Source organism: Mustela nivalis (assembly GCF_964662115.1).
Source record: "Mustela nivalis genome assembly, chromosome: 6".
Taxonomy (NCBI): Eukaryota; Metazoa; Chordata; class Mammalia; order Carnivora; family Mustelidae; genus Mustela; species Mustela nivalis.
Genome location: NC_139025.1, coordinates 99,247,907 through 99,317,680, shown reverse-complemented (window position 1 = coordinate 99,317,680; position 69,774 = coordinate 99,247,907). Strand labels below are relative to the sequence as shown.

The 69,774-nt window shown below is 50.5% G+C and overlaps 2 protein-coding genes and 1 long non-coding RNA gene across 16 annotated transcripts in view; 2 read left to right on the top strand and 1 right to left on the bottom strand.

Annotated features, from left to right (window-relative positions):
• Positions 1-1,639, top strand: part of MAP2K5 (mitogen-activated protein kinase kinase 5) — a 260,586-nt gene extending 258,947 nt beyond the window's left edge. For all 8 annotated transcript variants that reach the window (XM_082737007.1, XM_082737004.1, XM_082737010.1 and 5 more), the window contains one exon: positions 1,189-1,639. In XM_082737007.1, coding sequence (XP_082593133.1) covers positions 1,189-1,293 — 105 coding nt within the window. In that variant the 3' untranslated portion in view covers positions 1,294-1,639. The remainder of the gene's footprint in view (positions 1-1,188) is intronic.
• Positions 1,640-17,784: 16,145 nt separating this feature from the next.
• Positions 17,785-28,890, top strand: SKOR1 (SKI family transcriptional corepressor 1). 3 transcript variants are annotated; one of them, XR_014313363.1, is made up of 9 exons: positions 17,785-17,910; positions 20,190-22,389; positions 23,473-23,560; positions 24,481-24,588; positions 25,130-25,201; positions 26,555-26,629; positions 26,888-26,962; positions 27,327-27,540; positions 28,108-28,216. XR_014313363.1 is itself a non-coding variant. In XM_082736998.1 (9 exons), exons 2-9 carry the CDS (start codon positions 20,200-20,202, stop codon positions 28,200-28,202), a joined length of 2,769 nt encoding a protein of 922 aa, XP_082593124.1. In that variant the 5' UTR covers positions 17,787-17,910; positions 20,190-20,199; the 3' UTR covers positions 28,203-28,890. The 3 variants fall into 3 exon arrangements, 2 of the variants coding, with proteins under 2 accessions (XP_082593124.1, XP_082593125.1); XM_082736998.1 differs by having other exon boundaries at positions 17,787-17,910; positions 27,475-27,540; positions 28,108-28,890; XM_082736999.1 differs by lacking the exon at positions 17,785-17,910 and adding an exon at positions 18,985-19,315 and having other exon boundaries at positions 27,475-27,540; positions 28,108-28,890.
• A 6,393-nt stretch (positions 28,891-35,283) lies between these two features.
• On the bottom strand, positions 35,284-65,136 carry LOC309867883. 5 transcript variants are annotated; one of them, XR_014313366.1, is made up of 6 exons: positions 64,890-65,136; positions 63,609-63,773; positions 40,708-40,775; positions 40,238-40,565; positions 38,998-39,032; positions 35,284-38,137 (listed from the first exon to the last, which is right to left on the bottom strand). It is a non-coding gene; the product is annotated as an uncharacterized lncRNA (long non-coding RNA). The 5 variants fall into 5 exon arrangements; XR_014313367.1 differs by lacking the exon at positions 63,609-63,773 and having other exon boundaries at positions 35,284-36,471; positions 37,293-38,137; positions 64,890-65,134; XR_014313368.1 differs by lacking the exon at positions 40,238-40,565 and having other exon boundaries at positions 35,284-36,471; positions 37,293-38,137; positions 64,890-65,133.
• Positions 65,137-69,774: the final 4,638 nt, after the last annotated feature.

Below are 69,774 nucleotides of genomic sequence, written 5' to 3'. Positions count from 1 at the left end.
CTTTGGCTCAGGTCCTGATCTCTTGGGCCGTGGGATCAAGCCCTGTGTCTGCACTCAGCAGGGGGTCTGCTAGAAGATTCTTCTCCCTCTTTGCATGCTTGCTCTCTCTTCTCTCTCAAATAAAAAAAAAAAAATAGATCTTTAAAAAAAGAAAGCTGAGGGTTCAGGCAAGCTGGAGCTGGAAGGCTGCAGGGGCAGGAGAGGAGGTGGGGGGGAAGGAGGGAAGCGGGAGCCTTCCCACACCCCCCACACAAGCCCATTTTGGCTCCCTGAATCTCTCTCTGGCTATATTTTTGGTAAAGGAAGAAGCTTCCAGGTGTGTGTTTCTTAGCAGAGAAGCTGCTTGGTAAGGAGGGAGGTAGATAATGCTTTTCAGTTTCCCTTTCACCTTTGGCCTGTGGTCAGGGTGACTGACTGCCTCTGCTTTTTTTTTTTTTTTTTTTTTTTTTACCTTCCCTGAGAACTCCCAGGAAGCCCTAAGATTTGTGAATGTGAATCTTGATTCCTCAGGACCGCAGGGGAGGGGACTGGCTGAATAGAACTGGACCTGTCTTATGGACTAAGTAATTTAGAGCCCGACACAGGCCACAAGGAGACAGTCCTGGCCCCTCTGAAGTCCAGCCCCCATCTGGTCACCAGGAACCAGAGGGTATCTGCACCCACCAGCGTATCCCTCCTGCCCCTGTACGTTTGCCTTCCCTCCACTTGGACGTGGGACTTTGTCAGAGAGTGTAGACATAGGCCTGTTGCCAAGACATAGACATAGAAGAACACCGGAAGGGAGAGATGTAGCTGTGGAGGAGATGATTCTCTGATCTGTGGGCAGCCCTTGGACTGGGGCGCTGGCAACCCAGGGGCCAGGCATTCGCCAGTCTGCTGTTGGAGTGGTGCGGGGTGCGGAGGAGCCTGGCAGTGTGGAGACAGGACAGGCCTTCCCCCACAGGCAACTTTCAGGCCGGTGGGACTCTCAGGAGGTGGCAGAATCTGAGCTATGCATTGAGTGCTGCCCCTCCACTGGCCTCAGTCAAGCTAGCTGTGAAATGGGTCGATGGTGTCCTTCTTCTCTTGTTGGGCTAGTGGGGGAGAAGAAAGGAGGTCCAGGCCGAGAAGAGGTCTTGGCAAGCGTAATGAAGTGCAGAGTCTGGGGAATGTGTGTCACAGTCTCTCTTCCTCTCCCCCCCGCAACAGGGCCACCCGTTTATCATGCAGTTCAATGACGGAAACGCCACCGTGGTGTCCATGTGGGTGTGCAGGGCGCTGGAGGAGAGGCGGAGCCAGCAGGGGCCCCCGTGATGCCGCAGAGGGGCACAGACAGCCCAGGACTGGTCACCAAGGGGACAACCCACCCATCGTGCCCCCTTTCTGTTCGCTGTCTGCCCTGGAAGAGCTCTGCTGGGCCCGGCTTCCCTACTCTCAATTCTGACTCTGCTGGCAGATGGCCTAGCCCAGGGAGCCCTCCAGAGTGGCCAGCCCTTGCCTGCTCTGGTCTGGAGGCACTGACGGGGGGTGGGCAGAGGGGTGGGGGTATCAAGAACGGAGACTTCGGGCCCCTGCCCCTCTTTTTTCCTAACATTTTCTTTGTAAAGGGTCAGGCCCCGTCAGCATCACTGACGGGAATAAAAGTATTATTGCTTCTTTACTGTCTGTCCCTGTGAGGGTTGTGCTGCGTGAAGAGTGCCTTACCCCTCCAGGGGTGGGGTTAGGGCGGGGCCTCGCCTCAGCAAGGATGGATGGCGGAGTCGAGCTGCCCCTCCCGCAGGCACCTGCAAGCTCCCCCGTGCTTCCAGATGGTCTATGATGAGGCCCCCAGCCCAGCCTGCCTGACGAAGACTGAAGCATGCAGGTCCCTGAACCAAGTCCGGAGGCACGGAGTAGCTGAGCCGGCAGCAGATCTGGGGCCTCAGGACGTCTGTTGTATGCCCCTCACTGGACCAGCATTTGTCCCCACAGCCACTCTGACCCAATGACCTGCTGTGGGGCAGCGGGCGAGGAGTTGGAAAAAGGCGCCGAGCAGTTCTGAGGTCCTTCTCCCAGCTCCTGCTCCCACACCGCACCTCCAGCTCCTCCACAGCAAGGGTCACTGCCTTTGGCCCCACACCCTGCAAACCTCACTCAACTCAGGCCATTCACCGCCACCCTCCGGTCGTCCTGCCAGGTAATTGTGGTCACACGCATTTTACAGGTGAGGAACTGGGCTTACAGAGGCTTGGGTTTGCTCTTGCAGGTCTAAGGGCCATCCACTTATCCAAAAGCAAACTCCTGACACCACCGCTCTCCCATCTCAGCAAGTGGTGGAGATGGAGATCCTCCTGGCCCCCAAGCTAACGTACCAGCACTGGGCCTTGACTCCTTTCTCCGTCACACCCACATCTAGCCCACCTTGAAGACCTGTTGTCTATACCTTCATGTTGATTCCACACTCCTGTCTTCTTACACGGCCGCTAGAGGGAGCCAGCTAAAACCCGGTGGGTCATGGTCCTCTCCTGCTCAGAACCTCTAGCAACAAGCTGAAGACCCCACAATGGCCTGTGTGAGCATTCTGCCTTGATTTCTGACCCCAACTCCCATCACCCCCAACTCCCTCCATCCATGTGGCATCCTCACGGATCCTTGAACATCCAGGCACACTGCCCACTCAGGGCCACAACAGACACATCTAGCCAACCCCGGAAAGTTCACACCCCCTCCATTGTGAAGTGCGGTTGCTGGAAAGTCATAGCCCGGCCCAGGAGGACATCTCCCAGTCCCCCTCGCACTGAAGGGGGCCATGTAACTAGTGCTTGTCAATGGAGGAGAGAGCAGGGGTCCATCGCTTCCAGGCCAAGAAGCATAAGGTGCAGGTGTGCCTTCTCCATTCCTGTTTCTCTCCTCTCCGGCTGTGGTGGGAGGCCAGGGAAGGCTGAGCCCCAGATGAAGGGAGCCTGAATCCTTGAGTCACCACGTGGAGGAACGCAGCTCACTGAGCCAGAACATGATTATTCTGTCGATACGTAACTGGCAGCTGGGGTCATGCCAACTAATACAGGCCTTTGTACTTGGTCTGGGAGTGGATCTGTATTCAGACGGCATCTCAGTGAGTTCTGACCTGACCACTCTGTTTCAAATTGCAGCCCTCCACACCTCCTTGGGACTCATGTTCCCTCTGGCTACACATTATCCCTACTGCATTTGCTACTGTGTGACAAAACACTACTTTCACAACTTGCCTTCTGTCTTCTCGCTTCTGGTCCCCTATGTACACTCTCCTCTAGGGCGGAGATGCTGGTCTGTTTTCTTCGCATGGTACCTCCACGCCAAGAACAGAGCCCGGCCTGGCAGGTGCCTAGTAAATGTTTGTTGGCTGAATGGCTGGTGTGGGAAGAGGGCTGTGGCTCCCAGCCTGTGCTCAGTCTGTTACCCAGGCATCATTCTGTGTTCTGCAGGATCGGAATCCCCCAACTTTAATAACACTTTTCAAGGTGGTACGGGTTCCCAGGTGCCCCTTGGCCGCAAACAGAGTGCTCGTCTTCTTACTGAGCACCTGCTGTTGCCCTGGGGCTAGGAAAGTCACAGAATTGGATGAGGCCCAGGCCATCACGGCTTCTGCTCCTCAAGTCAGGGCTCCAGGCAGGGAGGGCTACAAGGAGCACGGAGTGCAGACCTCCTGAAGAAGGGGCGCTCAGGGAGTGGGGAAAGCTCAGGGCCTCCCCAGAGAGGTCTGCCCACCCCAGAATGTGAACCAGCCACCACCCAGACTTAACGCATACCCTTGCTTCAAGAGGGTACACCCGGCAAGTCTGTCATCCCCAGGTCCCAAGCCAGGGGAGGTAGAGAAAACGAGCGGGCATTCCAGGCCAGCCCCGTGCTGAGGGCTTGCTTCCTTGACTCTCATCTTCATGGCAATGCCATGAGGTAGGTGGTAGTGGTAATCTTCCCATTTTACAAATGGAGGAACTGAAGCACAGAGCGGCCAAGAGTCATGACCCCAGGTCTCCCAGCGAGTAAGGAGCAAAGCATGGTTTGGAACTCCGAATCTGCCCTTAAACACAGCTCCAGGAGTTGGCTCCCTGAGCATACATACGTGCGTGTGAACAAGCACACATGGGCCCTGTCCTCTGGCTAGCACGGAATTGCACACACACACCGGTGTGAAAAGATGCTGTGTCAGTATCCGTGGGAATGGAGCCCAGGGATCTGCTCTGGGACCAGCCTCCAGGACACACAGGCAGAGCGCCTCCCAGTGGTACGGGGAGACACTGTTCCAGAGGGCAAGCTGAAGCCCCAGCCTGGCTTCTCCGGTTGACCTCTGACGGGGCACATGTCCACCTGGGCATCAGTTTCCTCTTCAGTAGATGCAGGCGCTCATGTCACGGAGTCCTGCAGCTTCTCCCAGGCCTGGTGTTCTGGAGCAGGGGCTAACCCATGAGCGTCCCACAAAAGTAGCACACTTTGCCCCAGAATCATGTGCACCCATGTTCATGGACACAGTTTTGTTCCCAACTAGGGTTTAGAACCCCTGGAGCCCGCCCACTCATGGGCCCCACGTTGAAAGCCCCCAAGGTCTAAGTTTCCTTCTATTCAAAGTCTCGGGAAGATGGGGAACTGGGTTCTCCTGCAAAGACCCCTCTGGCTAGAGAGCAAGACCCTCCTTCGCCTGGTGAGTCTCAGTCATCCCCCCATCACCTTCAGCAGGCCTGAGGGCAAGCTGCCTTTTCCCTCGGGCCGTGGAAGGGCTGAGACCTGGAACATGCAGGGCGGGAGCAAGCTCTTCCTCTGCCCAGAATGCCACCCCACCCATCATCCACCTGTCCACGTGACTAGCTCCCACACCTCCCATCAGGCCTCAAATGACACTTCTTCTTGGAACCTTCTTTATTCCATTCTCTGGGTACAGACTGTGAGCCCCTCCAGGGTTGGGGTAAATCTGACTCCTCTCTCCCCAGGGCCTGGCTAGGGCCGGCAGGGGGAAGGTGCTTCAAGGTGTGGGAGGGAGGGCTGGCAGAATGGAAGGAGGGAGCATTCAGACCCCAGACCCCTGGAGCAGCCCTCTCTCCCCAGGACTTGTCACTCTCCTGTCTTGGCCTCTTGCTCCAGCCCTCAGTAAAGCCCATCTGCCTCCTACCCAGAGCCTCCTGGAAACCCAAACCCTGTAAAATGCCACTCTGATCCTCTCAGAACTTCAGGGGAGCCTGAAAGGGAGTGTGTCTAGGACAGGAGCATCCTCACAGGGCCCCCAGATCACACTGGGGAGCAGGTACTGCCCTGGCTTGGAGACGCGGAGGCCCTGTGGCACTCAGCCCACTGTCCCTTCCTCGTTCTGTCCTTTGGTTTTTCCCATCTGGGAAATAAAGGCTACAGAATCCTAGAGCTTTGGAAATCCTCCCCAAAGGGCCAGGGGGACAGAGGGAGGAAAGTGGGGCCCTTGTTCCCCAGGTGTGCTTAGACAGAGTCCCTGTGGCCCAGACCAGTCTGACCCTGAGCCTCCAGCCTGGGGCTCTGCTATGGGGGTGGTAGTTGGGCAAGGGCACGGTGTGCTGAGTATTCTAATCTGGCTGAGGAAAGCTGCAGGGGTCCTGCTGAACACAGGCTCCCAGATCTATACACACTCAAGACTGAAGGCCGGAGGATAACTTCAAAGTGAGATCCCAGGAGTGCTGGGAGGACATGCCAGCAGCTTTCCGGGACACTCTCTGTCACACAGGTTTGTCAGAAGGGGGTGGACAGCTGCCTCCATGTGGCTGGGGGAGCCCAGTGAGGCCAGGACACTGCCTCAAAGAGGGCTTCTGTCCCACTGACTGTTGCCTGCATTCCCCATTAGAGCTTCATCCTTTAGCTACCTCCGTCTGGGCCCGTGAAGATGGGAGCCAATGTTCTCAGTGTAGAGGGGACGTGGAGCCGTGGGAGCAGGAGGGCAAGCAGGGAGCCAGCACCGACCCCTCACCGCAGCCCAGGCAGCCCAGGGTTCCTGACATGGTACTGAGGCAGGGGGCCTCCCAAGATGGTTCCTGAATTAGGTCGTAAGTTCCACACTGAGGGTCAGGATGTTTTCACTGTAAGCAGGTAGGACATGGCCCCCAGCAGCAGCTCCGAGGGCTGTGTGTGGTGAAGGTCAGCAGGGGTGGTGATGTGCAGAGGGGCTGGCGGGGGAGCCCGGGGCAGGCAGAGGCAGCCAGTGGTTCAGGGCCAAGTCCCCAACCCTGGTCCTTCACGGGCATGAGCTGCTGGCGTGCAGTGGGGGCAGCAGAAGGGAAGTGGGAGGAAACTGGCGAGCCTTCAGTGGTGGGGCTGGGTTTTGATGGCACGTCCTTTCTGGTGGGCAGATGCTGTGTCCCTGACCCACCAGAGAGGCTCCGAAACTGGGGGGCCGGTGGGCAGGGGTGGGGGTGGCCGAGCCGGCTGGGCCCCGGGGGGAGTCCTGGAGACCGGCTGGGCCAGCGTGTAGTATGGAGCAGGCCGCGGGGCCCAGGCCTCGTAACGACAAATTTTCTGCTGAACAACTACAAATATTCACTGTGACTTTGGACAGAGTCTGAAAAAGACTTTGTTTCCTCCCTTGGCGGTATCATTTGTCTTGTTTTGAAGCCGGAGATTGCAGGCGAGAACTTAGAGACTAAAGTTTGTCTTAATTGCTGTGGTGTCACCGCTTCTCTGGCAGATAACAGCACAATGAACGAGTCGATGGGGCTGAGCCCTCCAGGTCCTTCTTCTAAAGTGAGACAAATCTCCCTCCTTTGAGCCCAACAGTCCATCGGCAGCCCCTGTCATGTATTTATCTCCCTAACAGTTCGCATTAACTTGCAAGGGATAAAAAGTCTCTCCTGTCCACAGACTTAGTTAAAGGCATTTGGTCAGGGGAAGTCAGGCTGGGCTGCAGGTCCTTCCCAGGGATGTGCTTTCTATCCCCCCGCAACCCTTCTGCGGGCAGGGGAGGGTGGTGGTGGGTAAAGCCGTGGCGGTACACACTGGGAAAAGCAGCAAGGGCTGCAGGATGGAAGAAGAGGAAGCAAGGGTACCCAGAGTTCCCGGATCCAGATCACTGTGGTCCTGAGAAAGAAAGGAAATAAGACTTGGTTGCAGCATCCTCTGGGCCCCACAAGCTGCCTTCAGCCTGCCCTAGTCTGGCCCTCCCTGCACCCCTGCAAGGGCGGAGCGTGACTAGCCCGCCTCTGTTCTGTCTCCATCAGAGAGACACATCCCTGTGAATGAGCCAAGCCATTCCATAGGCCGTTCCCTCAGCCCTGACACCTTTCCCAGCCACCCTTTGTCTCCTCACTCCGACTCATCCTCCAAGGCTGCAGGGACGGGTCCGGTAGAGAGGTGGACACACTTGTCCACCTGTGGCCCCAGAGCCCAGGTCCAGCCTTGCTGGGTATCCTGACCTGGTTCCTTAGACCATCTGTCTGCATCATTCCGGTGAAAGCCCAGAGGTAAGAGCTGGGGCAGCACCAGCATTCAGGAGAGATGCTGGGGGGCAGAGGGGAGTAGCGGATAAATAAATGGCGGGGGAAGGGCAAGGCTACAGCGAACTCAGTGAGGAGGCCTGGTCCTCCTGCCTTCTGGGAACGAGATCCTAATAGATGCTGTGGAGGCATGGGGTGTAGGTGCCCTTCAGTTTCCTTATTTTTATAATAATTAAAAAATAAATATTTTAGGGGCGCCTGTGTGGCTCAGTGGGTTAAGCCACTGCCTTCAGCTCAGGTTATGATCTCAGGGTCCTGGGATCGAGTCCCACATCGGGCTCTCGGCTCAGCAGGGAGTCTGCTTCCCTCTCTCTCTCTCTGCCTATATCTCTGCCTACTTGTGATCTCTGTCAAATAAATAAATAAAATCTTTAAAAATAAATAAATAAATAAATAAATAAATATTTTGAATCCCTTAGTCAGCAAGGCAGTGAGAGAGGCAGCCTTCAATGTGAGTCTTCTGACTCACCCCTTGGCCTCCAGGGTCCCTTTTTGGCAACCCAGTGGGGGAGATGGTGGAAGGGAGCAATGACAGGAATGGACTTGGGGTCACACAGACCTGGGCCCAAGTCCTGGCTCTTCCACTGACTAACTGTGTGACCCTGGGCAGGATGCCTAGCGTCTCTGAGTCTCGGTTCCCTCCTTGGTCAAATGGGATAATGATCGTACCCACTTCCTAGGTTGTTGGTGTCATTATTAAATCATCCTTGGTGCTGACCAGGACAGGTAGGTCAAACTCCTACCCCCTCCCCGCCCCACTTAACACATCCCCACACAGCCATTCCTCAATCCCTGTGACTCCCCACTTTTTGTCTGCTTCCCTCCATCTGTAGGAGGCAAAATAAGAGAAACCGCCCCCCAAAGAAATTCACATCCCAATACCCAGAAACTATGGATATATTATGTTACATGGATAATTAAGTTTGCTAATTACCTGTCCTGTAACTAATCTTAAATTAAGATTAGCCTGGATTATCCAGGTCAGCCCAGTGCAATCACAGGGGCCCCTGCGAGTGGGAGAGGAGGCCGGAGAGGAGATGCGGAGTCAGAGAGATTTAAGGCATGAGGCTGCTGGCCTTGAAGATGGAGGAAGGAGCCAGGAGTCAAGGGATATAAATGGCCTCTAGAAGCTGGAAAAGGCAAGGAAACGGATTTTCCCTAGAGTCTCCAGAAGGAACACAACCCTGCTAGCTCCTTGCTTTTTGCCCAGTGAGACCCACTTCCAACTTCTGACCTCCAGAATTGTAAATTAATAAGTCTATGCCATTTTAAAACAGGGTGCTCCTTTGTTGGAGCAGCAATAGGAAACTAAAACAATGTCTCCTCTTCATTTTCCAGCCTAGGCTGCCCGAATGCCTTTGGAACAAACTCTCCCATGTGTATATCTCTTTATAGTTACAGAGCCCGTGTTCTAGGCTGCCATCCTTAGCGACCCTCCCCACTGACCAGCCTGCACCTCCATGCACTCTCCCAGTGCCATGCACCCAGCACCACCAACATCCATTTTCCAAGAGCCACGCTCCCTCAGACCTCCAGCTCCACTCCCCCTCCTTGAGCCTTGGAGGCTGGACCCTATGAGACCTCAGCCATCCTGGGCACCAGCTGCCATGGGGGGTGCCCTGAGGCCTCTCTGGATCCTCAACAGGACCCACTGCAGGCACTGGACACACTGTTACCCATCAACTACTTCCTCAGCATCTCGTGTGTGTGTGTGTGTGTGTGTGTGTGTGTGTGTATGTGTGTACGCGCACACTATGAGCTGGGGACGCAGCGGGGAGCAAGGCAAGTCCCTGCACTCCGGAGCTCACGTTCCAGCAGGGGAGACAGACAAGAAAGAATACCATAACTTCAGGGGAGGACTGTGAAGAAATAAAGCAGGGCAACGGCCAGAGGATAAGGGCTGGGGGGGTGGGGAGTGCGTCGGGAGCAGGGGCGCTTTCCCATTCCCAGTGGTACTAGCTAAGGGAACGTGACCCCCCCCCACGCTGTGCCAGCCTTGGTGCTGGGCCCGGGGCATATCTCATCCCGGTTAGTTCTCCCAACAGTCCTACAATGCCAGCACCATAGAACTAAGGTCGAGAAAGCTGGGGTGCAGAGAGGCAAAGTGATTTGCCCAAAGACTCATGGCCAAAGCCCTAAAACTGACACCCATACCTTCCTGAAGTGCAGGCCGCTTCCTCAGCTACAGCTGCTCCCTGTAAGGAGTGGGCTGTGTTCTCTTCCTGAGAGAGTGACAGAAAGAGACAGAACACCCTGTCATCACTCCATCCAGGCCGATGTAGTAAAAGAGGCACATGCCTCTCACACTGGAAGGCAGACAGAAGAGAATTGTCAATGGGAAAAGGGGAAAGCCTCGATGATATTTGCTGGAGAACGACTGGTTCCTAATTCCTGAGTAACTAGAGTGAGCTTCCCTTTGCATCTGCAGAGGGAGGAGGCTGAGCAGGCCCTTCTCTGGGGAGGCCCCATCTCTCCTGGGGAAAGAAGGACAATCATCTCTCCCAGCCAGGAAAGCCAGTAGGGTGCCAAGACAATTTAATGGGGAGAGAGTCATCTTTTCAGCAAATAGTGCTGAGACAACTGGATATCCATAGGAAGAAGAATGAATTTAGATCCCTACCTCACATCATTCACAGAAGTTACCTCTAAATCGGTCATAGCCCTAAATCTAAGAGCTAAAACTATAAAGCTTAGAAGAAAATATTAGGTGTAAATCTTATGATCTGGGCTTGGCAAAGCTCTTAGATATGACAACAAAAGCCCAAGCAGCAAAAAATAAAATTAACCAAATTGGGTGTCATCAAAAATAAAAACTTAGGGGGCGCCTGGGTGGCTCACTGGGTTAAGCCTCTGCCTTCAGCTCAGGGCATGATCTCAAGGCTCTCTGCTCAGCAGGAGGCCTGCTTCCCACCCCACCGCCCCGCCTGCCTCTCTGCCTACTTGAGATCTCACTCTCTCTGTCAAATAAATAAACAGAATCTTTAAAAATAAATAAATAAAAACTTAGGTTCTTTAAAGGACATCCTTTAAGAAAGTGAAAAGACAACTCACAGAATATACTTGCCAAACCTATATCTCACAAGAAACTCGTACCTAGAATATATTAAGAACTCTTTCAACTCAATAATGAAACTAGAAGTAACCCAACTGAAAAAGTGGGGAAAGGATTTGAATAAACATGTCTCCAAAGAAGATGTACCAGTGGCTAACAAGCTATGAAAAGTCATCAGAGAAATACAAGTCAAAACCGCAATGAGATACTATTTGACACCCAGTAAGTTAGCTATAATAAAAAGAGATGATGGGGCACCTGGTGATCCAGTTGATAGAGCATCTGACTCTTGGTTTTGGCTTAGGTGGTGATCTCAGGACCCTGATCTCAGAGTTGTGACATTGAGCCCTGTATTGGGGCTCAGCAGGGAGTCTGCTTGAGATTCTCTCCCTCTGCCCTTCCCCTGACACGCATCTTGGCACGCCATAAATAAATAAATAAATAAATATAATAACAAGTGATCACAAGCATTATTAAGGATGTAGAAAAAGCAGGACCCTCCTAGATTGCTGGCAGAATATAAAATAGTGCAGGGCTTTGGAAAAAGTCTGGTGGTTTCTTAAGAGGTTAAGTGTAGAGTTATTAAATGACCCAGCAATTCTATACCTAGATGTATATTCAAGAGAAATTACAACATAACAACCATGGGCACCTGGTTGCTCAGTGGGTTAAAGCCTCTGCCTTCGGCTCAGGTCATGATTGCAGGGTCCTGGGATCAAGCCCCGCATCGGGTTCTCTGCCCAGCGGGGAGTCTGCTTCCCCCTCTCCCTCTCTCTCTGCCAACTTATGATCTCTCTCTCTCTGTCAAATAAATAAAGAAAATCTTTAGGGGCGCCTGGGTGGCTCAGTGGTTTGGGCTGCTGCCTTTGGCTCGGGTCATGATCTCAGGGTCCTGGGATCGAGCCCCGCATCGGGCTCCCTGCTCCGCAGGAAGCCTGCTTCCCTCTCTCTCTCTCTCTGCCTGCCTCTCTGCCTACTTGTGATCTCCGTCTTTCAAATAAATAAATAAAATTTAAGAAAATCTTTAAAAAAAAACATAACAACTACACACACACACACACACACACACAAAACATACAACCACACAAAAATGTGCACATGAATGTTCATACTAGCCTCATTCATAATAGCCAAGAAATGGAAACAACCCAAACAAAACAAGAGACACCAACACGAAGGGATATTATTTGGCAATAAAAAGGGATAAAGCACTGATCCATGCTACTACATGGATAAGCCTTAAAAACATGATGTGCAATGAAAGAAACCGGTCACAAAAGACCACATATTGTGTGTTTCCATTTAGAGGAAATGTCAAGAATTGGCAAATAAATAGAAGCAGAAAGTAGTGGTTGCTTAGGTTTGGGAGGGTGGGGAGCTGTGGGGTGATAGCTAATGGGTACAAGTTTCTTCCTTGGGGTAATAAATACATTCTAAAAGTGATGGTTGCACAGCTCTTTGAATATACAAAAACCATTGAATTGTGCACTCTAAATAGGTGAATCACGTAGTATGTGAATTACACCTCAGTAAAACTTGACCTGTCCCAGCCCTTGGACTCCACCAATATCTGGGCAGCCATTTGGAAGTGATCTGAGGGTGTTGAGGAGGGGGAGACTCACATGTGCTGAGCATCCACTCTGTCACGGGCTTTGTGCAGGCTGAGACTAGGGGAAGGGTTTTCAGGACTCAGAAAGAAAATGTTTCCTTAAATTTTGTACCCTAGGCATGTCAAGCCCCAGACCTGGGTATGTGCCCTACTCCCAGTAGGTTATTTAATCATTATAACGTCACTGTAAGACGCGTATGACTACACTGCTGATGTGGGTTTGAAGACTCGGAGCAGAACTAGGATTTGAACCCAGGACTCACTGGCTCCAAGGTCCGTCCTCTGTCCAGCCCTCCCCCATCATGCCAAGTGGAAAGAGGCCCCGGGAAGGAAGACCCTCACAACCAAGGAGAGCTCAGCAAGTCTGCCAGCTGTTTCCCCGCCTGCCTGCCAGGGCCTGGCCCCACCTTCTTCTTTTAAAAAAACGATTGTATTTATTTATTTGTTTTGGAGAGAGAATGAGAGAGAGTGTGTGCCAGAGGACAGGCAAAGGGAGAGGGAAAGAGAATCTCCAACAGACTCTACCCTGATCAAGGTGCCCGAGGCAGGGCTTGATCTCAGGACGTGGGGCTGATCTCAGGACCCTGACCTGGGCTGAAACCAGTAGTCAGACGCATAGCCAACTGGGCCACCTGGGCACCCCAGTCCCCACCTTCTAAGAGATCAAGGCTTTGGGGCCTCTGAGCAGTCTTGCCTGAACCTGTGAGGATGGTGGGAATTCCAGGACCCCCCAGACATCACCAGGGGCACAGAATGTTTTACTCTTGAAACGGGCTACTAGACACCAAGGATGCCATTTAATCATTATGGCCAGCGAGTCCCCTGGAACCTGGACTGGGGCTCACAGCCTTGACGCTCAAATGCTGTTCACTCATTCAATCAACAAATACGGTGAGTACCAACTGTATGCTGGACCCTGTTTTAGGCTCTGCGGGAATACAGTAGCAAATATAACATTCCAGAGAGAGATTCAGAAAAGACAAATAAATAACTAATTGGGACGTATTAACTGGTAAGCAATCTAACAGCGAAAACAAAATAGTACGAGACAGAGGAATGGGGCCCAGGGAAGCAGGCAGGTTAGAGGAGGTACAGTGTTGTATCCAGAATGCTCAGAGACTTCTGAAAGGCAGACACTGGAAAGAGAAGTGAAGCCAGCCTGCTCTGTGTGTCAGAAGTCTCCAGGTGCCATTGAATTTTCTTGGTGTATTTCTTTGGTTCAGTAGGAAGTTTCTACATGCCCAAAGAGTCCCCATGCTAAGGACCTTGGAAAGAGGCTTGTGGTTAAGCTGGTAATGACCAGAGGGGAGCCACTGGAGGGGAAGGTAGCTGGGATATGAGCACGGACATAAACTAGAGATCTGGAAGGAAAGGAAGCCCTGGGGCCAGCCCAGCTACGGGCCCAACTTCTTTCCATATACCTCAGCTCAGGTTTTGGAGGCTTCATTGTCTGGTTGAGGCAAAGAAATCTGGTCCTGAGCTCCCCACTCAGGCCCTCCCAGCCTAACTTGCTTCCCCAAGTGCAGAGCTAACCCCAGGATGAGCAAAACCAGACGTTAAGACCTTTGAACTTTTCCCAAAGACTCTTGGCTCTGGGGTCTACATTCAAGCAGGGGTGCTCAGGTCCCACTCTCCACCCTTCACCCCTGCCTCCGGGCTCCAGAAGAGAGATGAGCCTCCTCAGCGGGTTTATCCTTCACTCTGAAAAGGTGCTGGTCAATGTGTCCGTTCTGCCTGCAGATGCAGGCAGATAGTGAAGCCAAGTGAAGGTCCGCGTCACCCAAGTGGTGGACGGAACTGCCTCTGGGCCTCAACTTCCCTTGCTCTTTCTGACGACCAGGAGCTGGGAGTCTTCCGCGGGGAGGAACGCTGGCCTGGCTTCCGATTCCAAAGAGCCATGTCTGGGCGACAGAAGCCCAGAGTGTGCAGCCTCGGGCAAGTCCCGGCGCTCCAGGAGCCTCAGGCTTTCCGGCCGTGTCTAGAGTGAGGTGGGTCGGGAGCTCTGAGCTCGTCCTTCGCGCGGATTCTGGGGCCCCTGCCTCTCCCGGGACCTCAGCACTTCTCAGCGGCGGCCCAGCAGGCCCCGCCCAACCACCTTCACTGGCTCCGGCTGGGGCAGCGGCGCGGGGTTCGGGTCTATCTGACCGTCGGATTAATATCCAGATATTAAGTAAACAATAAATTAGCAAAACTACAAGAAAATTTTACAGCCCTTTGCATTTGGCAATCATTGAGTGTTAATTAGAAATTCATTACAATTAAAACCCTGCCTAAACAGGGCCTGCGCGCCTTAATTACATCTGATTTTTAATTCAGAATACGTGTTTACACAGTAAGCGCTACGTACCCCATGATTATCCCCAATCCTCTTTATACTGTACTAATTATGTAAATTAAACCTAATTAACTGACGAAAACTGCCGTTAATTCAACTGGTAAAAGATATGTGCTCGAGGAGGAGGCGCGGCCGCCCAGCCCCAGCCCACGCCGGAGCCGGAATGGGCACCCGGGCCCCGGGCCGCTTGGACACGACGCTGGGGACGCGGAGGCAGAGCGGACCGGGCGGGGAGGTGGGGGGAGCACGTGATCCGGAGTCCGGCCCTCCGACCTCAGTTCCACCCCGCAATGGATAAAAGAGAATCCGTGCTAATGAGGGTCAGAAAGACCAAGGGCATTGAGTGCCACGGCCTCCTCAGTCTCTGCACTGGGCCGCAGGACCCACAGTGCCGTCTCAGGAAGACGGGTCCCACCCTTGGCAGTCTGAACCCGAGTTCAAGTCCCAGCGCTGCCTCCCGCACTGGCTGCCTGAACCTGAGCAAGTGACCTGGCATTGCTAACCTTGTTTTACCAGCAGCACGCGAGGCACATTTGGCGTCTGGGAGATCAGTCTGCGTTCCTTATTGCCTGGGGAACCTGGGTGGGTTAGCTTTCACTATCTGACCCTCAGTTTCCTTCCTGTAAAATGGGAATAAATGATCCCTACCTAGTCCCACAGCCATTGTGAGAACCTGCTGTGCAACTGTAAAATGCAGTTTACGGTGATCCAATGATCCATCCCAACTGGATGCTGGTCCAGAGCAGAGCCCAGATCCCACCCCCGACACCCACTCACCAGAGACCATTGCCCCCCAAGCCAGCGATGTCACCTCCCCAGCCTCTCTTCACACGCCTTCAGTATTTCTCCAGCTCAGACCCTGGATTGAGCGTTGGGTGGGGTCTGCAAAGCCGGTCTTGGGTGCAGAGAGCTGTCTGCAGCTTGGTGCTGAACGGAGATGCAGGGGCAACCCTGCTCAGCCTTAGTGCCAGAACCCGGGAGGGAACTTTTGTCTGAGAAGTCCCCAGGGGCCCCGGGGCCAGGCTGCCAGAAACGCCCTAGAGGCCGGCCCCGGAGGCGCTGTTGGCCCCCACAGTACAATAGAGGCAGGACACAGGCCTTGCCCCTCCTCTTTCCACTCCCACCTCCTCAGTACCCCGGGGGCGTCCTGGCTCCGCGATCGTTGTCACTACCACACCGAATTCTGAGATGCCTTTTAAAAAATCATTAGGAGCCTAAGAATAATTACCGAACGGGATTGTAATTATGGGATGGGGGAGGCCGGGCAGAGGGAAGGGGGATGAGCAGGTGGAGGCTGGGGGCGGCTCTCGGACTGGGACGGAAAATGGGTTCCTGTTTACCTCGAAGGGAAGTGTAACGGGGCGGGGGAGGGCAAAGAGAGGTAGCATTAAAGCCGGACGGAGGCAAAGCCTGGGAAAGATGCATTAACGGAGGGACCAGAAGCAGAGAAAAGGGCTGAGCAGGCTCTGAGAGAAGAGAAAAAGGAAAGCAGATCCAAGAGGGAGAAAGACGAAAACTGAAGGAGGTGAAAGAGCGAGATGCCGCTCTAGAAGGGCCACCGCAGAGCAGACAGAACCCTTAAACTTGGGGGTAGTTTCTGAGGACTTGGATAACACGGTAGCCAAGGGAGGGGGTGACAAACGAGTCAGGCCGGGCCCCTTTCTCCAACAGCAAGGCCTGGGCAATCCATTCGCGCCCTCAGAGGATTCTTCCAGGGTCCCTGGGAGCCAGGGGAGAAGAGGAAAACGAGAGGAAAGAAGTGGACTGACGAAGGAGAAGGAGTGACGGAGTGACGAACCTCGGAGCAGGCGGAATGCGGGAGGAGAGAGGGACTGTAACCCAGAGCGGAAAGGGAAAACGAGGGGGCGGGGGCGAGGGCGACCCCGCGCCGCTGGCCGCGGAAGATTTATGGCACCGTTCGGGTTCCAAGGACAGGCTGCGCTAGCCGCTGCTGCCAACGTCGGTAGCCACAGTGGCCGCTGCGCCCCCTGCCCGGGCGGCCCGCCGCGCCCCGGGCCATCCCTGCCATTATTAACTTCTGTTTGATTAGGGTAATTGTTCAAACTTAGGCTGGACAGTATGATTAATTACAGTTTAATTAACGTGTCCATTAAGGACACTTAATGCCGTGGGGGGGGGGTGAGGGGGCGCCCGGGTATGAACAAATAGGGAGGGGGGGAGACTGGTAACTCAAATGAAGTAGAGGCGGAGATTGAAAGGGAGAACACGGTGACCCAAAGGGTAGTGGAGGAAAAGAATAGTGAAGACAGAAACCTACAGGCACAGAGGGGAAGGAGGAGGGGAGAGAGATGGAGCTTCGCAAAGAGAGAAGATGCCAAGGGGTGTCTGGAGCATGGGGCGGGGGGGATGGGGGGCTAAACCCCTACTACGGGGAAACTGAGTTAGCAGGAGAGCTGGAACAGACTCTAGCAGCCTCCTAGAAAGTAGTTGACCCCTGGTATCTCCCAAAGATGACTTAGTTCCTACTCGGGGCAGGTCGCAGTTGATGGGGGAAGCAACCAAGGCGGGGGCGGGGGGGGGGGGTGGCCCAAATCCAATTCTACTACTTAGTAAAGGAGTCGTCCCTCCCCAGGCTGGTGTGTCCTGACGCCTTCCAACCAAATCAGAAGCGGTGGAGAAGTTGATTCTGCCCCTTCCCAGCTATCCCTCCCCCCTCCGCCCCCGCCCACACCCTTCTTTCTGCCTAGCAGGCCTCTGGTTACCCAAGTGGCTCCCAGGGGCCACTCTCGGGATCCACTGCTTTGGCCCAAAAGTGCGATGCCCTCCCTCGCGCCCCTTCCTCCAGAGCCTTCCTCAGCCCGGTCATCCGGCCTTGGCCCAGACAGAGGGCTGGGGCCTCCCCTACTTTGTCCTGGGAGGCAAACTTTGCGGCCCCAAGCCCTTCCTCCCTCCTGTCCCCTTTGGCGAGTGTGGGCCGCAGGTGCCGGGCGCAGGGCGCAGGTGTGCGGCCGCTTACCTGGGGCGCGCAGGCCCGGGAGCTGCAGGAGGCGGCGGGCGCGGCGCGTGGCCCGCGGGCTAGAGGACCCTGGGAGGGCGCGAGTGACTGCGCGGGCGGTGGGTGTGGCGCCCCGGCTCGCAGCTGTCAAGCGCGCCCGCCCCGCGCCGGCCTCGCCACTCGGGCTGTGACCGCGCCGTGCCCGTTGCCGCGCCATGCGCTCCAGGCTTCGGCCTCGGCTCCGGGCCCGTCCGGGGCCTCCGGGGCAGCGGCGCAGGGCACACGTCTTCGCTCAAGGGGCCCTGGCGTCCAGCGCCCGCTGAGAGCCCGCGTCGCGCGGGAGGGGCCAGCGGGGCCGCGGGTGTGAGCGCGAGGAGCCCGGGAGCGCGGCTGTGCGCGCGCGCGGGGAGGGGCCGCGCCGTCACCCGGAGAGCCCGGCGGATCCCCGACTCCCGCCCGCCGCTCCGCCCGCCGCGCACCTCCTCTCACCGCTCGCCCGGCTCCAGCCGCCGCCGCACGGTGAGTACCCGCGTCGGGTCGCCCGCCGCCCCCGCGCCCTGCCCATACAGCTCTTTTCGTTTAGTTCCGATTTGGGTTCTTGTGGCTGTTGTTTTTATTATACCTAAGGACTCCATCGCATCACTCCCAGTGCTGTCCGTCTCCCGCCTCGTCGACCTCTCCAAGCTCACCCCTCAAGCCCCAGGAGCCGGAGAAGGCTCCTCAAGGCAGCCCTGGAGGCTGCTCCTGACCGCTGCGTACAGCTCATTGCCTGGGCTTTCCGCTCTGGCCCTCGAAATTCGGTTCCTTTTCTAGGGCCCCCCTTCTCCTGGTTCTGGGGCCCATAGCCCCCTCCACTCCGGAAAAACCCGCGGGGCCCCCAGACCCTCAGCTTGGGGAGGACGCGCTCTGCTCTGAGGCGCACCCTTCACTGCATGCGGGCAGGACACTCTTGCCGATTTCGGGAAACCGAGAAGACATCGTCATTTCCCAGAGCCTCGGAGCACCCCCCACCCCTGTCACCTTCCCAATCCCGCCTGAGAGCTCTTCAGGGGGCTTCGGGGCTGGCCTCAGCTGGGGAGTTAAGACAGTGTTTTTGCCTCCTGAGATGTTACAGGGGACTTTAACGTGAAAGGAGGGTCAACTTGTTTCAATTCGATCCCCGGAGATAAAGATGAAATAGACAGATAACAGATAAATAGCTTGATACTTGAAGAAGGTATGAAGACAGATGGGAGAAAGAGGAGCGAGCTGGGAGAGACAGGCAGCTCAGGGACAGATACGATCGACAGATGAGGGGCACCTAGACAAACAGAGGGAGGGAAAGAGACAGACAGAAGAGCCCAGTCTTTTCCATGAAGGCTTTTGAACTCGGATCCCCAGTCTCACTGGAGCTGCCCCTCTGAAAATGGATTTGCCTTTTCTGATGAGTTTAAGAGAGGGGCCCTCAGGGTTGAGCTGCCTCCGCCGCAGGAGTGCCTGCAGCTTAGGGCTGGATGAGAGCCTTTGGTGTCTGAGGACACGTGGCTGGGCCAGGCGACCTAGAGGGCCCCAAGCATCAGTCCCTGGGTCCTTCTGCTGCCACAGTCCACGGGAGAGGCAACCACCCTGCTTGGGCCAGAGATCAAAGCGCGGAACCGGCAGCAACTTTTGACCTGGAGCCTTGTGGCTCCGAACACCCGCCAGGATTCTTCTCAACCCATATGAATTGGGAGAGCCCGGCTTGAAGTATACTCAGGAGACGCCCCCAAAAGAGGAAGCCCGGAGCCCGGAGAGACTGCATGTGGCCTGAGCAGGAAAGGCATATCTGAAGAAGGAGGAAAACTTAGGGAGTGGGCTGTTGGAAGCAAAGGAGAAGTGGCTCCTGAGAAACTTCATCGAGAACCCCTCTGTCCCCACGCGCTGACCCGGATGGAAACAAGCTTTGGTACGGAATGCAGCTAAAAATGCAGAAAATGTGGTTAGGAACTGTGTGACCCTGGTCGACTGATGGCTGGGAAAAAAAACGGTTTGTATTTCCAGCCGGTATCTTTCTTCTCAACGAACGTGAGGCACTGGGCGTGAGAGGAGAAGCTCGGGTTTGTGGAACCAGTGCTGCTATCCTCGGGACGGAGCTGGGTGCGGTGTGGGCCGCCCTGGGGCTGGGCGCGCAAAGCGAGCTTTAGAGAGCCGGATTCAGCACCGCGAACAGCGGTCCTTTCAGCCTCCCCCCCCCCCACACCCCTCCAAGGCCTCGAGACCCTCCTCCTTCTCTTTGCGCCCCCCCCGCCCCCTGCTGTCTGGAGATGGGCAGTGACCGCCCCTCCCCCCGTCTGGATCCCTCCCAGCGCCTCCCCCGCCCGCCCTCGTGCATGCGCGACTGAGCAGAGGGGCAGCCGTCCCCGAAGTCCGGGCTTCAGGACCCGGGCGGGTAGGGCAGGCTGCGAGGGTAGCCAAAGGCACACGGATCTGGACGTTGGGAAGCCTGGGTTCGGAAATGGCTTTGCTGTGTGGCCTTGGGCAAGTCACTCTCCGTCTCTGGGCCCCACTTCCTCCACAATCCGAAAACAAAATTGGGTTCCTAGCTGCCGGGCTTCCTGAGGTCTCAATTACCCCTTCTTCTTCCCCAGACCCCAGGGGCTTTTGTTGTGGCGCCAGCACGGTCTGAATAACAAAAAGGCTCCCGTCCAGGGGGCGAATGAGCTTGGACTCCGGTTAGCCTAGTTCCCCACGCGCCCAACTCAGTGCGCCCGGCTGGGCGGGCCGGAGCCACGGTGGCGCTGAAAATGGCTCATCTGCTCTTTGCTTTCTCTGTTTCGCAGGAGCGGCGGCATGGAGGCTCTCACCACTCAGCTGGGGCCGGGGCGCGAGGGCAACTCCTCACCCAACTCTAAGCAGGAGCTGCAACCCTACTCGGGCTCCAGCGCTCTCAAACCCAACCAGGTGGGCGAGACGTCGCTGTACGGGGTGCCTATCGTGTCTCTGGTCATCGACGGCCAGGAGCGCCTTTGCCTGGCGCAGATCTCCAACACTCTCCTCAAGAACTACAGCTACAATGAGATCCACAACCGCCGCGTGGCCCTGGGCATCACGTGCGTGCAGTGCACGCCAGTACAGCTGGAGATTCTGCGTCGGGCCGGGGCCATGCCGATCTCGTCTCGCCGCTGTGGTATGATCACCAAGCGCGAGGCCGAACGCCTGTGCAAGTCGTTCCTGGGCGAGCATAAGCCGCCCAAGCTGCCGGAGAACTTCGCCTTCGATGTGGTGCACGAGTGCGCGTGGGGCTCCCGTGGCAGCTTCATCCCCGCGCGTTACAACAGCTCGCGTGCCAAGTGCATCAAGTGCGGCTACTGCAGCATGTACTTCTCGCCTAACAAGTTCATCTTCCACTCGCACCGCACACCGGACGCCAAGTACACACAGCCCGACGCCGCCAACTTCAACTCGTGGCGCCGTCATCTCAAACTCAGTGACAAGTCGGCCACAGATGAACTGAGCCACGCTTGGGAGGACGTCAAGGCCATGTTCAATGGCGGCACGCGCAAGCGGACTTTCTCGCTGCAAGGAGGCGGCGGTGGCGGCGCTAATGGCGGGTCGGGTGGGCAGGGGAAGGGTGGTGCTGGCGGCGGGGGCGGCCCGGGGTGTGGCGCAGAGATGGCCCCAGGCCCGCCGCCCCACAAAACCCTGCGCTGTGGCGAAGACGAGGCCACCGGGCCTCCTGGGCCACCTCCTCCCCATCCGCAGCGGGGACTTGGTCTAGCCGCAGGAGCCGGCGGCCCGGCGGGCCCTGGAGGGCCTGGTGGCGGCGCCGGCGTACGCAGTTACCCAGTGATCCCAGTGCCCAGCAAGGGCTTTGGCCTCTTGCAGAAACTGCCCCCGCCGCTTTTCCCTCACCCCTACGGCTTTCCCACGGCTTTCGGCCTCTGCCCCAAAAAGGACGACCCGGTGCTAGGCGCGGGCGAGCCCAAGGGAGGCCCAGGCACCGGGAGCGGCGCGGGTGCGGGCACTGGCGGAGGCGCGGGCGGGCCAGGATCCGGCCACTTGCCCCCGGGGGCAGGCCCTGGCCCGGGTGGCGGAGCCATGTTCTGGGGTCACCAGCCCTCTGGGGCGGCCAAGGACGCAGCGGCCGTGGCTGCAGCGGCCGCCGCCGCTACCGTATATCCGACGTTTCCCATGTTCTGGCCGGCGGCAGGCAGCCTGCCGGTGCCGCCCTATCCAGCTGCGCAGAGTCAAGCCAAGGCCGTGGCGGCCGCTGTAGCGGCGGCGGCGGCGGCGGCCGCTGCAGCAGCCGGCAGCGGCGGCCCCGAGTCCCTGGACGGTGCCGAGCCCGCCAAGGAGGGCAGCCTGGGCGCAGAGGAGCGCTGTCCGAGCGCTCTGTCCCGCGGGCCGCTGGACGAGGACGGCGCGGACGAGGCGCTGCCGCCGCCTCTGGCCCCACTTGCCCCACCACCGCCGCCCGCACGCAAAGGCTCCTATGTGTCGGCCTTCCGACCTGTGGTCAAGGACGCCGAGAGCATCGCCAAGCTCTACGGTAGCGCCCGCGACGCGTACGGCGCGGGGCCTGCTCGTGGGCCAGGGCCGGGAGCGGGGTCCGGCGGCGGTTACGTGAGCCCAGACTTTCTGAGCGAGGGCAGCTCCAGCTACCACTCCGCCTCGCCCGACGTGGACACTGCTGACGAGCCCGAGGTGGACGTGGAGTCCAACCGCTTCCCTGACGATGAGGGCGCTCCAGATGAGACCGAGTCGGGCGTACCCAGTGCGCCCAGCACGGGAGGCGGCCCGGACGCCGACCAGCCCGCAGGGCCCCCGTCTACCACCTCCTCGGGCGCCGACGGTCCCACAGACTCCCCAGATGGCGGCAGCCCTCGTTCCCGGCGCCGCCCCGGGCTGCCCACCGCCAGCCGGTCATTTGGGGACCTGGCGGCCGACGACGTGGTGCGGAGACCGGAGAGGAGCCCGCCGAGCAGCGGCTATGAGCTCCGAGAGCCTTGCGGGCCGCTGGGGGGCCCCGCGCCGGCCAAGGTGAGCCCAGCGCCTGCCTCGCTGGTGGCGCCTCCCCGCTTACCCCTCGGCACCTCGGGGATGTGGGGCAGGTACTGGCCTAGTTAGGGACAGGAATCGTGTTTGGAGCAGGCGTTCGAGCGCGGCAGGCCCCAGCTACTCTGGGTAGGCCCAGCTTTGGTAGCGCTGTGGAACTTGCTGGGACCTCCGTGTAAGGGTTTCGGAAAATCGGGGAGGGGGGTGTGCAGGCCTGAGAAAGGGGTGCTTTACATTTTAGTTGGTTGAGGGAGGGGTGGTGGAGACAGGCAGAGACTCTCAGTAACACAGACAGACAGAAAGAAAAGCGGTCTGTGGAAAGAACGCCGGGTAGATAAAGGGACCCAAAGCCAGAGAAAAGCGCCCATGGCGCCTGCACCCAGATGGGGATCAGAGTCCCAGGGAAGACAAGCTGATGAGGAGAGGACAGGGTCTTCCTCAGCCCGGGCCCCAGCAGTACCAGTCCCAGAATCGTCCTCCACCCCTATAAGTAGTTTTCTGAGTCCCGTTGAACTCCAGTCTTGGGAACCGCAGGGTTCACTGGTAGGCAGCTTTCAAGACAGCTTGCAGGGCAGCAGAGGGGCTCCCAGGTTGGCAGGGCCACGGATTCGGGTGGGGACTGTGCAACTAAGCTGAAATCGTTGGCCGTTTGAAAGTGGGTGCGCACACCTGTACATTTCCATTAGGTCCATTAAAACACGAATCATTAGCTGGATGCGAAAGGCGTCTTTTATGCGGGGACTGGGCGAGGGCTGGCGGATGATGCCGAAAAGGAGTTGGGGGTGGGGGCTCGCTGTGAATGGTCCTTGGCTTGAGAGCCGCTTTGTCTTTCTGCTAATTTATCGAGGGCGCTAATAATTATCGTTGACGCTACTACGGTGATGCAATGCGGCCTCCGAGGGCGCCAGGCTGCGCCGCGTGCCTCCTAGCGTCCGGGGCGCTCGGGTCCCGCGGGCTAGCTGACCGCCGCCTCCCCTCTCAGCGCTCTCTCGGCCGCGGCGCAGGGCTGAACGGCCCTGAGCCGCTTCAAGCGCCCCCCTAACCGCCTGTCATTTTCGGCCGCCGCAGGTGTACGCGCCAGAGCGGGACGAGCATGTGAAGAGCGCGGCGGCGCTGGGGCCCGCGGCCTCCTACCTCTGCACCCCCGAGGCCCACGGTAACGCCCCCAGCCCCCCTGCCGAGGTCGCTGGCCAATGTGACGTGGGGACCACGGGCGGAGGGCCGGGGCGGAGGGAGGGGGCTGCGAGGAGAGACGAGAGGAGAAAAAAGAGGCAGAGAAAGCGAGAGAAAGAGGGAGCGGGAGAGAAAAATAAAGGAAAAGGAAGCCAAGAGAGAACTCCCAGAAACTTCCATCGTTTGGTCACTTAACAAACCGACCTGTCCACCGCACTACACACGCTCATGTGCACCTCACACTCTGACTTAAATCCTTTTAAAAAATCGCTCCTGGCACCTCATTCAAGTCCTCTCATTTATTCGGCAAATGTTTGGCCTCGAGGTCCTCCGTGGGCAGGCCGGATTAGGGCGGAGGGTGCGGGCGCTCGGCTGCGCGCTTGGACACCCCTAAATCGCCGCCGTAGCTGCGACCCAACCCCGGGGGGAGCCTGCCTGTGTGCCGGGCCCGAGTGCCTCGAAGAGGAGGGGCAGAGGGCCTTGGAAATCCAGGCAATCCAAGCCCGAAAGGAAATCTCCCCCGCTGCCACCCCGCGCGGGTCGCCGCCTGGGCCGCGTTCTCGGCGGGAGCGGCGCAGGCAGACCCGGCGGCCACGCGCGCTCGCGGTGCCCCAGTATCTGCGCGCGATGTAGGTCGCTCGTCCCTGGTGGGCTCGGCTGCTCGTCTTGTTCTTTTCCGAGGGGCTGGGGAGGGGGCGTGGAGCGCGAGATGAGCAGACCGCGCGCGGGGGAGGGGGTGCCCGGCCCAAAGCCTGAGGGTGCAAGCCCAGGCGCACAGCCGGGAACCAGCGGCGGCCACAACGCTTTTAATTAGGGCTCGGGCGCCCCGACCGTGGCAGCTCTGGCCGTATCGGGGTCACGGTTTCTTTGCTTCTCCTTGAAACTCGGTTTATTGCCTTTAAGAACCAGATAAGGAAGACAATCACTCGACCGCCGACGATTTGGAAACGAGGAAATCCTATCCAGACCAAAGGAGTATCTCCCAACCAAGTCCCGCAAATACAGACCGAGGTGAGCCCTAGGACCCTCGCGCACCAACCCCACCCGGAAGCTGGGGCCCAGGTCGTTCAGGTTCCAACTGGCTTCGGCTTGCGTGGAGGACTTTCGATAGAGCGTAAGCGGCTGCTGGTCCCCTCCTGAGGCTGGCAGACACAGATTTAAACAGCGCGCGCGAGGTGCAGGCCCGGTTTCCTGAGTTGCTGTCCTCCTTTGTGGGTTTGGGGCTCTTCCGGGTAAGGGAAGGGGCTGTACTAAAAGGAAACGAGAGACACCATCACCGACATGAAGCAGGTCAGAGGGCACTTCCTGCCCTAAGACCGCCTAATTTCCTGAGTCCACTGTCCTTCTTCAGTGGGTCACTCTCTAAAATGAGGGCTATACCCCTAAAATGATAGCTTGGAAGGTAGGTGGTACTCGATGCCTGTAACTGTCTCTTGTAAAGACAAATGATCTGGAGCAGCTGGGTGACTTAGTACAGTTCCAGGCAGCTCACTCTTCCCCTCCCAAGGCCTCTCTCAGGATAGAACCCTTCTTACCTGTCCTTGTATCCCAGGTGAAGATGGGCTCACCCTGGATGTCACAGGAACTCAGCTAGTGGAAAAAGATATCGAGAACCTGGCCAGAGGTGAGGTTAAATCTGTGAAATGGGGGTCCACCCTGCTTGGGGGAGATGACCCCTTCTTGTAGGGGAGTGTGTGGGAACACAGGGCTCTCGGGGGATCAGATTTCACTGAGTGGAAAGGACATTCCTTTGGGCACATGATGCTGGCATAGAGGTTTGGGGGGGCGTGAGGATGGGGAGAGTGAACCAAACCCCCAGAAGAAGTTCATTAGAAGTTTGGATTTCCAAGGCTGGCCTGTCTGAAGAGCACAGTGAAAGAGCGCAATGAGTAATGATCCTCAGTGTGTGTAACAAGGAGATAGAGCAATCGGGGTCTCCCAACCTCACTGGAAAACAGGACTTTTTCTGAAAAGCAAGATTGCAAGGAGATTTATTTAAGGAATGTCTGAGAGGTTTTTTTTTCCTGGAATTAATGCATAATCACCACCCCCCAACATGCCCTAAATGGGGTGATGATAGAGCCTGTTTTCAGAATGGGATCCTGGGGTAGCTGCTCCATCTGCAGGGGAGCCGTGGCTTGAGGCACAGAGGACAGGAACCTCTGACCCCACTTTGCTCTTCTACCTCCTATTTCTATGTTTCCTCAGCACCTGCTCAGGGTGGGATTTCTCAGAGAGCCACCCCATGGGGAAGACCCAGATCCCCCATAGCTCCATGGTCAGGGCAGACCCCCCCACCATCCCTTTGTAGCTGGCTCTGAGGGCACAAACGGGGCTCTCCACATCCACCTGCTATCCACCACGCTGCTCTCAACCAGCCAGGAGATGGGCTTGGAAAGTGGTGTGGGAGAGGGGAGAAGCATTGGTGGTCTTCCACTCTTCTAATCACAGATTATACAGGACACGCAATCACCTTCAGCATCATTGGTGCTTTATATGAGAACTCTTAGTATGGATTTGGAGGCCTCCCCCCCCCCCGAAATTGTGAACAGGCTATTGTGAGTACAGGTGCTTTTCTGGGGCAGGGGTCCAGGTCTTTCACGAGATTCACCCAGCTCCTAGTGTTGAAGGGAACAATTAGGTGTGTCATTTGGAGGGGTAAACCAAGTCCTGGGCCAGCCTCTAAGGTTAGGGAGTTGGGAACGACTTAAAGCAAAAGCCGGGCTGGTTAGCCCAACATGGCTTCCACCATCCTGAATTTAATACCCTTGGGCAACCTGTCTCCTAGCCCTTTTTGCTCGCCCAAATCCTTTGGAAGCGAATGGGAAAACAGTGTAGAGGGCCTCTACCTCCTGACCCCATCACCTCAGGACTCTGGGCCAGGGCGGGGCCTGCAGGACCTTGGTGGTGGTAGTGGGAGTGGGGGATGCCTGAGCCCCGCGCACTCTCCTTTACTCCTATTCTCGCCCCCTCGCAGACGAATTGCAAAAACTGCTCCTGGAGCAAATGGAGCTCCGCAAGAAATTGGAGCGAGAATTTCAGAGTCTCAAAGGTACCCGTCCCCCCTCCTGACCCACCCTACCCCAACCCACCCTCACCCCACCTCAGCTCGAGAGCCTTCTTCCTGCGCTCTCGGACCCCAGGTCAGGGCAGCGGCGGCTGCGCGCCAGGCACCAGCCGCAGAACCCTGCTTTTCCGGGGTTTCCCGCTAGGCCGGAGACGGAACGGGTGGGGGCGGAATGGGGAGTGGGGAAATGGGGCCGGGGGAGGGGGCTGTGCGTCACAGCTCTCACTTAATCAATTTGCACAGATAATTTTCAGGATCAAATGAAGAGGGAATTGGCTTATCGAGAAGAAATGGTGCAACAGCTGCAAATTGTCAGAGGTAAGACGGGAGTCAGGTGAGCGCGTGCACGGGCCGTAACTGCCTCTCTTCTGGCAGGAGCCGCAATGTTGGCTCAGTCATTTGGATTTAAATTGAAGGTAATTTAACAATTATTTTTTTTATTTAATATCCTTTGTATACTCTGATTAGCCTCAGAATGGCAAGCGAGCCCAGCAAACGGCTTGCAGGCATCATTACATGGAGTGATTGAACTTCTTATCGCGGCAATTTCCATGGTTTCTAAATTAAAAATCGAGGCGTAAAATTACCTGGGAAGTAATGCCTAAGTTTGCTTTAATTTTGGTTAGATCCGTCTGCCTTTAAGCGCCATCCCAGGCCTTTTCCTCCCTCCGCCCGGCTGCAGGTTGGAGCATTGGTGCTCCCTCCCTCGGTCTCCCGGATGTGTTTCTTGGAGGGGCTGAGCGCTGGGGAGAGGGTGAGCCCGGGGCTGTGACCTCGGCCGGCTGGAGGGTGGTCTCATTTCCTCACCGGCCCCTCCCCATGTCTTCCAGACACTCTGTGTAACGAACTCGACCAAGAGCGGAAGGCGCGCTATGCCATCCAGCAGAAATTAAAAGGTGCGGATGCCGGGAAACAAAGATAGGACTGTTGCCGGGCTCTGGCTGTGCCACTGAATGAATGAATGATGAATGAATGATGGGCAGATGAATGGACGATGAATGAACTAATGAATGATTGAGTAAATGAAGGGGCTAGTGAGAGGGGAAGACCAGGTCTGCCTAAATCAGAAGCTGAGAGGAGGGAAGTGCGAATGTTTTAAATGGGGAAATAATTCTAGAACGGTAGAATAGAGAGAAAGAACCCCTTGAGCCCTGGGCATTGGGAAATCTGCCGTGGGATCCAAATCTATCCCTGGGCAGATTAACTTCCCTCTTTGTGTGCCTCAGTTTCTTCTTCTGTATAATGGGGCAATGCACCAGCGCACTGGTTCTAAATCGCCAGGTTCTCTCTCCTACACTCCTACGGTTTTTCTGACCTGCTCACTTGAGAGCCCTCCAGTCCCAAGGGGGTGGGTGAGACCAGGGCGGGCAGGGAAGGGGGCCGAGTGGAGGGAGCCCATAGGCCGCGCAGGCAAGGCTGGGCAAGCAAAGTGCCCAACTTGGCCCGCCCGACTGTCTTTCCAGAAGCTCACGACGCCCTGCACCACTTCTCCTGCAAGATGCTGACGCCCCGCCATTGCACTGGCAACTGCTCCTTCAAGCCCCCGCTGTTGCCCTAGGGCCGGCCCCGCCGCGCCCACGCGCCCTCAAGCCATGCTGCTCTCTTCTTGTAAATACACGCGGCCGCGGCGGCCGAGAGCGAGGAACAAGCCATTCCGACACGACCGATGTACATACAGCCTCCCGCCCGCCCGCCCTCCTCCCGGGCGCCTTGGCCCAGGGCCCCTTCTTCGTTTCCAAGTGTAAATACCACCTCGCCCCACGGTTTAACTCCAGGGCATCGGACCTCATGGGGTTAACTGGACCAAAGGGGGTAAGAAAGGGGAAAGGGGGGGTCTCCCCCGCCCCACACAGCCTCGGACCCCCCAGTTGTATACACAGCGTAGCAACTTCGCCGGCGCTGGCCCCACTCTCCCCTGTCCCTTCCATTCTGAAACTTGTTCCTAATGACAAAGTGGCTATGTGCAATGGGTATAAATGAACTGTGAGTCTCTCTGGGTTCAGTATTGGGTTCCGTTTTATTTATGCTGTAAATTATTTTGCTTCCTTCTCCTGGACCTACTTCCGGTCCCATTTTGCATTCCCCTTTGGGTTTTGTCTAATTTTTTTTCTTGTTAACCTCTTGATGTAACAGCACTTTAAAAAGGGCGACGACTCACGAGATGGAGACCACCTTGAGCCTATTTGGGGAGACCACCCTGTATCCGTGACTTTTGTTTTGTTTTTAATAAAAAAAGAAATCTGTCACTTCTTGGGGCTGTGGCGGTGGAGGTGGGGGTAGGGGTGAGGGAGGTGGGCGGCGGCGGGTTGCGGGACGCGCAACAGGTGCGTCTCCAAGACCTCACGCGCGAGTTCTGGCGCTACCGGTCTGAGAATCGCCGGGCTCGGGTGGGCGGTAGCTAGTGCCCCGACCTCTCTCCCAGTCCTTCAGACATACCCAGTTTGCCTCCAGGCCACCCTCTCCCCGCGTTTAGGATACTCCCTTGAGCCTCTTGGCCCGAGGTAAGAGGACTACCGCAGCCTCCTGGGTGCCATGGTCTCTGACTCTTCCCTGTAGCTCTCACTGGGGCCGAGGATTTACTCCTGCCCTTTCCCACGCCTGTCCCATCGGGGAAGTCACCCCCGCGCCCCCTTGCAGACGGGACGCTGCCGGGAAGCCCAGGTTCAATCAATATTGCCGGGAGGCACGCGCCTCGCCCGCCTGGCCCGTCAGCGCTGGGGTGGGGCGGGGGGCGAGGTACGTAGGGTGGACCTCGGCTGGGCACGCCCGGAAGGGAAGGGCGAGACTCCGTGCTCGTGCACAGTTGTCCTCCCGCCTGCCCCTCCTCTACCCCAAAGGAGCGAGGCCTGGCGGGTTTAAAGGTTCTGTCCGTTTCAGTCCGAGAGGGTATGCGGACGTGGAGGAGCCCACCGAGCCAGGTGAGTCCCACCTGCCCCGGAATCAGGTCGTCACACCTGGGGGATGAGGTGTGTGTGTGTGTGTGTGTGTGTGTGTGTGTGTGTGTGTGTGTTGGGTTGTTACTTGGCCACGGTTCATGAGACCTCACCGTGTGTGTGTGTGTGTGTGTGTGTGTGTTGGGTTGGGTTGTTACTTGGCCACGGTTCATGAGACCTCACCTTGCTACGGGCCTCCCGTCGGCCTCAGTTTCCACAGCGCACCTGCTGGTTAGGCTACAGATAAAGGATGGAAACTGCTGCGCGCCTTTTTGGGCAGCGGAGGTGGAGGAAGAGTGTGCTTGGAGTCGGAAAGTGCCCGGTACTGGGGATAATTGACCCCTGGCTTCCAGTTTCACCTCCTCGGCTGACTCTCAAGGATGCGGTGTCGCTCCCTTTATTACTCTAGGCCTCCGTTTGGGCTCACATAAACTAATACTCGGGCCCCCTACCCCCTCCGTCTGGGACGGGAGCTGGGCGCCGGGCAGTGAGTCGAGGCCTGGACCCGCGCCCCGACTACCCCCGCCTCCAACATTCCGGGGATCTCCGCGCGCTTCTCCGCCCCTCCCCTCGGGCCTGGCGGTCTGGGCTGCGGGGGCGAAGAAGCTGGATGCCGGGGCGCCTGGAGGGCCCGGGGCGGGGCGGCGAGCACGCGGGGCGCAGGCCAGGACTCCCCGCGCGCGCGGCGGAGTCAGGAGGCCGGTTTCCGGAGCCCACGGCGCTGGGGCTCACAACCCTACTCCAGTCGGCGCGGAGGGCTCCGACTAAACTGTCAGGTGTCGCCCAGGGAAGAAGTCCTCGGAAGGCTCGATGTCCCAGCAGGAACCTTCCAAGGAGCGGGAACATTTCTGTGGGTGGAATCAACCAGATCATTGGCCACTGTACCGACAGTGAAACTGAGGGCGCGAGAGGAAGTGACTTGTGTCCTCACGGCGTGTGGGGGCCCGGCGGTGGTGCACCCCAACAGTGCAGGTGTTGAGGAGAGCGCGAGCCTTGACTCCCTTGGCGTGAGCACGCCTTTGGAAGCCGCATTTCCTTCTCGGTGAAATGGGAATGACAGGCACTGCCCAGGCAGGAAGTTCCAGGGCCGCGGCCCACACAGAGGAGCCCAGCTAATATTTCTCTTCACCTTCCCTTTCCGAATTCCCCCGAAGTGGAGGGGGAAAAAGCGGTAGGCGGCCGGGGCGAGCCCGAAAGGGTGCCCCATCTGGGCCAGAATCCCTGCAGATTGGAGGTGTAGGCGGATCCGACCCAGAAAGCTTTGTTGCAAAACCCTCCTGGGTTCCTCGTCCCTTCAGAAGTGGTTTGTTCTCCCCCGAATGTTAATAACCAAACGATTGGTATGGATGTAATTATCAATAATTATACGAATTATTGCTGATTGCAGGGCTCGTAGCTACTTTAATTAGTTTACCAGATTCTAATTAAGTTAAATGAAACATTAATAGGGAAAATATGCTTTGGAAAAAAACCCCAGGATTTTTAAAAAGCCTATTTCTCGCCACAACGTTGCCACCTTGCGACACAATTTAGGTATGACAGCCCAGAGTCCGAAGGCTCCAGATTAGGGAGCCTTGTTTTAGGGAGAAAACGTGGGGTTTGGGGAATAGCTAGAGGGCTGTAGAGCACAGAACGTCCTCCTGGGTGTTGCGTCCAAATTTTTGGTGTCACACTCCTGGGCGGTGCCCACAGGAGGTCCTGCTCTGGAGTCCAGGGTGTGGGGATAAAGAACCAGGCAAACATGGCTTGATGTTTCACCCTCCTGGGAGGAAATCCCAACTCCATCTATCCTGCAAATCTGGCAAACTGTAAGCAAAACAAACAAACAACAAAACAAAACCAGCTGGAAGACCTCTGGATTCCTGGGACTCACCTCTGCATTCCTATGGCACTTGGTTTATGAAAAACTCAGGGGGTATTCAGTTCTCTGAGTTCTCCTCCGTTTTGTATGTCTGTTTCCTATAGGACTGTAAGTACCCTGGCAACAGGGGCCACATCTTGCCCTTCCTTGGAATCTCCAGGACAGGGCCTAGGGCATCCCAGTAGCTCAACAGATGTCTCAATGAAGGGGTTCCAACTTTGTGGTTAGTCTGGGTGCTGGAAATGTCCGAAGGAAGGAGTCCCTAAGTGCTTCTGAATATCAGTGATTGAGAGGCAATTAAACTCATTTGCATCATATTAATAAAACACAAATTTATTGCTCAGAAGATCCTTCATCAAAAGGATTATTTTGGAGGGCAGGTGTCTGTAAGAGATTGTCAGCCTAGGAAAACTTTCTTCCTCTTCCAGCGTGTCCCAAAGACGGTGCTCCTCCACTCCTTCACATTTTGCAAGTTCACCGGGCACCTATTCCCAGCTACCCTGATCTAAATTCTAGCCTCGATCCTTTGCAAAAATACAACTCCTGTTCTTGAATTCAGAAAACCAGCAAGAGCAGAACTGGACCCATGTGCTCTTTCCATTAATTCTAAACAACTGTATCTCTCACTCTCTACCATCCAAGCTGGTGTAGTGTTTGGTTATGAGCACAAGCTCTCTAGCCAGATTTCCTGGGTCTCAATCCCTTCGCTGCCATTTACTAGTTGTGTGACATTGGGCAAGTTGTTGAATCTCTCTGCGCCTCAGCTTCCCCATCTGCAACTGGAGGCGGGAGAGGGTACCTACTTCACAGAACTGTGCAGAGCCAGGAAAGTCAGCCAGGTCTCTGGCTTTTCCAGGACTAAGAATTGCCTGTATTTCCTCGTATCTGCTCCAAGACAACCGGTCATACCAAGTGGAATAACAAGTTTCTTGAGAAGGAGAGAGAGTCACGCCAACATTGGTCTTTTTCTTGTTTGGCATCTCAGAAGGAGACTTTGAAAACCACGCACCCAGTTACCCAAGTTCCTCATAAGAACCAGGCATCTTTGGGGGAAGAAAGGAAAACCAAAGCTTGTCCTCCAACTCCATGCACTGGAGGCCGTGAGCCGAGGAGAAGGCGCAACGAGAGGTCCTACAGACCCACATTCTCGGCTGTTACCTGGAAAGGATCATTTCACCTCCACTGAAGAGAACAGAAATGGATCCCTGATGGAACGCCGCTAGGCAGCTCCGAGCGCCCGCCTGGAGAGGACTCGTCGCTGCCCTGGGGCGGCTTAGGGGCCCCGCCTCTGCTGCCTGCCTCAGCTGTGGTGAGCCTGGGAGCTCTGCGGCCCTGGATAGAGCCCTGCTACTCACCGAGCGGCTGCAGAGACCGCTGGGCCCACTACCAGTGTGCTCTGGCACCTGCAAAGCTTGTACACCATTTTTTTTTTTTTTTTTTTCCTCCTGGAAAGAAAACACCTCGATAAAGTCCGCGCAGGAAATCTGAACTTTACTGGACTTTTCCCCTCTTCCCATCTTAATCAAGTAGGACTATGCTTTTTTGCAGTCATTACGTCGGGGTAGGGTCCCGATCTTTTCAGGGCCTGTGCCTCCAAAGGTCTTGCCGGGCCTCGCGGCAGCCACTTTCTCATGACATGATCACTGCCAGGGTGCTTTGCCTTTTGGTGTCTCCTGTAAAACGCTGACAGTAGTAGGCACAAGGCAGGGCTGTCGGGAGTACTGAAATACTGGAAGCCCCTGGCACATGGTAGATGCTTAATAAGGAGTGGGCATTGCTATGTTTTTAAGATTCAGAGGCATCATTTTAAGATTCAGAGACATTCAGAGAAGTCTTGTTGCGTATCCTGTTACAGTCCCCTTGGGTCTATCATAGCACTAGGGGCCTGTTATATTTTGGACCTGAAGCGGGTCAACTTTGGCAAATCCGCTTGCTTAAGTGGTAGGTGCCTTAGGACTCGGGATAGTGCAGGGGAAAGCAGGGGCAACGTTGGGGAAGATCGAAGCCTGGGGTCGGGCGTAAAAAGCAGAGCAAGGAGAAAATCTGACTACGCCCCACCTCCTCTTATTTTATCTCCTGGGACTACAGTTTCCTTTGTGTGAAACAAAAGATAAAACCTGTAGGTGGGAAGTGTTTGCATTGAGGGACCGAGGAAACAAAATATGGAACGCTTCACGAATTTGCGTGTCATCCTTGCGCAGGGGCCATGCTAATCTTCTCTGTATCGTTCCAATTTTAGTATATGTGCTGCCGAAGCGAGCACGAATCATCCGTTTTCCCGGCCAGTATATAAAGCTCAAAAGAGCCATGCCTTTACAGTTATGACGACTATGCTGCGCGCTTTTCAAAAATCCCCAAATAATTACAGCATTATGACCTTTTATTATCTCGTACAGACAGTAATTGTATCTTTGTGATTACAGCTAAATTAAATCTAATTTTGTCCCTAATCTTCCAACGTTGTGTATGCAAATGAAGGGACCATGGGAAATTGGCCCTCGGCCCGCCCGACCTCTGCGCGCCCCCAGAGGGCGCCGGGAACACGCTCGGTCACGTGGTGCGCGCGGGCCCAGCTCTTGCTCCGCGTCTGGTGGGCTGGGCCCCCAGGGGTCGCGCGCGGGGCTGCTTAGCGAAAGCCGCCGCGCAGTGGCTTCCGACGAAACGGGGGCGGGGTCAGGGCCTTTGGCTGGGGGGTGGAGAGAGGGGGCCGTGTGCGCCTGAGGGCCCCGCAGCATGCCGGACCCGCACCCCGAAGCGGCTGCGGTCGGCCAGTGGGGCAGTCCGGGGTCTAGGGCCCGTGACCCCGCCAAGAGCTGGAACCACGGAGCGTGAACCGGAAGGGGCTGGGCAGGGTTGGCCGAGGGCTGCGGTGGGGTGGGCCACGTGGCGCCGCTGCTTCCTCTGGGGGTGCTCGGGACCCGCGCCCGGTGCTTGGAGTCAAGGGCAAGGGGTACGGTTTGGGGTACCCCATAGTGTGGCACCATAGCGTGATTCGGGATGTGACAGCCTGGGAATGGTCACTGCGCTTAGGTCCCTTAGGCCTTTAACCCGACCCGTGGCTTTCCCCTCAAAATGCAGGTTAGAAAACAAGCTCTAGTTGGGTAATCAAGGCCAAAATTGCCCCTGCCAGTTGTGAAAGTTGAGCTCTGGAGCTAAGTCTGGTTTCATTTCCTCCTCCCAGTGGAACTCGAGCGAGGAAAGATTTGGGACCAGGGGTGCCCCCTCCCCTTTCGCTGACCTCGAGGATACCCCCAAGGCCTTATCAGCTCAGACTTCCCTTCCTGCTGGCCTTCTCCAAATACCAAGCTCCTAGACGTCAGCGGTGGGGCTGTGGGTCCAATAGGCAGTGGTTTGGGTTGCTGCGTGATTGCAGGACGCTTCGGTTCCAGCAAGGGAGCCAGGATAACATGGCAGAGCATTCTCAGTCCGGTGCTGAGATGGACTGGGAAGGAAGAGCCTGGGGGATAGACAGTGACTGGGGCAAGAAGGTGGGCAGGAGGGGAGGGGACGTTTGAGTAGTTGCTTGATAGGGCTGCAGCCCTTAGAGGGCAGGTCAGGCAGTACCAGGCAGAGGAAGACCTGGGAGCCACCTCAGTCAGTTTCACGGATCTGGGCAAGTCCTCTAGGCAGGAGAGACCGCTGTGGAGGTGGTTGGTGCCCTGTGGACCTGCTCTGGCTCAGCACTGTGAGCCTGACTGGAGCCACAGCCAGGGAGCACCCGGCCTGGCCTCTGGCGACTTTGGAGCCCCTCCCCCCACCTGTCTTCAGTGAAATGGAAATCAGGTGCAGGCTGCCCAACTTCTCATCTGACCTCTCTCTAAATAAGCAGTAAGCAAACACAAACCTCAGAATGCTAATATGGCCTTTATTGAGCGAAAAGAGCTAATTTGGGCAACGATGTTTCCCTCAGATTTACAAAAGGGAATTGCAAATAACCAAAAAGCGTATTAGCATTGATGGGAGATGATGCTAATCTTCAATTAGCATCCACGTTTTTATTCATTTATTTAGAAGAAGAGCCTTTTCGTCACAGTCGATGCTCACACGTGTCACGGTGACAGGTACATCTCGTGGGTTCATAACTGCCTTATTGCGAAAACCAGCAGGAGATGGACCAGGTTGTTCACCATTTCTGGCTACACGAGCATGTGTTATTTTGAGCCAGACATGGGTTTTTTTGTTGTTGTTGTTGTTTGTTTGTTCTGTTTTGTTTTTTCGTTTGTTTTTCTTATTGAGCAATTGTAACATAGAAGAGGGACATCTGAGTTCTCTCTTACATTCCTTCCCGCATCTGTCTTTGTGACCTTGCCCAACTCCCTGGATTTCTCTGGTCCTGTTTTAGCTTCTGCAGAGTGAAGAAACTGTCCTAGAGATGATCTTTCATATCTCTCTCCGCTTTGGCATGCTGTGATTCCTGTGATTGATCTTTCTTTCTTTCTTTCTTTCTTTCTTCTGTTTTTGTAACTGGGTAACTGAAGGACTTTTTTGGAGACTATAATTAGCAAGATGTAAACATTCAACACTTTCTGCTTTCTGTTTTAGAAGGGTGGAGAATTCTGGTCATCCTTGGGGCACGGAAGACCCCAAGAATTAGTCCACAGGGGCTACCGTGGACCTAGGGTCTGGGACCTGCAGAACCCTGCAGCACTCTCCTCTGAACCCTGAAGGCCCAGTGTGGAGGAAGGGGGGAGGGTAGGGATGAAAGGGGAGGAGATGGATTGGATGTGACTTGAAGCTGGAGGACAGACGGATGGAGGACTCAGTATGGAGAGAACCAAGGGGATCCTGCTCCCAGAGACCCCAAGGGGATGGACACTAAAAAGCAAGGAGTATGTTTCTGCGTAGGTTATGGGTCTCAGAGCTGCAGGGGAAGCCGGCTCCTGCTGGCCCTCAGAGCTGTTGTCTTCGCTCTACTCTGAGACCCAAGGTGGCCTGAGTCCTGACAGACTTCGCTGAATGTCCTGGGCTGCAGAACCTTAAGAGACGCAGAGTGGTTCCCTTGATCCCATCGGAGGTGGAGCTTCCCACCACTCCTGAGTGGGAGAGATCAGAGCCAACTTTAATTAAATCTGGATAAATGAAGCAATGGACTGTTTCATATTGAAAACATGTCAGTGAGGACATGAGATCTTAGGATTCTCTAACATTGTTATAGTATTCCCTTGAAGCCTGGGAGCACTGAGTGTTTCCACATGTCATTAATTTGAAATAAGAAGGGCTAGGGATTCCCATCAGCCCCACCAGAGGGAGGAGGAAGCAGGGGTGTGGAGAAGCAGCCATGGCCTTCTCTTTGCTGGGAATGGCATTGGTGGCATCCAGATTTTACCCAGCATAGTAGGGCAGAGAAGTGCTGAGTTCACAGGCCTAGCCGGGAAGCTCCAAGGGTCCAGACACAGGACAGGACTTCAGGCGGTCTGGGTGTGGAGAAGAACCCACCCCTCAGGCCCTAGAAATCCTTTTGAGCAGCACCTGCTCTGACTTAAATCTTGTTCTCCTAAGATCTCTTTTGAAGTATGCTCTCCCACCCTAATCACCCCAGTGTAAAGGAGTTTTTCCATATTTCCTTCTTTGCCTCCCCGAAAAGAAAGCCAGGGTTGGGAGGGGGAGGTAGAAAAAGGTCTGTGTTCACCGACAGCTCAGAGGGTGGCCTCTGGGAAGAGGCAGGGTCACCAGTGGCCAGAGGGAGTTTCTCTTTGCAAGCCTCCTAATCCCCCTGTGCTGGGAGCCCTTGCTCTTCCGGCTTGGCCCCTGCTGTGGTTAGAGCCCTTCTAATCCATCCCAGATGCCTGACCTCAGTGCTGCCCCTTCCCAGCTTGATTCTGGAAGGGGGTTGGCGACCACACTTTTCACTCACCCCCAGATCTCTTTTTTGCGCCTGGAGCTTTGTCCGTGTCTGCTTTTCCCCACCTGTTGGGCGGTGACTCCAAGGCAAGCCCAGCAGGGCTGTTGGAATAGTAACTGCAGGGCTATGTGAGTGGCCTGAGCACCTTAGAGGAGCTGCTTCCTGTGAAGTGTTTGGAGCAGGTTCTGGATCTGTGGGAAGTTCGTAGTAGGTACACAGATACTCAATGTAGGCTTGCCTGGGCCGTGGTGTTGGTTAAGCATCTGACTCTTGGTTACAGCTGGGGTCTCGGTCTTAGGGTCATGGGGTCAGGCTCGGGCTCAGCACGGGGTCCCCTTGAGAGTCTCTTTCCCTCTCCCTCTGCCCCTCCTGTTGTGCTTTCTCTTCCTCTTTCTAAAATAAATCTTAAAACAAAACAAAACAAAAAAACACAAAAAAACCCCACAAACCCCGCCATGTATAACCACTTCCTTACTCGTCTTTGGTCTTCTTAATTTTCCAAGAATCAGACTTTTTAAAAAGTGAGAATAGCTCCTCTTTTTAAAGCTACTGGAGGGATTGTTTCTTCGCTAAGATAACATTTTTGTCGTGGTAGCTCCTTTCCTTTGTTCCCACTCCCCTCCGTAGCTGCAGTGAGGACTGTTTTCCCTCAGAGGGCTTTGCTGCCTTGGGTCTGATATGGAAAGCCTTGGTTGCATCTGTCTCTGGGAGGGGACAGCTTATAACTCACTCACTGCTGTTCTCTGAGCTTAGTGTGAATTCTTGCCCTTTCTTCTGATGTTCTGTTTCTTTTTCATGTCTTAGAGATAAGCAGGAGGGAGTCTTGTTCCTCTTTTGCTGATGGGGAAAACCTAGGCCTGGAGAGGAAAGGGACACAGCTAGTGAGTGACACTGGAATTTGCTCCCAAATCTCTCTGGCTCCAAGGGCTAACTCCGCACCCAGATGGAATAAAGGAGTCCCACTGGACAGTTTTTGGAGGTGCGCTCTCTCCCGCGCCTTAACTCCTGCCTTTGAAGCATCCTTATTCTGAGCTGTTGCTATCTGAAGGGTTCACTGATTTAGTTCAAGAAACCTCTTCTCTGGCATTCCCAGGGCAGCCTGAGAGCACAGGGTTTTTAGGTTGAGAGTGTGCAAGGGACCCTCTGAAAGAGGGACAAAAAGAATCTCCAAGTCCAAGTACGAAGGCTGCCAACTTCCAGGTTCTATCAGTTTTTCTATGTGGGGTTGCAGCTGGGAGAAGTGACACACCCTGTCAGCAGCTGTGTGCAGGGAGGTGTACCTTCTCTGAGCCAAGAAGGGCCATATTGACGAGGCCCAGCAGTGAGCCTCAGTTTCCTCCCCTCTAAGATGGAAGTAAGGATCTCCCTACTCGCTTTATTAGGTGGTGAGGCCCAATGGGAAATCCCACTGTATTTCCTTCTCTCTCTCTCTTTCTTTCAGATTTCATTTATTTATTTGACAGAGAGAGAGACACACACAGCGAGAGAGGGAACAGAAGGAAGGGCAGTTGGAGAGAGAGAAGCAGGCTTTCTGCCAAGCAGGGAGCCTAATGCATGACCCTGGAATCATGACCCAGCCAAAGGCAGACATTTAACAACGGAGCCACCCAGGCGCCCCAGGAAATTTCACTGTAAAGTGCTAGATGGCAAAAGGTAAGACTACTGCTTTCTCAGCAGACACCCATCCCAGCCTCAGGTAGCTAAATGCTTTGCTTACCTGGTGAGCGAGGCATTTGTGCATTGGGAACAGACCTACAAAATATGAGCACCAAGATGAACCATCACATTGTATTAATATTTTCACACCACTTAACTCTCATTAAAATGTACTTTGCTGAATTTAATATGTGATTTCAAATGACACAACATATTAAGTGCTTAATATACTAGAAATTATGAAACTATTATAGTCGGTGCCATATGAAATAATTAGACTGAATTAAACTTTAGCAGCCAAGTGAAGGAAAGACTTCAACTTAGAATGTCTTAAAGGAGCTTAAGCTACCCCTGGAATCCCCTAAATAAACATCCAGAAATTAGGATCTTTAAATAAAAACTGGAACTGAATCTGGACTTACACCCAGCTCTTCTGGGCTTCACTGCTGTGGGTGCTGTTGCCTCGGGGAAGTGGGGGGGAGCCCCAGCAGCCACCCCAGGCCAGGGTCTCAGGGTCAGAGCATCGGTGGCCTTTTCCCCCAGGGGCCTGGCTGGGGGTGGGGGTGACTCAAGTGGTTGGAGTAAGGAGTAAGGCCTTCTCCTGAAGGGACAGATTAGTCTCCTTTGCCCCAAATAAGCCAACTGTCAAAAAATTAAAACACACCCACCTTCTTTACCATTGACTGAGCGCTTTGTTTCTGGCAGGCATTTTATATGCATTTTTCTCATTTTGTCCTTATAGTACATGGATGTGATAGGCCACCATTTTCAGATGAGGAAGCAGGCTCAGATCAAGTGAATTATCCAAGCCTTACAATCAGAAACCATAGTGTTCTCCCGTACACCACACATGGCTGGTTCATTAGCGTGCGTGTATGTGTGTGTGCATATGCATGTGTATACCACTTCCCATTTTTTAAAAAGATTTTATTTATTTATTTGAGATAGAGTGCGATTGAGAGAGCAGAAGTAGGGGAACAGAGGGAGAGGGAGAAGCAGGCTCTCTGCTGAGCAGGGAACCTGCCATAGGGCTCGATCCCAGGATCCCAGGATCATGACCCCAGCGGAAAGTGGACCCTTAACCAACTGAACCACCCAGATGCCCCAAGACAACTTCTTTTATTTTGTTAAAAAATTTTTTAAGACAACTTCTTTTAAAGACTAAAAGGGAATGCTAATTTCTTGGCTATTTGAGATGCCATGTCTCAATTACTCATACCAGTGTGAAAAACTAACCCAGTGGGCTGTTTGAAAAATACAAATTTGAGTGTAGAGACTCAAACATAGTATCATTTACTTACCAGCAAAAATAATTTTAAGCAGGAAAATTTAGCTCAAGCAAACATGTTTATGATTAACCGAAAACATGTACTTTTCGTTAAGTATCCGCCTTAGGTTGTGTCATATAATAGAAAACAAAATCACTGTTGCTTTAAGGTGACAGAGGTTAATTTCTCTGCTGCATGAGACAAGTTGCCTTTCAAGGTCTGGTTGGATGGCTCGAGAGCTGGCTCTTTTACCCAGTTCTTGGTCCAAAATGGCTGCAGGAGCTCCAAGTTCCAGGCATCAGGAAAGAGGAAGGCAGGAAAAGCAAAGGATGCACATTACTGCCCTGAATAAAGTCTGTAACTAAGAAAGAAGAAGAGAATGGTAACAAATGGGCAGTGAGTGGTCCTTGGCCTGCCTCCTGGCACTCAGGGAACGATTGGTAAATGTTACTCTACTTCCTTTCTGCAGAACATCAAGAAGAGGGAAGGGAAGTCATACTTACTGCGAGCATGCAGGAATCCAGGGACCATGCTGGACACCTGCACATCATCTCCATCGATGATCATAATCCTGTGTGGGTGACAGAGACAGATCAGATAGGAGGAGAGGCTGCAGTTGGTGAGGGGAGGGTGAAGCTCTGTCCACAGGTGCAGATGGGAAGTTGGAAGGGAGAGAGAGTTGGAAGGTTTGCATGAGGAGCCCAGAGACTTCTGAGAAGGAAGGGATGATGCTCCCAGCCTTGATCTCCTAGAGTCAAATTATTACAAACGTGCAGGGTGACTCGGATAGTACAAACCAAAGTCCAGTGGCAGGGAAGTGGCAAACGTGCCCTTACAGTAAAATTGCCATGAGCGTGGTAGAAGGTGAAGAGATTAAAAGATCAAAAAGATATGTTAAAACCAGTAAAACTTGGGCAGGCACTTCACAAAACGGGAGCTCCAGGAGTCCATGCAAAAGCATCCTCAACCCCCTTAGTCCTCAGGGAAATGCAAACTAGACTACTGCCCAGGTAACACGGACATGTCTGTGGCTGAGGAAGTCGAGCCACAAAGATGGGAGAGTCTGGGGCCGGAGTGAGGAGAAATTGGTGCAACCACTTTGGAAAACTGTTTGCAGAGCCTCTGAATCTGAAGATCAACTTTCCCCTGTGACTCAGTTGTTCCATTGCTCTTTGTAAACCCTGCAGAAACTCACTGTACCCTTTATCTGTAATGGCCCCAGCCAAGTGCCGATCCACAGGAGCCTGGATTAATAGCTCGTGCTGTCCTCATGCTTTGCAGGACTGAAAATCATATGCTTACGAAAATGAGTGAACAACGTCACATTCGGGGTCCTGGGCTGAAATGTATCCCTCCCCCATTCATATGTTCCCATGCTTTAGGGAGTGGCCATATCTGGAGGTGCGGTCTTCACCTAGGTAAAGTCACCAGTGTGGGCCCTAAGCCAATATGAAGACGTCCTTATACAAAAACGAAATTTAATGGGGGTTGGTACAGTGTGAAGACCCAGGACGAAGGCAGCCACCTACGAGCCAAAGAAAGAGCCCTGGAACAGAACCTTGTCTCACAACCTTCAGAAGGAGATGGCTCTCCTGATGCTTGACCTTGGACTTCTACCCTCCAGATCTGTGGCACACTGTTACCGCAGCCCTTGCAGACCAGCACCCCTAGCGACAGGGGTAAACCTTGTGAACTTGATGCTGAGGGAGAGGAGTAAGGCATAAAAGACATATATAGAACCACACCATTATATAAAGTTCAGAGTTCTAACAGCAAAACTATATTGTTTAGGGACACATATGTAGGTGGTGAAATGGTAAGAAAAGCAAGGAAGGGATTGACATAAAGGACAGGGAAGTGGAAAGGGAGACATGAAGGCTTCTGGGGTGACAGCAACATCTCATTTCTTGGTTTTCTTGCTGGCCACTCAGGCGTTTGGCCTCTAATTATTCATTCACCTGAGCCTTTACGTTTACATACCATTCAGTGTTTATTGACAAAAAACTGTAAGAGCAAGAAGGAGAAGGAGATGGGGGAGAGAGAGAAGAAGGAGGGAGAAGGAGAAAAGGAAGGGGGTGGGGAAAGGAGCCCTTGGGCTGACTTGGTGCCGAGTGGATTGGGCTAAGGGTCTGTGAGACCACAGCTGTATGTAAGTAGAGGGTACTCCGCTGCCTCGGAGTACACCCCCTGAGCCCAGACTCTCAGGAGGAACACCCTCCCCTAGAGAAGTCTTAGTACCTTTGTAATCTAGGGAAAGCCACTGCCTTTCTCAGGGTTCTTTCTCCATCTTTAGACAGGGGAAGCCCCATTAAATGTCCTAAGGCTCTTTCTGTCTGTAGCTCAGGTCTCTGCTCAATGTCACCTCCTCCAGGAGGCCTTCCCTGATCGCTTGCTGACCATAGTACCTCCTTTCATTCTGTTTCCCTTTATTTTTCTTTTTAGTACTTAATACTTCTGATAGGTATTTATCACTGGAATAATGTCAAATATTAGTTTATTTGTACGCCAGGAACAGGATTTTCATTTTTAAAGATTTTATTTATTTATTTGAGAGAGAGAGTGCATGAGCATGAGAGAGAGAGAGAGAAGGAGAACACAAATGGGGAGGGTAGAGGGAGAGGGACAAGCAGACTCACTGCTGGGAAGGGAGCCTGTTGTGGGGCTTGATCCCAGGACACTGGGATCATCACCTGAGCCAAAGGCAGATGTTTAACCGACTGAGCTACCCAGGCGCCTCTGACTAGAGCTACATTTAATGTTCTTAAGAAAAAAAAAAAAAAACTAGAAAAGATATACCAAAGTGTGTTAGACTACTTGATATTTTTTTTATCATACTTTACAAAAAATTGAAATCTGTTCTTTGTACAGAAGCCCAGTGAGGTTAAATTCTAAGCCTGTGTTTTACTGATGGAGTGATGGTGGTTTTACAGATCTGGGAGGGCTGGAGAGTGGCATCCCCTGCACAACCACTGGGGGCAGCATTGAGTTCTGTGGCAGGAGGGGTGCATGATGATAGTAATAATAAAATAATGAGCATGTACAATGTCCCAAGAATTGTGGTAAGCAGTATCTAACTGGACCCTCACAACAGCTCTTTGAAGTGGGTACCACCAGTATTCCCCATTTTACAGATGAAGAAAATGGCATTAGGAAACTAGATTAGGTAACTTGTCCAGCGAGCATGTGGTGAAGTGCCAGTGGAAACTCAGGCTCACTCCCCGGCTACCCTGTGTCATGTGACAAACATTGGAAAGTCAGTCTTGGGATCCCCTTCTGAAAAAGCAACCCCAGTGATGAACCCAAGCCCTCAACTTTGGTTCATTCAGGAAGAAGTTACTGAACCTTCCATGTCCCAGACCCTCAAGGATAAGACAGGGGGAGTCTTTCCAGTAACTCTGGAGCTTGGAGGAGCTGGCAGGGATGGAAGCAAGAAAGGAGGGCTGCTGCGGGGGAGGGGAGGGACAGGAGGTGCTTCCAGTGGGAAGGGATGCCAACTTGAGTCTCCAAGGAGAGGAAGAGCCGGCCTGCTGAAGGGGTTGTGGGGGAGGTGTGGACAGTCAGGGTGGAAGAACAGCGTGAGCATGGATAAACATGAGATAGCAGAGAAGTACAGGTAGGACGTTCATTCTCACACTGCTGTCCTCTCACCTCCAGTGCCCCACCTGTCCCCTTCCCCAGTTACCAGAAAGCCATTTTGTTCAGTGGAAAGGTGGGCACAGTTGTTGTCGGGTGAGTACCCGAACATGCCGGTGAGAGCCCACTTCTCCAGGATATTTGGGCTTGGGTCAGGTTGTCCCTCCCCAAAATCTAATGGACCAGGATCCAGCCCGGGGCGCATCATGGCAGTGGTGTGCAGAGGGCTGTCAGGAGAGTGCGGGTACAGGCTGCGGGAAGTCTGAGCAATGGGTCCACACACCCTGAGGTCCAGCAGTGGGCCCAACATCACGTTCCGTGACACATGCCGAGTCTTTTTAATTCATTTCTCATTTCCTTTAGCTCAGTGTAGTGCTCTTGACCCTTCCAAGGGCCACTGTCCTGTCCCAGCCCCTGTGAGAAGCAGATCATGGAAACCCCCCGCCTACAGTTGAGGGGCCGGGGTGGGCCGCCTGCCAGAGGCTGGGCAGGGCACAGGCCGGCTGCTGTCAAATGACTCATGGTCTGGCTTGAAAATGGGCTGTCTTCTGAGGAGTGTCTTCACAGGCTCAGACAAAGCTGCAGTTCCTGGCGGGCTCTATGGCTGGAGGCTGAGCAGGCTCAGGGGCTGATGGCCCCAAGGGGCCGTGTGCTGGCTGAAATTGCAGGGGAGTAGCGGTTGTGGGTGGGAGAGGAAGCTGGGCGGGGAAAGATAACTGAGTGGGTCCCCTGGCATCAGAGACAGACGCAGAGACACACAGAGAAGCAGACATGGTAGCCAGATCTCAGAACTGCCAGGTTTCTAGCCCTTCCTGAGGCTTGACGAGGGTCTTCACTGTGCCTTCAGAACCCTTCTGCCTCTTTCCCGGGGGTCACCCCGGTGATGCCTGCTTCTCTGATACAGCCTACAAAACCAAAAGCCATGACTTTACTGCTGGCTGGGTCCATCCCTTCCTCTTTGACTTTCTGATTTTCCTCTTAGAGGGAATATGAAACTTCAGGTTGGGGCCACCTTGCTGTCTTGGTGTCTGCAAGTTGGGATCTTGCTTCAGCCTCTAAAATTTGCGCATAGGTGACCTGGACCCCACTTCCCTTGGCTCCCCAACAGCCATCCCGTAGCATGCTCCATCTGTTATAGCAGATGGATATGTAATATTTATATGTATATTTATTTATATTTATATCTGAATCCTGTGCTTCTGGAAGGCAGTGATGGCTAAGAAATCCCTATACCCTTTTAAGTTCTGGGGAATCAGCTAACTGCACTGGATTCCCCTTGCTCTGGGCATTCCCAGAAAAACCCATCTCCATGCTTTCTTATTACTCTCATAAAAGACTTGCCAATGACTCCCTTGTTTACCTGCCTTTCTAAAACCCCAGGCCTCTCCCTTTTCTTTGGGATGGTCCTTAACAATGAACATTCTGTCCATTGCAATAGCCTGAATGAAATCTTCATTGTCTGGCGCCTTTTGCTTTGACGATCCACTAGAGGTTGCTGGAAGCATCAGTTGGACGTGCTGTCCAGAGTCCCAAGTTCCAGTCCTAGATCACTCAACCCTGAGTTCCCCTTTTGGCAGGTTTCGGGTCTCTGTGGAAAGGGCTTCTTGTTTGCAGCATGCCTGAGTGGCAACTCGGCCCTCCAGCCTTGCGCGGGGAGGCGGGGCCGAGAGAGCAGTTGTAACTTTTGCACGCTGCCACCAGAGGGCGGCGGCTCCGCGGAGGAGGGCACTGGCTTCTGCACCGGCTAGCTCATGCAGAACCTCTAAAATGCGCTTTGGAGTGGAGGCCCCGCAGAGCTTTCAGCCCTCCAGCGCTTTCCCCAGCTTGTCCTACTGCTTTGCCTCTCCCCTCACCGTGCTCTTCAGGCGCCCCTCCATGTTCCCGCACCTAGAGAGTCCTCCTCCGCTGATGCCCATCACAAGACTCTTGAGTGAGCTGGAGAGAGCTCAAGAGCCAACCTGGAGTTTCTAGGCCTCCAGGGCTTGTCTAGTGACAAAGTCTCTTTCTTCCCCTCTGCAGCCCTCTTACCCCCTTCTCCACTGGGGACACGTTGAAAAATCCCTGCAGCTGGGAACTAGGGAGGAGCATCAGATGTGGGGAACCCTAAGCTCTGGGCACAGCACTTAACCGTCAGCACTTTGGAGCATCACGATGGTCCCTTAAAGTGGGAAAGGCAAGAATGGTTATTCCCTTGGAAAGATGGAGAAACAGGTCCCCAGAGAGGAAAAGTGATTCTCCTCTGGTCGCACAGCTGGCCAATAGCAGGACTGGGACAGGAGCTCAGTTCTCCATGCCCCAAACCTGAAGCCCCTCAGGGCAGCACAGAACAGTCAAGTGATAGTTGGCCCCTTGGCAAAATTAAAAGTGAGCCTCCTGCAGAAAGGGGCTCCAGGTACCTCTGGGGCAGAGACCCAAATGCAGTGGCTGGGACCAGTGGGCTTGTGCAGTGCTGCGATTGGACATGGTGGGAGGATCCCGTTTGCTTTTTCTCAGTGTATGTATCTACATACACATTTTCACAGCAAATATAAATACAAAAGCCGGACTGTCCACAGTGGCCATCTCTGGGGGTTGACATAGCAGGAGTAGGAGAAGGATTTTCATTTTCTCTGTATTGTTCCAGTTATTCACCACTCTATGTATAAAGTATATGTAACAGAAAGAAGAAAGGAATGATTCAGTATTTCTGCTTGACAAAAAGGAGCACCTCCTTGCTCAAGTATTGGCGAATACGGAAGGGAATGAAGAAAATAACATTCATCAGTAATGTCCCCCCCCCACCCCCCGCCCCAGATATTGATGTTTTTCTTTCTGGTTGGTTACTGTCTCTACAGAACATGGCTAACAGTATTGACTGTTCAGGAACTTTGTGAAGATTGAATGTATGCAATAGCTAACATTCCAGATGTGTTAGTTGTTTTGTACATATAAAATTCAGCCCCAGACCATATATATTGTTTAGACATTGCTGTTTTCACTTATTTTTCATGGATAATATCTCACATCAACGAGCCTTTAAAAATGATAGTTTTAGTGATTGCCCAAAATGGCATGATATTTAAGTACAATTTGTTGAACTCATCCCCTGTTGTTGAACCTTTAGATTGTTTCCAGTCCTGCTATTGGCTATTTTTGCTGTTTAAAATAACAGTGAGATTAACATCTTTAAACATCTCTCCTTGTCAGCATTTCTGATTACTTCCTTAGATGGATTTCTAGAGGCAGGATTACTGGGACAAAGGGTGCAAATATTTTTCAGGCTTTTGATTCGGGTTACCGAATTGCTTCCCAGAAGGATCTTGCCAATTTACACTCCCACCTGCAGTGTGCGAGAATGCCTGTCCCCCAGCACACAAAGGAGGGATTTTTTGGGGGATGGGTGAGATTTGATTATGTTGTTGGACCAAGGAGAAGAAGCCCTGTAGAGAGAGAAAGTTTGAATTTCAGGAGAGAGAGGGATTGTCTAATGGAATGAGGTCCCTGGGAGAAAGGGAGGGGGCTTAGGGGCACGTTTGTAGGAATTGCCTTGGACTCTGAAGGGGGACACCTCATGTTCCAAGACTGGGGGAAAGAGGTATGACTGGATGTGGACAGGCAGTCTCTGTGAGAGCCGGCAGTTAAGATTCAAGGGGGTTAGGCCCTAGGGGTTTCCTCTTGTCAGTAAAACAGGAGGCTGAATTCAAAGGTAGTGGTGAGGCCTGAGGAGGGAGGGACTTGAGGAGAAGACACAACCCTTTTACCTACAGAGACTGACAGGGTTGACGGTTGGGTTGAGGTGTGGGACCCGTACATGGTGCCCGTATTCTTGAGGGCTGTGTATATTTTCTCTGCCGTGCACAGCCACCCGGGGAAAGTAAGACTTGTATTCATTAACTTATTTTATTTTTTTAAGATTTATTTATTTATCTGAGAGAGAGAATCTCGCAGACTGCACACTGAGCACGGAGCCCAACAGGCTTGATCCCACGACCCCAAGATCACCACCTGAGTCGCAACCAAGAGCCAGACCTTAACTGACTGAGCCAACCAGGCCCCCCTGTATTCATTAATTTAAACCAACTCCTTCAAAATATGTGGTAAACACTAGAACAATTGGGCCGGTGGGGTCATGGTAATAAAAGTTTATGAATTTCTGGCGTTGTGCCAAACTCAAGGAACAGTTAATTCCTATCTTATGTAAGTTTCTCCAGAAAACTAGAAAAGAGCAAATAATGCCCCGATCGTTTTATGAAACCAGTGTAATCTGGATTCTAAAATCACTAAAGACAAAGCAATCAGTGAAAAGAATAAGCTCTTTTCACCTATGATGTAAATATAAAAATCCCCAATAAAATATCAGCTAACTAATCCAATTATGTATTTAAAACATACATTTTGATTAAGTAGGATTTATTCCAAGAATTCCGAGTTGGCTCCACATCAGCATTCACCCCATGAATAAAGGACAAATACCATACAATACCTCAAAACACTAACGAAGAAAAAACATGTATAGAGTTTATCACTAATTTATGGATATAGGAGAGACATCCTTAACTTGGTGAAGGATTTTTTTTTTTAATATATATAGTATTTTTTAAAAGATTTATTTATTTGACAGAGAGAGAGTACAGGCAGGGGGAATGGCAGGCAGAGAGAGAGGGGGAAGCAGACTCCCTGCTGAGCAAGGATCCTGATGTGGGGCTCGATCCCAGGGCCCCAGGGTCTTGACCTGAGCCAAAGGCAGACGCTTAACCAACTCAGCCACTCTGGTGCCCCTGGTGAAACTTATATGGCAAAAGCTTAAGGCAAACATTTGCTTAATGAAGAGATGTTAAGTGCATTTTCTTTAAGATCTGGAATGAAATGAGGGATGCAAATATAGTGTTACTATTCAGTACATAATAATGGACATTCCTTGCAAAAGGATCAGGAAGAAGCAATAAGAGATATAAGGATGAGAAGAGAAGAGATAAAAAAAGATTATTATATAAAGATAGTATTTTCACTTTCCTTGAAAAACAAAGAGAGTCACCAGACAGATTGTTCAACCTATTAAAAGAATTCAGTCAAATCGCTAGATGTGAGATTGACCCCCAGAAAAGAAATGCTTGGGGCAGCTGGGTGGCTCCGTTGGTTAAGCCCCTGACTCTTGATTTCAACTCGGGTCATGGTCGCAGGGTTGTAAAATTGAGCCCCATGTGGGACTCCATGCTCTGTGGGGAATCTGCTGGAGATTCTTTCCATCTCCCTTTGTGACTCCCCACACCTTTATCTCTCTCTCTCTCAAATAAATAAATAAATAAATAAATAAATAAATAAATAAATCTTTAAAAAAAAAAAAAGGAAAGTAAAGAAATCCATAACATTTCTCTTCACCTGCAGTAACCAACTTCTGGGAGAAAAGGATCAAAACAGTATGTACAATGTCTAGTAATGAACTTGACTAAGAATATACAAGGAACCCACAGACAGAACTTTAAACTTGAATCAAGGATGTAGAAACCAACCTGAATAAATGGAGGGATATCTCGCACTACTGGATAGAAAGGCTTGCTATTACACAGGCGTCAGTTCTTCATGAGTTAATCTACATGTGTCGTGAAGCGCCAGTAAAAATTCCAGGTGTGTTTTCTGGGAACTTGGCAAACTCATTCTAAAATGTATACAAACAAATAGGACTCAGTCAACCTTGCAAAAGAAGAGCAAAGAGCAGCAAACTACAAAGCCATGTATGAAGCTGAACAAAGCAAAAACAACAACATTGTTTTGGCACAAAAACAGACCAGTAGATCATGGAACAGAATGGAAAACTCAAAGTCAGACCAGAAGTATATGTGTGAGAGGCATCACAAACAATAAAGAAGGGACCAGCTGACGACATAGAGAAAATAAAACGGGACCCCTGCCTGTCACCACATAAAAATATACACTCTGAATTACATAAATCCTCAATATAAAAGTAAAAATCTAAATTAATAGAGGAAAATATGACAGAGTACCTTTGGGACCTGAGTTGGAAGAAAGACTATATAAAACTTCAAAAGCTCAAACCAGAAGGAAAAAAATGGTTCATTTGATGATGTCAAGATTAAGGATTTCTGTCTAAGAGAAGATATCCCAGACAATACTTGATAGAATGGGAGAATATATTTGTAAATCTAAAAATGATAAGGTATTTAAAAATAAATAAATAGAAATGGTAAGGAATTAATGCATAGAATATTAAAAAAATAGAATATACAAGTAACTCATGCAAACCAATAAGCAAAAGAGAGACTTCTAATTTCCAGTCCAGGAAGTAAAGAGCTTGGAAGTCTACACGCTCTCCTGACAAGTAAAAAATAGAACAAACTGAAAATAAACAACTGTTCTTAGATCTGCCAGAGAATTGAGGACACAGGGCAAACCACTGCTCCAAAAATTGGAGATACCGACAGATGGATGCTCACAACTTAGCAGAGCGGGAACCTCTCTGGGAACCAGTGCTAGGTAGCAAAACTGTACTTGTCAGATTCCTGGAGGCCCAGTGTGAACAAGTCTGAGGTTTAGGAACTCCAAGCGTACCCAGTCTGAGAGGGACACCAAACTGTTGTGAGCTGTCAGAAGTTCTACCAGGTCTCAAGGCAAATATCAAAGACAAATCTATTCATGCTTGTAGGAGGGGGAGGGAAAAAGTAGCCATTTTGAAATATGCCAGAGGACTTCATTCTTAACACCTGCTCTCAGGAGAAATTTTTACCTGAGTCTGGCTTGCCATGGTTTTATCATACCCAACCAACCTGGAAGAAGGGAAATACCCATCTCCAGCCAGCTCTAGCCATCTTGTTCCATTTAAGGAGGAGAAAAACCTGGGAAGCACCTGTGAAATTCAGTCCAAAGGTACAGGTTCACTAAAAGATAGAGACCTCATCATCAGCCTTGAGGCTCCTCTTCCCCTGCATACACCTTATACACATCACTAAAGGCCCACTTACTACAGTTCCTTTTATCCAGCACATCATGTCTGGCTTTCAGTAAAAAATTACAATGCATACTCAAAGGCAAAAACACAGTTTGAAAACACAAAACAAGCACCAGAACCAGACTCAGATCTGGCAGAGATGTTTGAATGATCAGACTAGGTTTTGAAATAACTATAAAGGGCACAGATGAATGAAATAGACAACATGTAAGAACAGAAGGGTCATCTAAACAGAGAGATGAAAATTCTAAGAATCAAAAGGAAATGATAGAGATAAAAAAAAAACACACTGTAGCAGAAATGAAGAATGCCTTTGATAAACTCATTAATAGACTGGAGGAAGGAATTGCTGAGCTGGAGGATATGTCAATAGAAACTTCCAGAACTGGAAAGCTAAGAGAAAAATGACTGCAAAAAATGGGATGGGATATCCAAGGACGGAGGAGAACTACAAAAGGTGTAACATACACACAATGGGAATACTAGACAATGAGAGAAAGAAACAAAAGAAATGTTTGAAGTAATAATGACCGAAAATTTCCCAGGGTTAATTCAGACACCAAAACACAGATCCAGGAAGCTCAGAGCACACCAAGCAGGTTAAATCCACCTCCACACCCCAAAACCCTATAATAAGGATATAATATTCAAACTGCAAAAAAATCAATGACAAAAGTCTTTTAAAAATCCAGGGGGAACATACCTTACCTAAAATGGAGCAAAGATAAGAATTACATTGGGGGGAGGCACCTGGGTGATTCAATCAGTTAAGCATCTGACTCTTGGTTTCAGCTCAAGTCACGGTCTCATGGTCGTGAAATTGAGCCCCATATCTGACTCCATGCTTAGTGCAAAGTCTGCTTGTCCCTCTCCCTCCTGTTCTGCCCCTTTCCCTGCTCACACACTCTCTCTAAAATAAATAAATAAAAAGAAAAGAAAAGAAATAAAAAAGAATTACATTCAACTTCTTCTCAGAAAACATGCAGGTAAGAAGAGAGTGTGGTGAAATATTTCCAGTGTTGAGAGAAAAAAACCCTGCCAACTTAGAATTCTGTATCCTGGGAAATGATTCTTCAAAAGTGAGGGAGAAATACCTGCTCAGACCAAAAATGAGGGGAATTTGTTGCCACCAAACCTACCCTGCAAGACATTTTAAAAGAAATTCTTCAGAGAGAAGGAAAATGATCTTGGTCAAAAAGTTGAATCCTCATAAAGCAAGAGTGTTAGAGAAGGAGTAAGTGAAGGCAGAATAATTTTTTTTTATTTTTTTATTTTTAATTGGCCTAATATGTAATAGTTTTCTCAAAATAATAATAACAACAATGTGTTATGATTATAGCTTATGTGTAAGTGAAGTGAAGGACAACAATGATACAAGGCACAGGATGAAGGAATTAGGAGTGCTTGGTTATTATAAAGTACTTGCTGTACTCATGAAGCTATAGTGTTTTTTGAAAGTGAACTTGGATTAGTTGTAAATGTCTATTGCAAACTGTAGGGAAACCACTAAAAAAGGCAAAAAAAAAAAAAAGCATAACTGATGTGCTAAGAAATGAGAGAAAGTAGAATTATATAAATTGCTATGTTAAAACCACAAAAGGCAGGGGTGCCTGAGTGGCTCAGTGGGTCAGGCCTCTGCCTTCTGCTCAGGTCATGCTCTCAGGGTCCTGGGATGGAGCTCTGCATCGGGTTCTCTGCTCAACGGGGAACCTGCTTCTCCCTCTCTTTGCCTGCCTCTCTGCCTGCTTGTGATCTCTCTCTGTGTCAGATAAATAAATAAAATCTTTTTCAAAAATTTGAAAAAAAAAACACAGAAGACAGAAAAACAGTACATGACAAAAATAGGAACACAGGACAGGGATAACATAGAAACAGTAACACGTATGGTAGATATTAATCTGATTACAGTATATAATAATCGTTTTAAATGTCAATGGTCTAAATATACCAACTAGAAGACAGAGATTATCAGAGCGAATGAAAAACTGTGACCCAATTATGTTGTCTATGGAAAAAACCACTGTAAATAAAAAGACATATATAGATTAAAAGTAAGGGAATGGAGAAAGATACACCACAATAACACTAATTAAGAGAAAGCTGGAATAACTATATTCATTTCAACCACATAAGAATACAGAGCAAGAAAAGCTTTCAGGGATAAAGTTCTCCAGGAAGATGGATCAGTTCTCTAGGAAGATGGAACAATCCTTAATACGTATGTGATTAACAATAGAGTGTCAATATATATGGCGCAAAACAGATGAAACTGCTAGAAGAAATAGATGAATCCACTCTCCTGGTTAGAGACTTCAACTTCCCTCTATCAGAAATGGACAGATCTACCAGGCAGAAAATCAGTGAAGACACAGTGGAATGCACCGTCATCAATCAAGCAAATAGAACTGCTATCTATAAATGACTTTCATCCAATGCCAGAATACACATTCTTCTCAAACTCACATGGAACACTCACCAAGATAGACCACACTCTGGGCCATAAAACACACCTTGACAAACTTAAAAAAATAGAAATCATACAATGTCAGCTCCCAGACCACCACAGAAGTCAACGAGAAATCAGTAACAAGGAGAGCTGGGAAGTCCCAAAGTACCTGGACATTAAACAACATAATTGTAAATGACACCTGGGTCCAAGAAGAAGTCTCAAGAGAAATTTGAAAGTAACTCTATAAAAATGAATATACAACTAGTCAAAAAATTGTATAATGCAGCGAAACCAGTGCTCAGAGAGAAATTTATAGCACTGATACATAGATTAGAAAAGATCTAAAATCAATGATCTAAGCTTCCATTTTAGAAAACTAGAGAAAAGAAGTGCAGATTGAAGCTGAAATAAGCAAAAGGTAACAGGTCCTATAGAACAATGGGCAAAATTTGTCAATAGGCAATTTATTAAAGTGGTTACCTAAACAGGCACATGAAGAGAATTATCAGGGATTAAAATCATCAGGAGCGCCTGGGTGGCTCAGTCAGTTAAGCGACTGCCTTCAGCTCAGGTCATGATCTCTGGGTCCTGGAATCAAGCCCTGCATCAGGCTCCCTGTTCAGCGGGTAGTCTGCTTCACACACACACACGCGCGCGCACACACACACACACACACACACACGCACTCTCGCTCTCCCCCCCATCACTCATTCTCAGCCTCTCTAATAAGTAAATACAAATCTTAAAAAAAAATAAACATCTGCTTTTCAAAAGACACTGTCAAGAAATGAAAAGGTAAGACACAGCCTGGAGAAACACATAGGATAAAGGATTTTGTGCCAGTCAACAGCTTATTGCTTGGCATTTCCAAATCCACCCTTCTTCACCTGCACTGTGACCCTGGAGGTGGGCCGTGTAGATATCTCACCTGTGCCATTTGGAATGATGTTGTGCCAGTAGGGCATGCTGGAGGGACACTGACGGAGGAAGGAATATTCTTTTCCAGTTTCCAGTGTCCTGAGAAGTGCAGCCTTTCTTGCACCTGGCTCCTGTAGAGGGCAGCTTCCCTAGCTCCCAGATTTGACAGCATAGGGCAACCAGCAGTGCCCAGCTGCTAGAAGCTTCTCTCAACACCTTCTCAAAGTGGTGTGCCACTGGCAAGTGAACCTGACTGTGAACCACTTCCTGTAACACTCCTGTGGTGACTTTGCATCAGGTTTCAGGGTATGGCACCTCCCTGTGAACAATATCCCCAACCCCCAAAGGATAGATTCCCCCTGCTGAGCCACCTCAGTGTCTCCTCCACCATCCAGTGAGGCGTGCTAGGCTTTTTCCAACAGATCTGGAAGTTCTTCTCAGACAACTAGATCTCAGCCTTGCCAGTAGTGGCTGACCCTATATTTTCTATTTCTGTATTCATCAGAGTTCTCTCTGACTCTTACAAGCCAATTCTCCATTATTTCAATCTCCTGTTAATAATTCTCCTGCTTGGACCCTGACTGATACTGACTTATACCCAGAATATCTAAGGAAACCTCACAACTCAATAATAAATGAAACAAATAACATACTTAAAAAATGAAAAGATTTAAAAAGTTCACCGAATAAAATCTATGAATGACAAAAAAGTACATAAAATTTTTTTCAATATGACTAGTCATTAAGAATTGCAAATGAAAACCACAATGACATACTGTTACATCACCAAATGGCTCAAATAAAAAAAATACAACCAGAAAACCTGGGTGGCTCAGAGGGTTAAGCCTCTGCCTTTGGCTCAGGTCATGATCTCAGGGTCCTGGGATCAAGCACTGCATCAGGCTCTCTGCTCAGTGGGGAGCCTGCTTTCTCCTCTCTCTCTCAGCCTGCCTCTCTGCCTACTTGTGATCTCTGTCCATCAAATAAAATCTTTAAAAAAAAAATCCGACCACTGCTGTTGACAATGCAAAGTGACTGGAACTCATATATTGTTGGTGAGAAAGCAAAATGGTTCATCACTTTGGAATACCGTTTGGCAATTTTTTATAAAGTTAGATATATCCTTATGAATATATCTCATTGTTTTAATCTGCAACTCCTTAATGACAAATGATATTGAGCATCCTTTTGTGTGCTTATTTGCCATCTGTTTATCTTCTTGATGAAGTGTCTGTTGAGATGTTTTGCCCATTTTAAAATTGGGTTGTTTGCTTTTCTACCATTCAGTTTTAAGAGTTCTTTGTGTATTTTTGATATAAGTCCTATATCAGATATGTGTTTTGTAAATATAATCTCTCAGTTTGTGACTTTTTCATTCTCTTAACAGTATCTTGTGAGAGCAAAAGTTTTCTTTAATTGTAATAAAGCCCAACCAATCAATTTTTCTTTAATAAATCGTGTTTTTAGGGGCACCTATGTGGCTCAGTCAGTTAAGTGACTGACTCTTGGTTTTAGCTCAGGTTGTGATCTTATGAGTTGTGGGATTGAGCCTGAGCCTGACTCTGTGCTCAGTGGGGAATCTGCTTGAAAAATCTACCCCCCATCCCTCTCCCCACTTGTGAGCACACTTGGGTGTGCTCTCTGTTAAAAATAAGTAAATAGGGGCACCTGGGTGGCTCAGTGGGTTAAAGCCTCTGCCTTCAGCTCAGTTCATGATCCCAGTGTCCTGGGATTGAGCCCCACATCAGGCTCTCTGTTTAGCAGGGAACCTGCTTTCTCCACTCTCTCTGCCTGTCTCTCTGCCTATTTGTGATCTCTGTCTGTCAAATAAATAAATAATCTTTTAAAAATATAAAATAAGTAAATAAAGCTTTAAAAACCAGTCACTCCAGATGCTGTTGAGGATGCAGAGAGAGGGGAACCCTCCTACACTGTTGGTGGGAATGAAAGCTGGTGCAACCACTCTGGAAAACAGCATGGAGGTTCCTCAAAATGCTGAAAATAGAACTAATCTATGACCCAGCACTTGCACTACTGGGTATTTACCCTAAAGATACAAACGTAGTGATCCAAAGGGGCACATGCACCTGAATGTTTATAGCAGCAATGTCTACAATAGCCAAACTATGGAAAGAACCTAGATGTCCATCAACAGATGAATGGATAAAGAAGATGTGGTATATATATACAATGGAATACTATACAGCCATCAAAAGAAATGAAATCTTGCCATTTGTGACGACGTGGATGGAACTAGAGGGTATCATGCTTAGCGAAATAAGTCAAGCGGAGAAAGAAAACTATCATATGATCTCCCTGATATGAGGAAGTGGAGATGTAACATGGGGGGTTAAAGGGGTAGGAGAAGAATAAATGAAACAAGATGGGATTGGGAGGGAGTCAAACCATAAGTGACTCTTAATCTTACAAAACAAACTGAGGGCTGCTGGGGAGAGGGGGGATGGGGGGGGGTGGGGTTATGGATATTGGGGAGGGTATGTGCTATGATGAGTACTGTGAAGTGTGTAAACTTGGCGATTCACAGACCTGTACCCCTGGGGATAAAAATATATGTTTATAAAAAATAAATAAAAAAAATAAAAATCAGTCACTCATTCAATCAATCAATCATGTTTTTGGTGTTATATCTAAAAATTCTTTGCTAAACCCAAAGTTATCTAGATTTTTTCCTGTCTTCCTCTAGAAGTTTATGACCAATCACAAGATATTAAAAAAATTTTTTTAAAGACTTTATTTGACAGAGGAAGAGAAAGCATGAGTGGAGGGAGGTGCAGAGGGAGGGGGAGAAGCCGACTACCTGTTTAGCACAGAGCCTGACAGGGGCTCGATTGCAGGACCCTGAGAGCATGACCTAAGCCGAAGTCAGATGGCTAACCCACTGAGCCACCCAGGTACCCCTAAGTTAATTTTTGTGGAAGGTGGAAAGTCTGTCTAGATTCCTGCTTTATTCATTTATTTTTATTTGCATATGGACATCTAGTGGTTCCAGCACCATTTGTTGAAAAGACTATCCTTTTTCCATTGAATTGCCTTTTCTCCTTTGTCAAAGATCATTTGACTATTACTGAATATAAATTTTACTTCAATAAAATTGACTCAAAATAAAATACATGTGTACAAAACAAAAATATGTGTTTGTCAGAAATATAAATAAAAGCATGTACTTTAGACACAGTAGAGTGATTGTCAAGGTATATAAGAGAGTGTGTGGAATGACTATAAAAGAGCGTGAGTAAATGAATGAATGAATAAATGGAAACAAGCGAGGGACCTTGCATGGACCATTGATGATGATTCTGGCAGACTGATGATTGCTATTAAACCGTTCTCCTCTTCTTCCTGGACCCTGGGCCACTGACCTAAAACTACATTTCTCAGCCCCATTGTAAGCCCCAACTCCAGCTGCTTGTGACCATGTGGCTGAGTTCTCACCTCAATGGGATATGAGTTGAAGTGGCTGTAATTTCCAATTTTATATTCTTAAAGATACTTTCTCTGTGCTTTATCCTCCTTGCCTTGCTGCTCATCAGAAATGATCACAACTGGAACAGTCTTAAAAACCATATATTGAAGATAGCAGAGCTGCCTTGCCATCTGGGTCGCTGCGTGACTTTGAGGAACAGAGCGTAGCATAGAGGAAGTAAGACATCCTTCCTGAAAGGTGAGACTCCACATCAGTATTTGTGGGAACTATCAAAGCAGGGATAAAATGGGGCTGAACAACATCAAGAACTGTTCTGCCCTGAAGAACAACCCTTCCCACCCCATCCTTCCATGACCTTCATTTTTTTTTTTAAGATTTATTTATTTATTTTAGAGAGAGTGTGAACAGGGGAAGGGGTAGACAGGGAGAGAATCCTCAAACTCTCCACTGAGCAGGGAGCCCAACGTGGGGCTCAATCCCAGGACCCTGAGATCATGACCTGAACCAACATCTAGAGCTAGATGCTTAGCCAGCTGAGCCACCCAGGCACCCCATGATCTTCATTCTTATTGACTATGACAATAGCTCTTGGCCTGGTGTCCTGGGGGCCCACCAGTCTATTCTGAAATAGTCTGGATTGGCAATTGTGGCGCTCTCTGGCCCCAAGGGTACGTATCCAAGTTTTGGTTATGGTGCAAAGGATAAAAGCAGCCCTCCTCCTCACCCCCTCCACCAGCATGCACACATAGCATACACACTGGATTTCCAGGCACATAAGTAGAGAGTGCAGTCTGAAAGGGGTGAGAGGATTAGCGGGAACATTTTGCTAATCTAGGCAGTTCTGTACTGAATCATTATATTATTCTGGCATCCTACTAGAAGCTGTTTATCACCACCCCCAATCCTGAAAAGTAAGTAACAGGGGTGCATTTCTAACTTCCATAAAGTTAAGTTTAAATGTTTGCATTGTGTGTCATTTTGGTTTGGGTTGTCTCTTATAAGATGCCAGTGGTTGATTTTTTTTAGTCCCAACTGTGAGTCTTTGTCTTCTAATAGAGGATTTAACTCATTTACATGTATTGTTTAGATTATGTATTTTGGTTTTGGTAGTCTTGCTTATGAGTCATGCTTGTTTATCATTCTAATTACTTTTGTCGTGTCTTTTATAATGCAGACTGTGTTTTGCTTGCTTTTGTCTTGCTGTGATTTGAGAGATAGACATCCTATTTTTAAATTCTACTATAGAGTTTTAAATTTTTGAAGATATTTTTTTCTTTCAAAAAGACCCACACATTTTTATTATCAAATCTATTAATAGCCTAACAAAATATCAGTGTTCTAAAAAAACTGTTTCTTTGTGTCTGTCCTTTAGCAAGTCACCTCCAAATGAGATGACACAGAATCCCCCCCCCCCTTTTTTTAACTTAGGCATAGCATGTTAAGAGTCTTGGATTTGGCGTAAAATAAATGTAAGGATATCACACATAAATTTATCACACATACTGATACTCAGAAGTCCAGTTTTGATCTTCTTCAGGGACCCTTTTGAATTATAGCTCATCTTACTATTTTATTAGAATTTATTGAAAATGGGATTTTTCTTTTGTTCCTCAACCTTTTTTACCCCTGTGACATACATAGTAAATGACATTGACATACAAGGCACAGTCTCTTGGACATAATCTGTTTTTGACGAATATTAAACATTTTGTAGAGAAGTAGAATAAACTCATCATACTTTCTTTGGTATGATATTTTGAAAACATTTTATAAACATATGAGTGGTAAAATCAGTCCTTTAAAGGACATTTGAACACCTTGTCATTCTATAAGGGAAAGTACATAAATATAAACAATTTTTAAAATATGAAGCTGTGTTTAAATTAAAAATATATCCTTGAATAAATTTTATTTTTTTCCATGTCTTCAAGCATAGATAATATTAGAAAAGGAACAAGTATGTGCTGCTGCAGAATAAATGTGAGTCAATCCTCTTCTAATGTTTAAAATTATCATAGAGTTCAATCATATGTATCTATGTGACTATGAATACAACATGTCCCCTTTGCACCATTAGTCTGGTTTCAATTCAGTCATCATCACTGCCACGTGGCTCCTAATAGAAATGATAGTAGGGTCATGGTCTTCCCTTGCCTGCTAGAGGTGGACGTAGTCTTCCGGTTTGATTCATCCCCCCTGCCTCCTTCCCTATTAAGAATTTATCTACACGTAAAATTAAGAATAAAATGAAAGTAAGCCCAAGAATCATGACTCCCAGGCACCAGGATCATTCATAATCCCCACCACACTTTGATGCCATTGGCCGGGGTAATCTCCACTAGCTCAGGGTGAGATAAGATATATTGTGGGTCATGAGCAATGTCAGTAGTTCTCTACATCAGCCCTGTTTCTGTTTCTCTAGAAAGAGAATTATAATTCAAAGGACTGAGAGTGCTTGATTGTATTTGAACACATTCTGGGTTTTCACAATTAATTTCAAATTAGAAAATATTCCCATCAAAGGAATATAGTGAATGATAAGACAAAGAACAGTATACTCTCTACCTAGTTTAAGAAATATATTAGAAAAAAAAAAAAGAAGAAAAAAAAAAGAAATACAAAATTAGAGATACAATTAAACTTGGAGACAATTAGGTCTCTCTGATTTTAAAAAAACAAGCCAAAAGAAGCCCCCCCAAGCCCCACTTTTATTGCTTTATGACATACCTATGGTAATTTATTTTTAACAAATAATTTTCAAAATTCAGTTCTTGAGCTGTCCCTTCTGATTAATGCCCTGAGACAACTGTGCCACTGATGACAATGTAGTTAGGTGGTATAATCATATGACTGCTGGACATGGTATTTCTTGAGCCATCAAATTCATGAATCAACAGTATCTTTTGACTTTTCTCATTGTAAGTTGTTATTTCAATGCTATTTGGTTGAATATATTAATGCCAACAATTCAACATTCAAAATTAGAAGCCTTTAAATGAAAAGTAAGTTTTTTGTGCCCTGCCTCCAACTCCTGACTTCCTCTCCCAGGAGGAAGCAGCTATGACTATGGTTTCTTGGGTATCCTTCCGGAGATATTCGAAGGGATCAGTGTATACATATGTATCGGTCAGGTTGCATCCAACAGAAAGGCCACTATCCTGGCTTAGCCAGGTAGGAGTTTCCATTTCTCCAGAGCGAGAAGTCTGGAGGTGGGCAGGCGTGGTAGGGTGGTCACAAGAGAGAGCGTCAACGTTGTCATGGTAGCGTCTATGTCTGGCCACGCCCCTCTTTTCTCTCCTCTACATTTAATGTGTGCCCTTCGCTTTCTCACTCATTGTCTCATGAGTTGGCTGCTGCACTCTCATATCAGCACTTCAGAAACCAAGAAGTAGGAGGAATGAGGGGAAAGTATTCCTATATTAAAGCAAAGCATTCTCAGTGGTCTCCCAGCTGTCTTCCATTTATATCTCATTGGCCACATGGCATCACATGGCCACGTGGAGAGAGGCTGGGAAGCGGAATATCTAATCTGGGCCCACTGTCGCTCTCAACAAAATGTCTCTTGGTAAAGAAGGACAGCAATAATTGCATACTATATCTGCCAATCCTACTTGGCTTTTTTCACTTAACTATGTGATTCCACATGCTTTTTCTTAGAATAGACTTGCAATGTCAGATTCATTTTATGTCTTTTTATTCACTTAACAAATAGGAATGTATTGCTCACTTAGGTGGCAGAAGGAGACCAATTGCCTTCTGATATCTCTTCTTTAAGTGGGCAGAAGGTGGGGCGCCCAGTGTCTCCGTTAAGTTTCCAACTGGATCTCAGTTCAGGTCTCGATCTCAGGGTCATGAGTTCAAGCCCCGTGTTGGACTCCATGCTGGGTGTGGGGCCTACTTAAAAATAAATAAATGAATAAATAAATAAAAATAAGTAAATAGACCCAAGGCCACCCCGAATAAGACAAAATTTTTCAGCATCCTTTTGGCAAGGTGTGGCCCTATGACTAAGTTCTGGCCTATGTGAAGTGAGCCAGGATGACAGATACAACTGTCGGGTCCTGCCTTTGAAGAGAATATGGTGCCTGGGCCGTACTCATCATGTAGGTGGAATGCTGCATGTAACAGCAGCCAAGACCACATTCTAACCACTGCCTCCATGAATGTGCCACACACGGTGACAGGGGCGCAGGAAGCAAAAAAGGAGAGAATTATCTTCTTGCTTCAGGGAGCTCCAAGTCTCCTCATGGGGAAGACCAATGGGTAGACAAATACCTCTGGAGTCATATTGTGAGTGCTGTGGTGGGCCGAGGACCTCTGGAACCCAGCACATGCCATCGCCTCCCATCCCCTCCCGGGTGCACCCAAGCAGCTCTCCAGCCGTTCACACTTGTCCATAAATGGATTTGTCTGTCATCCACACTCATTCTTCCACTAGCCGTCCCTCTCTCCTGCGCGGCTCGTGAGCACCCTGCAGCGACTGTGTGCAGAGAGTTACACAGAACCCGTTCTGACGTCTTTTCCTCAGAATCAAGCCAATCAGAATGCACTTTTTACCACAATTTTAACAGATGCCAGGATCATCACACACATGCCATATAATGAAATTTCAGATTCAAATCACAGAATCCATGCTTCTTTGTGCATATTTTTAGACTTTACTCGATAAGAAAAACGATACATTCACTAGTTTTTCTCAAGCGGTCCCTCCCACTTCTCCTGAGTCGGATGTGACGTCAGTCCACAGCACAGCCAAGTGGGGGGAAATGCAGGCAGAGAGGGAGGGTGTTTGCAGTAGTCATTCATGATACAATAAAAGTAAGGGTCATGCACAGTTATGTATTCCCCTAATTCTTGAGGACTACAGTGAGGTCAGGTGATGACCAAGGAAGCCCAGCCGATTTCATTCCCCTCCCAGGAATGACACTCAAACTCTTCCTCTCTTTCTTAGTCGACTTAAACAATTTTTTTTTTTTAAGATTTTATTTATTTATCAGAGAGAGAGAGGGAGAGAGTGAGCATAGGCAGACAGAATGGCAGGCAGAGGCAGAGGCAGAAGCAGAGGGAGAAGCAGGCGCCCTGCCAAGCAAGGAGCACGATGTGGGACTCGATCCCAGGATGCCGGGATCATGACCTGAGCCAAACGCAGCTGCTCAACCAACTGAGCCACCCAGGCGTCCAGAGAGAGCTGGGGGAGGGAGACAGAATCTTAAGCAGGCTCCATGTTGAACGAGGAGCCTCACGCAGGGCTGGATCTCATGACACACACACACACAGATCACAACTGGAGCTGAGATCAAGAGTCAGACACAACCGAATGAGCCACCCAGGTGCCCCTTAAACAAATTTTTGAAAATTTCTCCTAATAAAGAGAAAAATCAAGGATGGAGATCACGGCAAGAACACAGTCAAGGGATGGAATTTGCTGTTTCATTTAATGAGAAAACATAACAAAAGAGCTCAAAACATAATAAAATAGCTCACCTATTGACCCTCATTAACAAATACTAAATCTTGCTTATCAAAAAACGCTGTGAATGATTCGGTTTAAAACATTAAATAGCAAACTTCAAACAAATTGCTTTTATGCAGTTTGGTCACAAAACGGACCAGTCCTCCTGTGGTTGGGTGGCGCTGGTACCAGCCACTGGTCAGCTGGGCTCCTGAACTGGCAACCCCAGGAGAGAGCCACAGCTCTCTAGCTGGCGTTAGGAGAGCTGCTGGCGTTAGGAGAGCTTCTGAGATGCATTACACTCTGCACAGCCTGGTGGCTTACCAGGCAAAGGTCCCTCTCCCAACATTTATAGAAGGAAGGACTGTCCTTCCAAGCTAACCTCTATGTTCAGAGTCTGGAGGAGTTTGTCTTCCTATACAATACTTAGAAAGTAGCAAAGAGCTAAGCTCTTGTGAAGCTCTGGTTTCAGGATGAATGAGTTCCATCACCTTGAACCACAGTGACCTTCCAGGGCCTCAATTCTTTCATCCCTAAAATGAGATTAATAATAATGACACTTACCTCATTGGGTGTTGTGAGAATTACAGCCCTCGGTTGGTGATAATTATCATCACTTAGAAGTAATTATTATTAGTAATGCTTCCTCCAGATTGTGGCATGGATTGCAGTATGTCCAAACAAACAGATGTTAAGGGCCTCCTGAGACTAGCAGTAGGGAGGCAATGTCTGTGGAGGTTAAAAGTGGAGGCTTTCTGCCGGACTGCCTGCATCCAAGATGACCACTGAGGAGCTGTGTACCCTTGGGCAAGTTACTTAACCTCCCTGAGCTTCTCTCTCTCTCTCTCTCTCTCTCTCTTTTTAAAGATTTGAGAGAGCATGAGCAGGGGGGAGAGGCAGAGGGAAAAGCAGACTCCTCACTGAGCAGGGATTGGGAGGCGAGGCTGGATCCCTGAACTGAAGACAAACACTTGATGAACTGAGCCACCCAGGCAACCCCTCTTTCCTCATTTTTAAAGTCTTAATAATAAGGGACACCTAGGTGGCTCAGCTGGTTAAGAGTCTGCCTTGGGCTAAGGTCATGATCCCAGGGTCCTGGGATACATCAGCCCTCTTGCTCAGTAGGGAGCCTGCTTCGCTGCTTGTGTGGTGTTGCACTGGCTCTCTCTGACAAATAAATAACTAAAATTTTTAAAAAAAGAAGAAGAAGAAGAAGTGAAACTAATAATGGTGCACATTTTACTATCTGGAAGGAGGCTCGGCCAGAGCATCTGAGCTGTCCAAAGGGCTTGTACATGTTCCCATGTACCTCCTACTCTACTAATAGGATAATTAGATTATTCTATTAACAGTACCTATCTCAAAGGGTAGTTACGAGGCATGAACACTTGGAGAGCACTTTACAATAGTGCCAGGCAATAACTATGCCATTATTATTATTACTAATCATCTCCATTTTGTAGATGAGGAAAGTGAGGCCCAGAGAGACTGAGACACGACCTCAGAAGCATGAGGCTCGGGTGGCAGGGCTGGCGCCGGAATCCAGGGGTTCCCTTGGTGCCCCGCTGCTGCCCAGCCTGGGAACTCAACAGCTCCTCTCCCTCCGCTCGCCACCCCACCCCCGGGGAAGGCACCCTGGGAACGGAAAGCTGGCTGTCCTCCAAGTCCCAGGGGCCCTGGAGTCCTGCCCCCGCTGCACCCTCCCCCAGCCCCAGAACAAAGTACACTGCACCGCGGGAACATTCCAGCCCACTGAAAGCCGGGCGGCCAGCCGGCCGCCCGCGGCCCCAGAGCTGCGCAGCGCGTCTTGGACCCCCGGCTGAGCCCCACGGAGCCCCTCCCTACCGTCCGGGCCTCCGCGCCCAGAGCGCGTGCAGACGCGATTGCACCGGAGGAATTCGCTCTTCCTTTTCCTAACCTCCCCGACCCGACTCGGAAAAGGCCGAGGGACGCGGTGGGCGGAGCAGATGCAGAGGATGGCGTGGGCCGCAGTCGGCGGCCAGCGAAGCTGCATTCCCCGCGGTGGCGCCGGGGCTTGGCAGCGCCGGCTCCGGGCGCGCTGGGCTCTGGCCCGGAGGCCCCCACGACCTCACTTTCCTCCTTTATAAGAAATTAATGCATGCTTTTGTTAAGAAAATAGGACAAGTAGAACAAGGAAAAATATTTCCACGCATCCTACTACTCTGAGACAACTCCTATCAATTTTGATTATGTCCTTGCAGACGTCCCAATGCACAAAACACGCAGATCCATATTAACATGAAAGGGATCGTGCAATTGTACTGTTGTTTTTAAATTAATAGGCTTTAGTTTTTAGAGCAGTTTTAGGTTTACAGAAAATTGAGATAGTGCGGAGTTCCCATGTACCTCCCGTCCCCACCATCACAGGTTTCCCTATTATTAACAACTAGCGTTAGGGTGGCGCATTTGTCACAACTGATGGACCAGTACTGATACACTATTATTAATAAAGCCCATAGCTTGATTAAGCTTTCCTCTTTGTGCTGTAAAGTTCAAAGCTTTGATAGATACATAATGTCATGGGGCACCTGGGTGGCTCAGTGGCTTAGGCCCTTGGCTCTTGATTTCAGCTCAGGTCATGATCTTGGGGTCATGGGTTGGAGACCCGCAGCTAGGCTCCCTTTTCAGTAGGGAGTCTGTTGGAGATTCTCTCCATCTGCCCCTCCGCTGGCTCACAGGGGCTTGTGTGCGAGCTTGCTCTCTCTCTCTCTCAAACAAATAAAATCTTTACTTTTTAAAAATTTTTTATTTTTTTAAAGATTTTATTTATTTGACAGAGATCACAGTAGGCAAAAAGGCAGGCAGAGAAGGGTGGTGGTGGGGGGGCGGGGAGCAGGCTCTCCGCTGAGCAGAGAGCGGGATGTGGGGTTCGATTCCAGGACCCTGAGATCATGACCTGAGCCAAAGGCAGGGGCTTTAACCCACTGAGCCACCCAGGCACCCCAAATAAATAAATCTTTAAAATAATGCATAATGTCATGTGTCCCCCATTACAGCGTCATGCAGAATAGTTTCACTGCCCTCAAAATCCCCTGGGCTCAACCCATTCATTCTTTCCCTGGGACCTGGTGCAACCACGAATGTTTTTACTGTCCCTCTAGTTTTGCCTTTTCCAGAATGTCATATAGTTAGTCATACAGTAAGTAGCCCTTCCTTAAGTCAGACTGGCTTCTTTTACTAAACAGTATGCTTTTAAGGTTCCTCTGTGTCTTTTTGAGGATTAATAGCTCATTTCTTTTTAATGCTGAATAATATTCCATTGTATGAATGTACCACAGTTTGTTTATCCATTCACCTTTGGAAGGGCATCCTGGTTGCTCCCAGGTTTGGCAGTTGTGAATAAGGCTGCTATAAACGTTCATGTGGAGATTTAGTACACTGTTTTCCAGCTTGCTTTTTTCAGTCACATTATGAATGGCTTTTAGTATTGTAAACATAGATCGATATCATTTTTTAAAAAGTTTTATTTGACAAAGATCACAAGTAGGCAGAGAGGCAGCAGAGGGGGGGGGGGGAGGGAAGCAGGCTCCCTGCCAAGGAGAGAGCCCAATGCGGGGCTCGATCCCAGGACCCTGAGACCATGACGTGAGCCGAAGGCAGAGGCTTTAACCCACTGAGCCACCCAGGTGCCCCAATTGATATATTTTAATGGCTACATAAGATTCTATCCCAGTTTATTTCAGCAGCCCCTGCTGTTAAACAGAGAGCTTGTCGTCTCTGATTCTGACCCCATAAATCTGCCCCAACTAGTTGGTCTACACTTGATAGTATCTTGTAGATAAGGCCTGGCTGCCTAAGTCTTGTGTTGAATTAAATTAAGGGGTGTACCTAAGAGTCTACGTGATGGTGGATGGCCATCAATGGAGGTTGACTTTTTATTACTTTTTAGAAATTTTAATTTTGAATTTACTTTTTAATTTGAAAAATCTATCATGATTGTATGATTCATCTCCTTTATTCTGTTCATATCATAAGTTTAAATGATTAATTTAAATTTATGCCAACCCTTCTTTGACTAACACAAACTTTTCAGGTATGTGTGTGCTTTTTTTAATGTATTGTTGAATTCACTTTGCTGTTATTTTGTTTAGGATTTGATAGGCATCTGTGTTTGTTAGCAAGATTGCCTTACACATTTCCTTTCTTCTGATATCCTTGGTGGGCTTTTTTTTTTCCTCTTTTTTTCCGACTTGTTTGTCGGAAAGAGAGAAAGAGCACAAGCAGGGGTAGTAGTAGGCAGAGGGAGAAGCAGGTTCCCTGCTGAGCAAGGAGCCCTATGCAGGACTCAATCCCAGGATCCTGGGATCATGACCTGATCCCAAGGCAGAGGCTTAACTGACTGAGCCACCCAGGCATCCCCATTCATGATAGGTTTTAGTAGCAAGGTTATCCTGTCCTGGCCTCATAATTTGAGTTTGGGTATGTTTCCTCTCTTCTATTTTCTGAACAAGTATGTGTAATCATGATATTTTTCTTTCTTAAATATTTATTAGAATTTGCCAGTGAAGCCATCTGGGACTAGAGTCTTCTTTGTTGGAAGATTAAAATTATGACTTCCTTCATTTAATAGACATAGTATCATTTAGATTTTCTATTCCTCCTTTTGTTGGTTTTTGTAAGGTGTAGTTTTTTTTCTTAAAGATTTTATTTATTCATTTGACAGACAGAGATCACAAGTAGGCACAGAGGCAGGTGGAGAGAGAGGAGGAAGCAGGCTCCCTGCCTAGCAGAGAGCCCGATTCGGGGCTTGAGCCCAGGACCCTGGAATCAGGGCCTGAGCCAAAGGCAGAGGCTTTAACCCACTGAGCCACCCAGGCGCCCCTGTAAGTTGTAGTTTTGTAGCATCTCTCTCAAACTCAGATTTTCAATGTATTTGAGGACATTGGTTGTTCATCATCTTATTATCTTTATAATATCTGTAGGATCTGTAATTCCATCCTTTTCTGATTCCTAATATTGGTAATTAATGCCTTCTTTCTTTTACCAGTTTTCCTAGGGGCTTTTACATTTTATTAATGTAAACCCAGAACTGTCCTTTGACTTTGATCATCCCATGTATTTTATTTTTTGTTATTGTTGCCGGACCTTCTTCTCTTAACTTTATAGATTCCTTTATACTTTTAAACATTTAATTCATTGAAACACGGAGTCACCATATGACCCAGCATACACTTCAAAATATATTCAAGAGAAATGGAAACATATGTTCACTCAAAAACTTGTACATAAATGTTCATAGCAGCATCATTCATAATAGCCCCAAAGTGGAAACAAGCCAAATACCACCAACTGATAACGGAAAAACAAAATGTGTTACATCCATACTGTATTAGCCTGCTAGGGCTGCCATCATGAAATATACTACATTCTGGCTTAAACAATGGAAATTCATCCTCTCGCAGTTCTGGAGGCTGGAAGTTCAAGATCAAGATTTGGGACGTTTGATTTCTCCTGAGGCACCTCTCCTTGACTTGCAGATGACACTTTGTCTCCTCACATGGCTTCTCTGTCCGTGAGCACCCTTGGCACCTCTTCCTCTTCTTCTAAGGAGACGGGTTCTATTGGATGACAGTCCCACCCCTTTATGACCTCACTCAGCTCTTCATAAAGACCCTGCCTTCAAATATGGTAACATTGGGGGTTAGGACTTCAACAGATGAATCTGGGGGGAGGCACAAATCAGTTCATAACAACCTTGTTGCGTGTCTGTTACTTTTCGTTGCTGTAAGGAATTCTTTGTGGGAATATGCCATGTTTTATTTATTTGTACTACTATGACGGGCGTTCGGCTAGTTTCCAGTTTGGGGGTATACGAAGGTGCTGTTAGGGTCCGTGATCAAAGGAACGAGACTGACACAAAGCGAAAATCAAACAAAGCTTTATTTCACACCAAGCATCGAAAATCAAACTGACTGGTAGGGGCCATCTCTTACGAAGAGACAACGACGATGACCCCGACAAGGCCGCTCCTAAGAAGGCTGCTCTGCAGACGAGGCCACTCGCCAACGAGGTCGCTCCCCAGACAGGGCCACTCCCCAAAATGAGGCTGCTCCCGCAAGGCCGCTCCCCGGACAGGCTGCTCCCAAGAAGAGGCCGCTCCAGCGAGGCCGCTCGCAGGCGGGGCTGTGGCCCAGGGCAGCGAGGCCGCTTGGCGGGGCCGCAGCTCGGTGGTGGAGAGGCCACTCGCGGTGGCGAAGCTTCTGGCAGGGAGGCTGTTTGCCGCCACACCACTGCCCAGGACTACCACGACCATGACGACCAGGAGGCTCCCGACCACTACCCTAAGGGCTATCCCAAGAGCTATTCTAAGGGCGATCCCAACAGTTATTCTAACTCCTCCTACTCCTCCCCCCCACCCCAGCCTCACAGACTAACCTTTATAGAGGTGGTTGAGCCCGGCCCACACACAGGTGGCCAATGAGATTTCAACTCACCACAGTAAATATATGCACACCCCACTGATTGGATGTCTCCATCTGGCCTGACCCGCCCCTATATCCGGGGTTTGCAAGTAAGTTCCTCTGGGAGGGGCAGGCCCTTACAGTGCCTTTATGAACAGTCTGTATGTTTTAGGTGAACATTGTACATTTCTGTTGGGATATATTGGGGCGCCTGGGGGGCACAGTTAAGCTGCGGACTTTTGGTTTCAGTTCATGTTGTGATCTCAGGGTCATGAGATTGAGCGCCGGGTAGGGCAGAGTCTGTTTGA

What these genes read in the sequence shown, in the direction of transcription:
- SKOR1 (XM_082736998.1), top strand. Translation starts at nt 20,200, where the DNA reads ATGGAGGCTCTCACCACTCAGCTGGGGCCGGGGCGCGAGGGCAACTCC. An exon ending in TATCGAGAACCTGGCCAGAG is followed by an intron (nt 25,202 to 26,554) that starts GTGAGGTTAAAT and finishes GCCCCCTCGCAG; the next exon opens with ACGAATTGCAAAAACTGCTC. An exon ending in CATCCAGCAGAAATTAAAAG is followed by an intron (nt 27,541 to 28,107) that starts GTGCGGATGCCG and finishes CTGTCTTTCCAG; the next exon opens with AAGCTCACGACGCCCTGCAC.